Below are 60,948 nucleotides of genomic sequence, written 5' to 3'. Positions count from 1 at the left end.
CATCATTTTGGTAGCTTTGAGCAAGCCTTTGTGCTTTCCTGCTTTCCGCTTTAAATACGGGGAAGAGGATCAACTGGCCTCTCTTGCAGGGCTGTTGTAAAATTTCAGTTCATGTTAGACAATGAAACAAAACAGAGATCAGACTTTGCTAAGGAGTTTTCCAATTTTTATTGCCCTGAATCTTTGGATCCCACACATAGGATTAAGGGCATGAAATAAATACACGAGCACACACACAGTTCATATACATTTCTCGTACTAGTCAAATGGTTGGATGAAAAGAATATTACGCTCCAACAGCTGAAAGGGCCTAATAGTTACTATGCTCTTAGTAGATACGTTCCAACAGGTCCATAAATGTCATTCTTTTCTCTACTTTAGTTTTAGCACCTAAAGCTTTCGGTTTCTTTGTTCTTCAACGCTCAAGCTATTTTCATCTAGACCCAGTTTCCTGCAAGAAAGGAAAAACTTTAAAAACTTTCTTAGAATAGACTACTGCCTTGCCAAAAATGGAGTCACATTTACTGTTTATCTGTGGCAAAGTTTTTTTGCATTAGCTCCTACAGCTGCCTCTTTTATTCAAACCGGGCCTGCTGCATGAAACCACCTAATTTTATTGAACAATGCAAAAACACCCATTCTTCTTTTTGGCTTCTTAGGATATTCCCACAGCAGCTTTCTTTTACCTGGCCTTCTCCAGATGTTTTGCTGCTGTGAGACTACTAGGCCAAAGCTACCATATCTAAAGATAGGTAACTAAAGATGGTGGGGAATGGAAGGATTTATACTCCGTCCAGTCAGAGCTGAAGAAGCTTCTTGGATGAGAAGCAAAACTTCTTCAAAGAAAAACCAGAAATTCCAGTTGCCTCAGCGGAATAGAATCAAGATCATGTGAAGTGTTAATACCACTTTATAATGCCTTGGTAAGGCCACACTTAGAATATTGCATTCAGTTTTGGTCGCCACGATGTAAAAAAGATGTCGAGAGTCTAGAAAGAGTGCAGAGAAGAGCAACAAAGATGATTAGGGGATTGGAGGCTAAAACATATGAAGAACGGCTGCAGCAACTGGGTATGTCTAGTTTAACGAAAAGAAGGAAGAGGGGAGACATGATAGCAGTGTTCCAGTATCTCAGGGGCTGCCACAAAGAAGAGGGAGTCAAACTATTCTTCAAAGCACCTGACGGTAGAACAAGAAGCAATGGGTGGAAACTAATCAAGGAGAGAAGCAACTTAGAACTAAGGAGAAATTTCCTGACAGTGAGAACAATTAATCAGTGGAACAGCTTGTCTCCAGAAGTTGTGAATGCTCCAACCCTGGAAGTTTTTAAGAAGATGTTGGATAAGCATTTGTCTGAAGTGGTGTAGGGTTTCCTGACTGAGCAGGGGGTTGGACTAGAAGACCTCCAAGGTCCCTTCCAACTCTGTTATTCTATTCTATTCTCTTGAAAAAGCATCTTTGAGCTAACCATGACCTGGATGACTGAATATCTCCATAGACTTTCAGAGCCTGTTAACTTCTAACACTTCACTGTATTCTGAGACAGGACAATGAAAGGGCTTTCAATAGCATGATTGTACACATAGGAATGATTTGAGTTCCCATGACACGCTAAATTCGCTTAACTTGGGAACCCTCCTAGCATGATCTGGCTTCTGAAGCACTCATTCCAGTTGTAGGCAGTGTGAGAAGTCAAGAAAACTGATTTAACTGCATACAGTCATCTTAAATTCACATGGATAAAGTCCTTCACAAGAGGACTTGTGGGGAAACACACCTTTGTGTGATACTGCTGGAGGCGTGTAAGATGCCAGTGAAGAACACACTGAGGGCACAGTGGGAGGAGACCTTCTTGGCCAAAAGGAAGCTGGGTGGGGGAAGATTTTTTCTTCTTCTCCTTCTTTCCATGAGAGGAGCCATGGCTACTGCTGATGCTGCTGGAGCTGCTGCTAACTCAACTCTCTGTGAGGTCCACAACAAACCTCTGAAGTTCTTTTGCCAAAATGAGTTGGCTTTGATCTGCGCCCAGTGTGCCAAAAGCAAGAAGCATCACACTCACACTGTTCTCCCCATGGAAGAAGCAGCCCAAAAAAAGAAGGTGAGTCAGCGGTTGGCTTTCCTAGACAATTTTGGGATCTCCTTGGCATCTCATTCCAGGTACGTTCATAAAAGAGGTGAGATTCTTCAAGGATTGCAAGCTTGGAATTCTGGCTGGGAAGCTTGGAAGATGAAGCCACCAGTCCAGCAGGCAGCAAATTGAGAAAAATAACTCTTTGTAAAGCATCCTGAACAAACCTTTGAGTATCCTAACTTGACTGTAGATCGTAGCAATTACTCCGGTGTTTATTTAGAAAAATAGGCAGGAGGTGCAGGATATATGCAATATAAACCTTTGCATGTGCTTCTAAACTTTGGCAAAAGGACCAGGGAAACAGAACAAATGAAATATTTTGCTTTGAATCCCTTCATCCTACTAGGACTGGTAATAAGTGTAAGAGCTGGAAGAAAATATCTTCTTGGTATCTCCAAGTAAAGCTATAAATTACTCTTCCAGAGTTTCTTAACATGTTATCTATCTAGTTCCACTATGGATTATAAAAGTCAGATATTCTAACTACCATTAGGAAATCATCAGGAATCACCGAAGAGCATATTTCTCTCTCTCCGGGTGTGTATTTTTTAAAATAAAATTTTATACATAGATAATTAAAAATTAGTAGAAACTAATATAGAGAAAGAGAAAAAAGCTGGGAAGAAAGGAAGGGAGAGAGGAAGGAAAAGAGACAAAGAAAAAGAAAGAAAGAAAGAAAGAAAGAAAGAAAGAAAGAAAGAAAGAAAGAAAGAAAAATAAATCTAATCTTTATAGCATAAATAGCATCTATAGCATAACCTATGCTAACTATCAAAACTGTAAACTCTTAAGTTCATTTTTTTCTGTTTCATGCAAAACGTCTATGGGGTTTCCAGTCAGCACATCATTTTATCAATTTTCAAAGGGTATTAATAGGTATTAATTTTCCTATTAAGAAAAAAGAACTGCAACTGCTGTGGCATTATCCAGCACCCCCTTGAGGGCCCAGATTAGAGTTCGGCCACCACCACCTCCTCCTCTTCAGTTTTTCCCCCCATTCAGACGAGATTCTTGCAAGGAAGGTGGGGTTGAGTCTCAGCTTCCAGTAAATCTCCCTTCCTTCAACCTGAGCAAGAGGCACCCACCAGCACCAGAACAAAAGAAACTCTGAGATTTCCCTTTTCTTTGTTATTCCGTTGGGCTGCAGGGGTGGGAGAGAATTACAGGAGCAAAACATCCCACCTCCCCTTTCCGTAAGGTCCCACTGATACAAAAACAGCTGCTCTGCAGAGGACTGGAGCTGGGTCTCGGGAAAACCAGTTCTTAGATGAGTGGAATCGATTAAATCAAGTTGATATATAGAAATATAAAGCCAAAGTTCGTTATCTTTTTAGTACAATCCCATAGAGTTGCAATGAGGAATGTTTTTTTTCTTTTTCCCTGTCTGGCATTCCCAAACTGCGCCCCCCCTCCTCTTGATTTATGGTAGATGTTTTCCTCCCTGTTTTATTGTTTTATTTATTCTTTTAATGCTTTTATCCCTTCTTTTTGGTTTCTGAAAGAAAACAGCCACAGGAAATAACCTGAGCTCCCTTACCTATAGTAATTTGAAATCCTTTGCTTATGAACATTTAATTTGTTTATTTATTTGTTCGACTTGTATGCCGCCTTTCTCCGAAGACTCAAGGCGGCTTACAAACATGTATGTTTCCATCATCTGTTGTTTATGTGTTAGTCTCTCCCGCCTCTCTAAGATTTTTCTTTGTCTGTCTGTCTGTTTCCTGCCTTTATTATTTTTACAAATAACTCAAAGCTTACATATCCCACACACCTTCCTCTTCCTAACAACAACCCTGTGAGGTGGGTTGGATTGAGAGTGTGTGACTGGCCCAAAGTGTCAGCTGCCTCCTTACGTTTGTTTGGGCTTTGCTGCTAGATGGTGAAAGACTGCCATGAACTGTGGGGAGGGTGGAAGGCTTGGGGGAAAACGAAAATAAGGGCAGTATCTCCTCCAGATGCTGCCTCAAGGTCACCCAGCTGGAAAAAGGAGGGGGCCGCATACCAAACTATACTTGGACTGTCCGTTAGGAAAACATCTTGCCTGAACCAGATTGGTTACACTGAGGTGGGCAATGAGTGACAGTTAAGGGAGGGAAAAGTAGAATTTAGGGATTTTTGGAGTGTGATTTTCAGTTCTAGATTTAATACTGCAATGCACTTGACTTCTAATAAAACGATATCTTTCTCAACAAGAGAAAGAGCCTTGGTAGTACAGTGGTCTAAGGCACCCTGTTATTAAGCTGGTTATTAAGACCAGCTGCCTGCAATTACTGCAGGTTCAAATCTCGCCAAGGCTCAAGGTTGACTCAACCTTCCATCCTTTCTAAGGTAGCTAAATTGAGGACCCAGTTGTGGGGGCAATAAGCTGACTTTGTATAAATATACAAAAGGATGAAGGCTATTGCTGAGCACATTGTAAGCCGCCCTGAGTCTCCGGAGAAGGGCAGCATATAAATCAAATTAAAAAAACAAAACAAAACAAAACAAAACAAAAAACAAATGGAGCCAAGGATCGTTTCTATTTAGGGGTTTAAGTCATGGCAGGTCTGATATAAAATCACCCCACTGGCTTTCCTGGCTAAGATGGGACCTGAACTCATGGGCTCTAGCTTTCTTAGCATGGTGTCTTAACCACTAGACCAAACTGGCTCTTAATGTATCCCTTTGCTGTGCGAGGGGCCATCGCTCAATATTTTAAGGAGGGACTCCCACTAGTACATTGCAGCATCCCCATGGTGACATCATCAAAATTCAGCTACTTGGCGACTGGGTTCATATTTATGACGGTTGCAATGCCTTGGGGTCATTCTACAACCTCTTAAGGTTGTAGAAAAAATGCTTTTAAAAGTAAAAAAAAAAAAAAGTTGGCCACGCCCACCCAGTCACATTACCCCCCCCACCAAGCCACACCCACAGAACCGGTAGTAATAAATTTTAGATTTCACCCCTGGTGTAGTGTATTTTAATTCTGAGTGAGGATGAAAAAACTTCTAGTTCTGGAGTGAACTACACTACGGGTCCTCAGACTACGGCCCCTGGGTGGGATACATGCAATGAACGTTTGTGTTGCTGCAGAGAGTCTCCCCCTTCAGGGTCTTTTTGTGTGGTTGAAGGGGGGGGGGAGAAATTCTGACTTGAGGTCTGTTTCAGCCTCCTGGTGTGGGGCTTTGGGTGAAGGCTGAAGGGAAGTGCCACTGGTGGCGAAGAGCCGGAGGGTCTTGTTCCAGTGGGACTGCATCATGGCCTGGAACTGGCTGACCATCTCAGCCCACTGAGCTTTCCAGGTGCCTGTACCTGGCCTTGCACTCCCGCAGGTCTTCCCTCTGCTTGGAAAGCCTATGCTCCTAGTCCTCAGTGAGGTGCTTCTGCTGAGCCTCCTTCTCAGTAAGATCCAATTTGAATTGAACTATTTTGCCAACTCATTCTCGTGGTGGCTGTTTAGCTCCATCAACTGCTTCCTGTTGGGGCCCTAAGGAGCCCGGGCGGGGAGGCGAGGAGTGGCTGGGAGGAGAGAGGCGAGTAGAGGCTGGCGAGGCGCCCCTCGATGTGAGTGACATCGAGTTGGCCATTGAGTTGGCCACGCCCACCCAGCCGGTCATTAAGCAGATCATATTAGTGGTCGTTGGGTTTTAAAATTATGAATTAAGTGGTCCCTCAGGTCCAAAAGGTTGGCAACCCCTGTTCTAGACATTCAAATCTAATGTTCTTCTCCTCTTCCTCCCTGCAACATTTTAATAGGCTGAAATCCAGAATCATTTGAAAAAGGGAAGACACGTTGCTAGGATGTATGAGAACCATGTTAAAATGAGCACTCAGAATCTATGGGTAGGTATCTCTGGTTTTATTTGGTTGGTTATTTCTATGTTCCGCTTTGCTAGTGAAGAGACTTATAACAAAAAGCCCAGGGAAATGGCATGCCCCATTTCACTGGGTAAAGATAGTCCTTGACTTATGACCACGATTGAGTCCAAAATTTCCGTTGATTAGCAAGGCACTCGTTAAGTGAGTTGCATCCCATTTTATGACCTTTTTGCCATAGTTGTTTTGTATTTATTTATAAAATTTATAGGCCGCCCAATTTATCTCAAGGTGGTAAGTGTGAAAACCAATCATAAATCACTTTTTTCAGTGCCATTGTAACTTCGAATAACCATGAAATGACTGGTCATATGTCGTGGACTAGCTGTATATGAAGAAACTGTTGGAGAACTACCCTGTTTCCCCAAAAATAACACCCCAACTTATATTTTTTTGAACCCTGAAATAAGCGCTTGGCCCACCCCTCCCAGGTTCTTGTGAGAATTCAGAAGTGGAAGAAGACATGGAAGAGGGAGGAAGCTACTGTGGAGAGGGGGGTGATGTTGGGAAATTCCCAGCTAGGCTGGAAGGAGGGGTCAAGTCAGGACTTAGCTTAGAGTCCTTGCACAGCTGCGAGATGCATAAGCTTGATTTTCCCCAAGTTCCATGCTTGTTCCAGTGGTGAAATGTAAAATTCGTTACTACCGGTTCTGTGGGCATGGCTTCGTGGGGGGGGGGGGGGGGGAGGTAATGTGACTGGGTGGGCGTGGCCAACTTTTTTTTTTTTTTTAACTTTTAAAAGCATTTTTTCTACAACCTCTTCGGACGAAAACGCATTTGTTAAAAAATGCTTTTAAAAGCCTCTGACGATCAGGCAATTTAGCTGGGAGGCTTTTAAAAGCATTTTTTTCCTACAACCTCTTCAGCTGAAGAGGTTGTAGGCTTTTTTTTTTTTACTTTTAAAAGCATTTTTTCGGCCGAAGAGGTTGTAGAAAAAATGCTTTTAAAAGTAAAAAAAAAGCCTCTGATGATTGCGCAGCTCAGCTGGGCATGGGGGCGGCCGCAGGGATTTTTGCTACCGGTTCTCCAAACCACCCGCCACCATCGCTACCGGATTGGGTGATCCGATCCGACCCGGGAGCATTTCACCCCTGGCTTGTTCCCAGCAGAAGGCAAAAGGCCTGGGAAGATTCTTATAACTTGTAGAGAACAATAAAGTTGCTTAATGTCTATGGAGATTCTCAATCATCCAGGTCATGATTGTCCCAAAGATGCTTTTCCAAAAAGCAATTGCACTTTCTTGGGGTTTTTTTTTTCTTTGAAAACCTTTTACTTCTCATCCAAGAAGCTTCTTCAGGTCTGAAGAAGCTTCTTGGATGAGGCGTCCAGCCTACGAGCAAACTGGTAATGACGGGTTTTGAAACCTGCCCTTGGATCCATTGCAAGCAAAAACTCCGAGGCAGGTGGATTTTTTTTTTTTTAATTTGATTTATATGCCGCCCTTCTCCGGAGACTCAGGGCGGCTTACAATGCGTTAAGCAATAGCCTTCATCCTTTTGTATATTTATACAAAGTCAGCTTATTACCCCCACAAACTGGGTCCTCAATTTACCTACCTTAGAAAGGATGGAAGGCTGAGTCAACCTTGAGCCTGGTGAGATTTGAACTTGCTGTAATTGCAGGCAGCTGATGTTAATAACAGTGCTTTAGTCTGCTGTGCCACCAGGTCTCCTCAAAGAAAAGCTTTATTGGAAATATCATATTGGCACATATTTGGTGAAAACTGACTCTGAGGGTCCCTTGATTTTCCCCTAATTAAAAGTAAACTTTTTCCTCTCAACCCCAAACAATCAGTCACAAAGTCCAATCAAGATGCTTTCTGGTGGTCTGGTGACATCATTCCTCCTTCCTCCGGCCAGGTGTGAGAACGTCCTTGGTTCCCAAGAGAAAGCATTTTATTTTGACTACACAACCCCAGTTATCTATATCCTCACCCCCGATCCCTCAGCTCTAGTGTGGCAGCACCGAAGCTCCAAGATGGCTTCAACCAGAACAACTTCAGGGTTGACACACCGATTCTGTCCTTTCTTCATTCATCCGCACCACATCCTTCCTCCCCCACCCCCCATTCACTCACACACATCCACAGCATCTTCCTTCATTCCCTTTGGTCTCACGCATACATCCAGCAGCACCGTTCACCCTGCAGCCCTCCCAAGCTCCATTTTCTCTGGCAGAGGCACCACGGGCCAGTCCTTCGCTGTTTCCAGGGCGGCCCCACAGCCAAGATCTAAGTGCCCCGCAGGCTGGATCCGGCCCCCAGGCCTTGAGTTTGACACCCCTGTCCTAGACCTCTCCCAAGACCTCCCACACTTTCATATGGTACTTCCTTGGGACCCCTGCTTCCTGCTTAATGTCTGGTATGTACTTGGGGTTGGAATAACAACCGGGAACTGCCTGGATTGCCATCCTAAACAATGGGATTATGTGAAACTATGCTGTATGATCACATTGCTTAGCGACCACAATCCTGTTCCCAATCGCCATTGTAATTCGAGGACTATCTAAATTGTGCTATGGGTTATTTTTGCGGTGGTGGCTAATTGTGACATATTACTACGATTGGTATTTTTTGCTTATTTTGGACGTTTGCTGCATTTCATGTCGCCTTGAGTGGCTGTGAAATCAGACGATTCAGCCACGTGCAATTCCAATAATGATATATCTGCAGAAAAGGCCGGGAGAAGAACGTCGCAAGTTGGTGCATGAATTTGAAGAGTTCCACCAGGCTGCAAAGGATCAAATGCAGTTCCTACTTTCCCATCTGGAAGAACTGAAAATCAACATCTCAGACTACCAGAAAAAAAATTATGCCAGGCACACCACCAACACAATCCAACTGAACGCCCTGATTGGAGACCTAGAGAGGAAGTGTGATCAGCCAGAGGCTGAATTCTTGAAGCAAATGACTCAGATCAACCGTTTGGTCAGTGATTTAGAGAAGCTGCGCAAGGTCCTTCCTGAAGAATGCCTGAAGGTGAGAACTTTCATAGAAATGCTCTTGATTATTGGTTTTGTGTGTGCGCGGATGTGTCTGTGTGTATAATGTGTATAATAAGCATTGCAACATGTTTATTCCTCTATGGCAGGGGTCATAAACTGAGTGTCTAAGAGCCATTTGGACCCGGTTTCCACAGAAAAGAAAACACCGGGAGCCACAAAACTCTTCCCGTTCCTGACTATTTCCTGAGCGGCCACAAATATAGCATATATAGTAGAATTAAAGACTCTGTTTTCTTCTGAAACTTTTCTTTTCTTGGATTTATCCATGGTTGGCCTACTGGGGGTTGAAAAGCTTAATAAATTGCGTGTTGGTGGTGTCTCACATTGGCAGTTGTGATGCATATTTTGAGCGACAGGGAGCCGCAGCAGAGGGATGAAAGCAGGGGTGGGTTCTAAATTTTTTTACTACCGGTTCTGTGGGCGTGGCTTATTTTGTGGGTGTGGCTTGGAGGTCATGTGACTGGGTGGGCGTGGCTAGCTGGTCAGAGTCATTTCTGGAAGGTCCTCGCACTTACGACCCGACTCATTTGTTTGCTTTTAACACTGATCAGCTGTAGGACAGCCCTTTGAAGCCCCACGGCAAGAGTTTAAACAGTTTTTTTCCCTCTAGTCATCAGCTGGGATTCAGGAGGCAGCAATAGATTGGGGGTGGGACCAAATAAAAGGTAAGAATAACGTGGGGGTGGGGTGGGGGGGTGGGAGGGCTGGGGGGGGAGAACCGGTTCGGTGATGTCATATCGTCACCGCTACTGGCTCAGCCGAACCAGACCGAACCGGGAGGAACCCACCACAGGATGAAAGAGCCACATGCGGCTCCAGAGCCACCAGTTGCTGACCCCTGCTCTATGGCATGACTTGTTCAGACAGCGAGTTTAGTTGAAAGTTTGCTTAGAGGATTGAAACTGTTGTATATAAACAATGAAGTCGAAAGGGAATCTTAAAAGTGCTGAAAGTGAATTATAGCTAAGACTTTACTAAGTTCACAAATACTCTGTTTTAAGGAATAAGATAAACTTTTGCATTAATGCTGATAATTACACGAATGCTAATGCTAACCATAATCCTTACTAAAATGAGAATTTTCTCTGCTTCCTTCTAGGAATTTAAAATTATTTCAAACTGGTACGTGCCTCTTCCTTATGCATTTTCCTTCTGCCTGGTGATGAAGTTTGGGATACACTTTCCCGGAGAGGCCGCTGTACTTGAGCTTCTGAAAATGTTGCTGTGGTTCCCTAGGCTCCTCTTGGCTCCTCTGCAACAAGATTGCTAGAAATCTTTCTTTGAAAAAAAAATACAGATACATGGCTGTAGTAAATAATTGTAGCCAAAGCAATGCCTACCAACTGTTTCGGTCTTTGGAAATCTGACCCTGTATATCATCTTTATCATAACATCTTTAACCCATGCATTTCATTAGGTGCAGGGGTCTATCTGTCTATCATCTACCTATCGTCTGTCTGTCTGTCTGTCTGTCTGTCTGTATCTTTCTTTCTTTCTTTCTTTCTTTCTTTCTTTCTTTCTTTCTTTCTTTTGATCTATCTTCCTACCATCTATCAATTTATCTATCTATCTATCTATCTATCTATCTATCTATCTATCTATCTATCTATCTATCTATATTTATCTATCATCTATCTATCTTTCTTTCTATTTATCTATCTTCCTATCATCTATCTATCTATCTTACTATCTATCTATCATCTATCTCTATCTATCTATCTTTCTTTCTATCTATCTATCATCCATCTTACTGTCTATCTATATCTATCTTATTGTATAACTCTATCATCTGTATCTGTCTATATCTATCTATCTATCTATCTATCTATCTCTTTCTTTCTTTCTATTTATCTATCTATCTTCCTATCATCTATCTATCTTACTATCTATCTATCTATCATCTATCATCTACCTTACTGTCCATCTATATCTATCTTATTGTATAACTCTAACTATCTGTGTCTGTCTATATCTATCTATCTATCTTACTGTAAATCTATTTATATCTGTATATCTCTATCTCTCTATCATCTATCTATCTATCTATCTATCTATCTATCTATCTATCTATCTATCTATTATCTTTCTTTCTATTTATTTATTTATCTAGCTGTAAATTCATCCATCTATCCATCCACCTATCCATTCATCCATATCTCTCTATCTCCATCATCATCTAATTTAGGTACTACCATCTCACACTCACCCTACCCTCTTCTAACATGAATGTACATAAGACCGTGCTCGCATTATATCTTTGGCTACTTTGTGTAACACCCCAGTTTGTGTGTGTTTTCACAGATAACTATATATATTTGTTTTCAAGTGCCTGTATAGCCTAGTGCTGTTGTTTTTTCTTTTTTCCTTTAGCTTGGGTGAAGAAAAGTATGTGGAAAACAATCTTGGTGACCTGGAACAGAGATTGGAAAAAATCACTGAACAAAATAAAGTTCTGAAGGAGACACTGAAGGCATTGAAAGGTATCAGGATGAAAAGGAGGAAAATGAGAGGTGATAGAAACAGGCTTAGGGATTTCTTTCTGTGATGGTTCCATGTTTTGTCACTTGTTCTTGTGCCCATTATCCTCAATACCTTTCTCTTCCAGAAAATCTGTCTCTCCTTTACTTCTCTCACAATATTCTATGTACTTCCTCCCTCTTGTGAGTGATGGGAAATCATATGCATAGAAAAAACCTTATTCTTTCAAATATATGGTTTATATGGATTTATAAAAAGCAGTAAATACAAAAACACAATTCATTTCTTTGCTTATCACAAAATATTAATTTAGATCTACTGACTAGATCAAAAAGAGAGTTTCCAAATATGAGACCGTCCATTATATGAGAATGCCAAAAATGGTGCTTGAAAAAAATGGAAGAGTGAGAATAGACATAATTCCGGGTGAAAATCGAAGGCTAGAAGAAGGAAGTCAGAGATTTCTATGGGAATTTTAAGGAGCTACTTTGAAGAGTGGAATTGAAATGATACTGTAAAGTAGCAGCCAAGGAAAATGTTGATGAAACGGATGCTATCAATGCTTCGAGAATGTTGACAAATGTTAAAGGCATAGATTATTAGGAAACATCCAGTCAGTCAGAGAGGAGGGGTCAAGCGGGGAACTAACCTTGAATCTTTGCACAGCTGCAAGAGATCCAGAACTGACTCCCTCCATGAAACTTTATCTATCTGTTCCCAAAAGAAAGAAAGCAGTCTCTAGGGAGATTTCTGTGTTATAGACAGAATAACATAAAAATTAGCGTGAATTCTATACTTGGGGATTTAGTTGCTTGCAATGACATAGATCAGTGATGGCTAATCTTTTTGCCATCCCATGCCAAAATCGGGGGAGTGCGGGGGGGGCCACACACGTGTGCCCACACCCATAATTCTATGTGCTCCATCACCTGCGCATGCGCACGTGACCAGGGATGGGTTCTACTTACCTTTACTACCGGTTCGCAACGGGACATGCGCAGCAGCATTCTGATGACGTCGGGGTTGGTGGGCGGAGCCTCCCGCCAGTTTTACTACTGGTTCTATAGAACCGGTGTGAACCAGGGGCAACCCACCACTACATGTGACCCCTTGCGCTCTCCCCGCTTTTGGCATGTGATGGCACAATGGACCCGGTAGGCCCGTTTTTTGCTCCTAGAGGGGCTCTGGAGCCTGGGGAGGGTGAAAACGGCCTTCCCCACCTCCCCAGAGGCCTTCGGAGGCCAGAAACGGCCCATTTGCCAACTTCTGGTCCCACCGGAAGTTGGCAAACCCCTGCTAAAGATAAGGGTTCTTATACTATTCCAGATAAATGGGTGTCCAATCTTTTTTTGAAAAGCAGCAACAACTCCAGGAGTTCCATTGAGTAATCATTCTCACTGTCAGGAAATTCCTCCTTGATTCGTCTGTGCAGACCATATTTTTATTTATTTATTTGTTTATTTTTTGAGAAATGTATTAGAAAAAAAAGCTTAGGGTATATTAGAGGCAGGGTACAATAATGTAAATAGACTTGAATCGTGGCATCTTTGCATGACTATGGTTAGTTGCTGAATGAAGTACTTAAACAACGCCAACTGTTATTTATTTTCCTTTATTCTGCCTTTACCTTTTAGTTAAGATGCAAACCGAATTAATGAAAATCATGGACAACTGCCTGAAATCTTATGAGAAAGGTAAATTTACCAAGCCAAACTGGGCAATCATGGAAGTCCAGAAGAATGTATTGCTTTACGGTTTCCTTTCCCGTGTGAAGTTAGCCACTGAGATTTATGAACAATCCTTTTGGCTTAGTGTGCCATACAAAGCCAGCCAGTGGTGTATATGTTTTATAAATTGTGATTAAGCCATCTATTTTTCAGTGTTTATTTTTTGATATGTTATTTAATAGAGGTGCGTTGTAAAAAGATTTTCATTTCACCGATTCATTGCTAAACTGTTTAAACTCGATTTAGTGGAAAGACAACACAAAAATGGAATAGTCTGCGGTTGTTTTCATTTTGTCAGCAATTTGTTTTGTTTTTGTTTTTTAAAAATTTGGGATACTTTTGTGTGCTTCATCTTAAATGATTCCCATAAATCAGTGCTTCCCAATTTTTTCCTTCAACCGCCTCTCTAGCCCAGGGATCTCCAATGTTGGCAACTTTAAGACTTGTGGACTACAGCTCCCTATGTCGATTGGGGAATTCTGGGAGTTGAAGTCCACAAGTCTTAAAGTCACCAACATTGGAGATCCCTGCTGTAGCCATTACTACATTTGTATGCTGCAAAGGGATTGATGGGTAGGCAGAGGTTGTAGATGGCTGCAGATGACTCCCAATACATATACACACACACTTCCCAAATCCCAACTGTGCATTCTGTGGAGGTGCACATCTTGCATGCTAATTAGTCGATCCAACTTCCTGTTTTACGGAATTTCTCTCTAGCCAGAACATTTGCTGAGATATAAAAGGAACAGCTATGTGGTGCAGTGGCCTAGAGGGGGAGCTCTCGCCTCACAATCGGGAGGCTGTGAGTTCTATCCTAGTTGAGGCAGATATTTCTCTCTCTGGGCTCAATTATATATCTGCTGAATAAAACTCTGCATTGGCAACAGGAAGGGCATCTGGCCAGTAAACACTCGGCTCCATTCAGTTGCCCAGACTCCACCCCACAAGCGATTATGGGATCATTAAAAGAAGAAAAAAGGAACAGCTATGCAACTGTCTCTGAATAACAGGTGCATACGTTCCATACAGTGCAGAAATGTGCTCCAGCCTTTAGCCTGGTTTCTTGTCATCCAAAATTGCCAGCAACGATGCTGCCATAACCTATCTGGAGGATGGCATAGAATATGAAGGGAAAGTTACTTTGCAGCCTAACACGATCCTTTTCTCTTCCAGCAAATGTGTTATTTGACCGGGACACCCTGAATCACATGCTGGATCTTTCAGGTGACCAGATCACTGTCAAGTGGAATGCAGAACTGAAGGAAAAAATCCCTTACCACTGGATGAGGTTCGAAAAAGTTTCCTGCGTGCTCGGAAGCGAAGGGTTCACTGCAGGAAGAGTCTACTGGGAGATAAACGTGGAAGAAGGGAAGATCTGGGCTGTGGGGGTAGCCAAAGAATCGGTGGAAAGGAAGCACCTGGTACATTTTGCCCCCGAAAATGGCATTTGGGGGTTAGGTTTAGATGAGCAAAACAAATACGTGGTGTATACCAATTCTGGAGTTGTTCCTTTGGATCTGTCTGAGCCTCTCCAAAAGATCCGGGTAAATCTAGATTACACGGCAGGGCAGGTGTCATTTTTCAACGCTGAGACCAGCCGTTGGATCTTTACCTTCCCTCCCGCAAACTTTTCTGGAGAAAATATCTACCCTTGGTTCTGGATTAAGGGAGGGCTGCTCAAACTGCCAGCCATAGACCTTGAAGAGCTGGCTGCTGACCTGGTGTGGGGAAGATATAGCGAGGTGCCTCTTTACAGAGACCCCTGGGAATTTTTAAATGAACCTTGGTGAAGTCCTAAGCAGATTGGCCATCTCCTGCCATGCACTCTCCTTGGTTCCTCTTAATCAGATGTTTTATTCCCTTGTTAGAGGCATGGAGGCCCAGCTTCAGTGTAGAAGCTTTAGATTTGGATGGCCATGACTGATTTCTCAGAGAGCTGACTGAACAACCAAAATGTGAGAATCCTTGTCTACATTTTAGGTTACATAACACTAGAGATGATATATACTTCATTTTTTTAGACCAATGCACTGTAGTATTAATTTTCATGGGATGGTTCTTTCATATTTTCTTATGCCTTAGGGCTAATTTAACCATTTTTTAAAATGTAGAACTGCCTTGCTCATTACTTTTTTCAGCCCAGTGGGAAGACAAAATAGTTATTCAGTTCTCTTCTTCTACATTCAGTATGTATGACAGTGGTGAAATCCAAATTTTTTTACTACCGGTTCTGTGGGTATGGCTTGGTGGGTGTGGCTTGGTGGATGTGGCAGGGGAAGGATGCTGCAAAATCTCCATTCCTTCCCCACTCCAAGGGAAGGATATTTCAAAATCTCCATTCCCACCCCACTGTGGGGCCAGCCAGAGATGGTATTTGCTGGTTCTCCAAACTACTCAAAATTTCCTCTGCCGGTTCACCAGAACCTGTCAGAACCTGCTGGATTTCACCCCTCTATGTATGAGTATTTTAGATGTTAGCCCTTCCCAATTTCTCTCCAGCTGTAGAAATTATACTTGAAATGTGAGATTATAACTTGTTCAACCCATCACAAGGATGTCTGCAGGGAAGGAGGTTAAAAAATTAAAATGGTGGCCACAATCACCTGAGCTCCATCCCGTTTATGTGTTTTGCACACGTTAAAAGAGGACTTTGCTCACATTGTTTTTGTAGGTGATGCATATAAAAAACCTGACATCCTTGACAATTTTTAATTAAAATATTTCTTTGGACATCTAAGATAAGGTATCTCTCTAGGATTCTTCCTACTTACATACAGTTTATGAAAGTAATATTCTTAAGCTTGCTTACACCAGTTTGTTCCATGCTCATGATATTCTTTGTTCTTAAATCTGCATAATACTTTTTCATTTGTCTACTGTATTACTGCTTCATTGTTTGCAAATTCCTGTGTTCCTGTTCAAATATACTTCAATACTTTAAAGTTGGTTGTTATAATAATAAAAAAATTGAAACCTCATATTGCAAATCATATTTCCGAGGCCATACCTCTGCTACGGTGCACCTATATCTGTGTGTGCCTCCACACTCACAAGAAAAACCCAATATTCTGCATTAAGATAAATCAGAGCTAGATTAGCCTTAGCTAAATTTAAAATTCAACCAAAATTGACCCAGCCTGTTTTGACTCTCTATATAGACCCTCATAACTCTTCCTGGACACAGAATAGTCCTGGCAAAAACAGCAGGGATGAAATAGTTCAGATGTCTGCCTTTTCCCTCCTTCTCTTGGACGGGGATCAGCTGGCATCAAAACCACCGGTGGGATGTTTGGCTGGGAAGTTTGAGCCGTTAAAAATCTGGGCTGACGGAGAGAACAAAGTTTTGCTTGAGTTCCTAAACCAGGATGGAGGCAAGAATTCGTAATCTTGGAAAAGAAAGAACATACAAACCCAGGATTTCAAAGTGATGCAAAAGGAATTCCTAGCTTGGCTACAGTTTTAGAAATATCACAGCTGGGCCAGAAATGAACCGGGTCAGGGTAAGTGCTGCCAACTTGGGTAACCACAGAAGTCTGGAGCTGTTACACAATCCTCTCGTCTCTTTGATCAGTAAGCCTAGATATTATTTTGTGTAATGTTTTGTGGGAACAACCTTGGACTCAGGGAGAAGAGACACAACTCAGGGAAACATCAGATAAAAAGCAACTCAGCCTGCAACAGGGTGTGTGCAGGGAAAGCAGCTCCTAAGTTCTTGGGCTGTAAAGGAGACGGGTGCAAGGCGAGGAATGTACGTTGAGACTTGCAAGATTCTATTAAGAATAGATTGCATTCCATTCTGAATATACTTTCAGACTTGCAAGATTTATTAATGTAACCTTGCAATAAATAGAATTAGCTCATTGGCTGTGGGTTTTTTTTTTAATCTGGCTTCCTTGCAAAGCTAACATTCCGTGACTAGTTGTGCAATGGACTTCTTCTGGTTAATTTAGTGTGGAATCCCAAAGGTGCTTTTTCAGGAGGCGACTGGACTTCCTTGGTTTTTTTTCTTTTGAAGACGTCTCGATTCTCATCCAAGAAGCTTCTTCAACTCTTCAGAGCTGAAGAAGTTTCTTGGATGAGAATCAAAATGTCTTCAAAAGAAAAAAAACAAGGAAGTCCAGTTGCCTCCTGAAAAAGCACTTTTGGCAGGGGTGAAATGCTCCCGGTTCAGACCGGATCGGGCGATCCGGCAGCGATCATCGTGGTTGGTTCGGCGATCCGGTAGCGATGGTGGAGCAAAGCTCTGCCCACCCACCCCAGTGTTGTTACTTCCTAGTTTTAACCAGGAAGTAATGTGTTTTTTACCTTCTGCGCATGTGCAGAAGGTTTTGCGCATGCACAGGTGATGCACACATGTGAGCAAAGCGAGCGCGTGCGTGCAGCGCGTGCACTTCTGAACCAGTAAGGAAGGTAAGTAGATTTCACCCCTGACCTTTGGGACAACCATGACTTGGATGACTGAGAATCTCTACAGATGTTTAGTTTGGAATGTTTTGAAATACCCCAAAGAGCAGAAAAAATATATATAAATTGCCTCAAGTGTTGGATTTGATTTCTTTCTTTTTACAACAGTTTTTGAGTCTCTCCTTGCTTTTGATGCCTGGGATATTTGTAATCCTCGTCCCTCCCCTTCTGATCAGATGTCCTCAATTAACAGAACAACAAATTATATGTAGGGTGAAAGTGAATCTGAAAAGGACCCATTCTTTATCACAATCAGAGGGAAAGTTGGGTATAGCCATTAAAATGCATAAAAGATACATCAAGAAGCTAAACAATGTCAACTGGCGGCCCCCAGGGGGAGGGCCTTCTCTGTGGGGGCACCCACTATCTGGAACGAGCTCCCCCCAGAGATACGGAGGATCCCGGATCTGCGCACTTTCCGCCGTGCTCTTAAGACTCTTCTATTCCAGCAAGCCGGCCTGGCCTAATTTTCTCCCCTGTTTTAAAATTCTTTTAAATCGAAATTTTAATCTGTTTTAAATTATTGGGATTTTTAATTGTCTCGGGCTAAATTATTTAATCTGGTTTTAATTATGCCTTTTAACTTTTGTATCTATGTATTTTATTTTGTGCCTGTTCACCGCCCTGAGTTCTTCAGGAGTAGGGCGGTATATAAATCTAAGAAAGAAAGAAAGAAAGAAAGAAAGAAAGAAAGAAAGAAAGAAAGAAAGAAAGAAAGAAAGAAAGAAAGAAAGAAAGAAAGAAAGAAAGAAAGAAAGAAAGAAAATAAATCTAAAAAAATATGAATTAAAAACAAAAAGTATATATAAAAAGCAAGACTCGGAAAGAAGGGGTAAAAACATTAGATGGCTGTAGGAGAGCATAAAAATTTAGTATGTGAGAGACTATATAAAGTTACCAACCATGCTAATATGGTGAATTAAGTGCTCATTTCTTTTTCCTTCTGTCCAATCATACCTCAGAAGCTGCCTGGACAAATTCCTACAATTTTCTTGGCAAGGTTTTTCCTGAAGTGGTTTGTCATTGTCTCCTTCCAAAGGCTGAGAGAAAGTGACTGGCCCAAGCTCACCCAGCAGGACCAGAACACAAGTCTCCCAGTTTCTAGCCTGATATCTTAGCTGCTATACCAAACTGTGTCTCTAGAGGTTCACTAATTGTTAAATCAAATTAACCTTTGATAACCTTTATCAAATTTATGTAGCTGCCCATCACACCACTAGCAACTCGGGGGGGGGGGGGGTACAGCAGTGGGATAAAACAGCAATGTAAAAATAAATCTACAGATACAAAACAACTTGCCTCTAGAAGTTGTGAATGCTCCAACACTGGAAATTTTTAAGAAGATGTTGGGTAACCATTTGTCTGACGTGGTATAGGGTTTCCTGCCTAAGCAGGGGGTTGGACTAGAAGACCTCCAAGGTCCCTTCCAACTCTGTTATTCTGCATTCTGTAAAATGTGGACATCCATGTTAATAAATATCATAAAAGTATGATAGTCCCAATCCAGTCTGAACATCTGTCTGTGCAACGAAGCAAACATTAAAAATAGACAACCCACAATTTATACCATTCTCCAACAGAAAGTACCAAGAATACAAACTGGATTTCACTTTCCAATTTATGACCTTGGAGAATTCTGTATAAAGAAGGAATATCAGTAAACCTGAAGATTTCAGACTATTTCGATAAACCTTCACCTGCCAATTCTCTGTCAGGGTTTGGAGTCGTCTGTTGCCCAGAATGAAATTATAAAGACTAGACCCTAGTTTAATGTAAGCCTGAGGAACATAGTATTGATTATCAGAACCCTGTGATGTATCCCTATTTGGAGGGATGATTGAGTCTGTCATCTGCACCTCTATGGACCCTCTGCGCATACGCAAACCCTTCTGTGCACACGCAGAGGGTAAAAAACAGGTTACTTCCTGGTTAAAACCAGGAAATAATGACAACCGGGCAGGTGGGCGGAGCCACGTGCCGCCATCGCTACAAGTTTGATTGAACTGGTCCGAACCGGGAACATTTCACCCCTGTTACAGACCCCTCGCAATCTGGACATAAACTGTTTCAACTCCTACCCTCAAAACGACACTATAGAGCACTGCACACCAAGACAATTAGACACAAGAACAGTTTTTTCCCGAACGCCATCACTCTGCTAAACAAATAATTCCCTCAACACTGTCAAACTAGTTACTAAGTCTGCATTACTATTAATCTTCTCATCGTTCCTATCACCCATCTCCTTCCACTTATGACTCTATGACTGTAACCTTGTTGCTTGTATCCTTACGATTTATATTGACTGTTTCCTAATATGATTTGATTGCTTATTTGTTCCCTATGACTATCATTAAATGTTGTACCTTATGATTCTTGATGAACGTATCTTCCTTTATGTACACTGAGAGCGTATGCACCACGACAAATTCCTTGTGTGTCCTGTCACACTTGGCCAATAAAGAATTCTATTCTATTCTATTATTCTTAATCTGAGGAACTCCATGTTGCTTAACACTGATAACAGAGTTTATAATTTTAGAACCACAGAAGTTAATTTATGAGGCCTTCAAAACCTGGGACTTGAGCTTGTTCCCTGGGTGGTTTTGATGTCACTTGTTCCTGTCACTCCAAATAGCCCTTTGCCCTCTTCGTGTTGACATCTCTCCAGTTATTTAATGTCTTCCTATCTTGACCAAACGAAGCTGGACCCATTTAGATTTTATTAACTGTCATGAACCTTCTTGCTCTCGGCTCCCTCCCCAGAATAGTTGAACGGCTCCGATTTCATTTAGTCGCTTAATTTCTTTGGGAGCATCAGAACGGACTACACGGCCTCGGTTTGAAGAACAGGATGGCCTGAGGTGAGCAGAGCAAAAACAGGCAAATAGGAGATCTAAAGTGAGATTAAAGTCAGGAATGTCTTTGCTTTGGCTGGGAGGTTCTTGAGATATGACTTTTGATTTTTGTCAAAAATTTATAATTAGAGAGGGGTTTTAGGGGTGATGAGATGGTGTCAGGGCTAAGAGATAAAATAAAAAATCAGAAAGCCCTTAGTGCAAATACCTTCTCTGTCATGAGGGGTTTTAAGTAATCCAGCTCCTGTAGATACATCTTTTTTACAAAAAGGACACAATTCTGTTGTCTACCCAATTCTACGTTGGAGTGATGTTGCCACAATAACAGGTACTTTGAAATATTTGAAACATTTGAGTGGTCTGTATAAATTTGTTACATTGCAAAAAGGAATATTTTGGAATATTGCTCCAACAGAAGTGGGCAGAGCCAAGAAATGATTTTTTTTTTAAAATTGCATTTGAGTCATTTTGGGGGGGGGGTAGATCTATAAAATGTTTGTTCTATAAAACGAATCTAATATACATTAGATTCCAGTTAATGAACTGCAGAGCCCCAAAATCATGATCATAAATTCAGTTTTACAAACACCCCTTTATTACTTTATTATATAGATATGGGTTTTCTAATAGGCTATGTGCCTAAGCAAAATAATGATGTCATACTCAACATTTTTGCCTTCATGATATTATATAACTTTTCTATTTTAGTCTCTCTCTTTCCAATATAGAGTGAATTGCATCTGCTTGGTTGTTTTTCACTCTGGTATCTTAGTTGTAGGATTATTTAGGATCATTTAGGTCAGGGGTGGGTTTCACTTACCTTTGCTACCAGTTCGCTCGCTCGCACGCGTACACTCGCTTCGCTCACACGTGCACCACTTCTATGCATGCACAGATCATGTTTGATGACGTCCGGGCGGGTGGGCGGAGCCTTCCACCACCGCTGCTACCGGTTCACACGAACCAGTAGCAACCCACCACTGCTTTGAATCCAGCTAAATTCACAGCACTTGAGAGAAGCCAAGCACACCTACAGTTTAGCAGATGGGATTATAGAGAGTTTAAAATCAAATTTTGATTTGCTTCTTTATCATGTACGGTATGCTAGAAAAACAGAAATTGTGGTCTGTAAGCCATGGCTTCAATCAGTATGAATTTATGTTTAACAAATCATGATTAAACAAATCGTGCAATACAATACAGCTCTTGAAAGGAAACAAAAGACTGCCTCATCCTGTGGGTGACGCACATTTCCAGCGTTGTTATGACTGAACACAAGGCAACTCAAGCCGTAGCATGGAAATCAGAAGCTTGAGACAGGGAGAAAAGACCCAAAATAAACTGATAAAGGGGAGTCTTAGGGCAATTAGTCCTTGACTTACAACCACAATTAAGCCCAAAATTTCTGTTGTTAAGCAAGACATGATAGATAGATAGATAGATAGATAGATAGATAGATAGATAGATGATAGATAGATAGATAGAGATAGATGATAGATACATGATAGATAGATAGATAGATAGATAGATAGATGATAGATAGATGATAGATAGATAGATGATAGATAGATAGAGATAGATAGATGATAGATACATGATAGATAGATAGATAGATAGATAGATAGATAGATAGATAGATAGATAGATAGATGATAGATACATGATAGATAGATAGATAGATAGATAGATAGATAGATAGAGATAGATAGATAGATAGATAGATAGATAGATAGATAGATAGAGATAGATAGATAGATAGACAGACAGACAGACAGACAGATAGATAATGATAGATGAGGGAAGGAGATAGAAAGATAGATAATGATAGATGAGGGAAGGAGACAGAAAGATAGATAATAATAGATGAGGGAAGGAGACAGAGATAGGATGACAGAGATAAGATGAGAGATGGGAGAGAGAGACAGAGGTGATAAATAAAATAGAATAACAGAGTTGGAAGGGATCTTGGAGGTCTTTTAGTCCAACCCCCTACTTAGGCAGGAAACTCTATACCATTTCTAACAAATGGTTGTCCAATCTCTTCTTAAAAACTTCCAGTGTTGGAGCATTCACAACTTCTGGAGGCCAGTTGTTTGGTGCATTCAGTGCATTACAATTGTTCAGTGATATTTTCTCATATTTTACGACCTGGCTTGCCACAATTGATAAATGAATCACAGCAGTTGTTCCATTAATAACCCGGTTGTTAAGTGAATCTGGCTTCCCCATTGACTTTGCTTGTCAGAAGATCGCAAAAGGAGATCATATGACCCATGAGACACTGCAACCATCATACATACATGCTAGTTGCTAAGTGTCCAGATTTTGAGCATGTGACCATGGGGATGTTGCAACGGTCGTAAATGTGAAAAACGGTCGTAAATCACTTTTTTCAGTGCCATCGTAATTTGGAACTGTCACTAATTTGAATGGTTTGTAAGTTGAGATCTCCCAACCTTGGCAATGTCTAGGTGGGTTGAGTTCAACTCCCAGAATTCCATAGCTACGATGGCCATTGTGGAGAATTCTGGGAGTTGAAGTCCACCTATTTGGAAATTGCCAAGGTTGGCAAATGCCATCTCAGAGCATTGTTTGCAAAAAAAAAATAAAAAATCAAATCTGTGAACTTTGGTTAATAGAATAATAGAACTGATAATTATGAGGTTAGAGATGATCACAAGAATCAACTAGTCCAACTCTGCAATGGCCTTTCTCCTTCACTCAGGCATCACTGATGTCACAAATAAAGATTCCTTCAAGGAAACTCCTCCTTGAATCTCTTAGAGATGTGCGGGAGCTGAAAAGCTGGCTTGAGAAACACCAAATTTCTCTTTCTGAGAGGCATGAAAAGGGCTGGAAGAGCTCAAAGCAGGGGTGAAATCCAGCAGGTTCTGACAGGTTCTGGAGAACCGGTAGCGGAAATTTTGAGTGGTTCGGAGAACTGGCAAATACCACCTCTGGCTGGCCCCAGAGTGAGGTGGGAATGGAGATTTTGCAGTATCCTTCCCCTGGAGTGGGGTGGGAATGGAGATTTTGCAGTATCCTTCCCCTGCAACGCCCACCAAGCCACACCCACAGAACCGGTAGTAAAAAAAATTGGATTTCACCACTGGCTCAAAGGGATCTGATGCTGGTGCCATTTTTGTTTTCCTTTGTTAAAGGTAGTTTGGAAGGGGGAACATAAACTATCTTTATTTATTTATCCAGGAACAGCTGCTTTCTGAACTCTTGAGAAGCGAGGAGTTAAGTTGTTAGGATATTCTGGCAGAAGACAATTATATCGGCTAGTGTTAAATGCTAGCATTCTAGGTAAAACAGACTGCTAAGGCAATTAGATGAAACAAACACATATTTATATATTGCCAGCACCCCCTACAGATCTTGCCGATAACTAATAGCTAAGAGTATAAGTGTAATTTAGGCATATGGTTTTTGAAAGATAAGCAGGGAGTGATCCTTGTTAACAGTTGAGCCAGAAGCTCTGGTTTTGGGGCAGGCTCGTAGTTAAAACCCTTGTAGATTTTTCATGGTTTATCTTTCTCTGCAGACCTTGTTAGCATCTAGCAGAAAGCTACGTAACCACAAGTAAAGTAGAAAATACATACATATACACACATGCACAAGACTAGCACTGAAACTATAATGTTCATCTCAGATCGTTGACTATGCGGGTAAGTCGAGGTAGATTTTTGGTGTGGATTGTATTGTATTTTAAGGGTTAAGACTTACACATAGATGTAAGGAATGAAGGCGAATATACGTATCCCAGGATAATGTTGCAGGTTCCAATTTAGATCTGTCACTGGGACCGGAGGTTTTGTCTTCTGAGCTTTCGGACTCATGCTGGAGCCCATCCTCAGGGAACTTCTCTCTAGCAGAGTGTGTGATGTAAGACTTAGAATGTAGAAACTGGCATGTGGTATGCGAACTTGCTTATCACAATTTTAAATATTATCTCCCCGTTTTACTTTCATGGAGCGCTTGTGGTTCTTGTTGTCACGGCTTTAATAAAGAAGAATTACATATTCCTGTTGTCTTAGGATTTTTCCTAAATATACAGTAGGTGCTAACTTTTCCATATACATACTGAATAAGTAGGAAATAAGAACAACTTCTATTATGATAAAAGTTCTGAGCAGAAATGAGATAAGATGACCTTTATTGTCACTTTTTTCTGTGAACACTGACACACATTAAAAAATCCAATAGTGATGCTCCCTCTCAAAAGAATATATATATATAGATATATAGTTTTCTCAGGTTTTCGCGGGTGTTTGTATGTAGGTCTTTGGTTATTTGGGTCTTCTCCCACGTAAAATTGGAAGTGTCTTGGCGATGTTTCAACGAAGTCTCATTCGTCATCTTCAGGCTGGTGTTCTCGGCTTCGTGCTCCTGGAAGCACGAAGCCGAGAACACCAGCCTGAAGATGACGAATGAGACTTCGTCGAAACGTCGCCAAGACACTTCCAATTTTACGTGGGAGAAGACCCGAATAACCAAAGACCTACATAGATATATACACACGAGTTCCAGGTATATTAGTAAAGAAAGAAGCAGACATCCTGCGAGCTCCAGAACTTAAAATTTTTATATATATATATATATATATATATATATATATATATATATATATATATATATATATATGTGTGTGTGTGTGTGTGTGTGTGTGTGTGTGTGTGTGTGTGTGTGTGTGTGTGTGTGTGTATATATTCTCAAAAATATGTGTGGGTGTATGTATATGTATGTGTGTGTGTACGTATATATATATATACTGACAAACACACACACACACACACACACACACACACACACACATATATATATATATATATATATATATATACATACTCTGTGTGTGTGTGTGTTTGTGTGTGTGTGTATATAATACACACATACGCAGACACACACATGTATATAAATCACAGTCCATTTTGAATACATAGCTGAGAAAAGAGTCTTAACAAGGTTGATACCAGTGGTGGGCTGCCCCCAGTTCGCACCGGTTCTATAGAACCAGTAGTAAAACCGGCAGGAGGTTCCGTCCACCAACCCTGATGTCATCAAAATGCTTTTGCGCATGCGCGAACAAAGTGAGCACGTGCGGCCCTGTTGTGAACCGGTAGTAAAAGTAAGTAGAACTCACCCCTGGTTGATACTATATGGTATAAAGCTATTACAGAATCTAGTTGTTCTGCTTCGGATGCAGCGAAGCCTTCTCCCAAAAGGTAACAAAGAAATAATTGTTTAATGTGTGATTGTTACCAAGGGCGGGTTTCAAAACCCGTCACTACCGGTTTGCTCGTGTGTACACGTGATGCTTCTGCGCATGCACAGAAATGTCCAGGCGGGTGGGTGGAGCCTCCTGCCATCGCCGATACCGGTTCGCCCGATCCAGCGTGAACCAGTAGCAACCCACCACCTATTGTTACTCTAATCACTCCACATGGCTTCTGAGAAAAAAAATGATGTGTTGCTTAGATCTATAATCTGACATTAGAACAGGAATGAGCAACTATGGCAAACCTGTGTGGACTGCAACTCCCAGAATTCTTGAGCAACCATGCTGGCTCAGGAATTCTGGGAGTGGAAGTCCACAGGTCATAAAGTTGCCATAGTTACCCACACCACTTTAAAAAGAACACAAAAAGAGGCCTAAGAAACAAGCATTCCAATTTTACAAGATATGAATGCATTATAACTTCTCTTGGAGGAGTCCACATTTCTGATGTTTTCTTCCTTAGGGAACCAGGAAATAGGATCACCTCTTCAAGCTGTTCTACAGGGGAAACAGTTCGTTTTAATCGCTTTGACCGACTGTCAATATCCAACCACTCCATCTTCTCAAACATGCCCCAGTTAATCGTTGGTGGATGAAGTAAAAGATAAAGCGATTTTTTTTCAAGTTGTAAAAGAAGATTCATTGATAAACAAACGGGGGTCCACAGAACGTCTGGGGAAAATGAAAGAAGCCATCCGACCAGCAACTGTAGATGAAACAAATTGGTGTGCAACTCAAAATGTGTGCATGATACATAAAGAAGACTTAAGTCTTTTCTGTTTGGAGGATCAAATTCCCCTTTGTTCACTCTGCAGAAAATCCTGGGATCATGCAGGGCACACTGTCATTTCCAGGAATCAACCAGAAAATCAGGTAAACCAGCGTAATCCTCCAAAACAATGTATCTAAGACAATAGAGAGCCATTCCCCTAAATACCCCTGGGATAAAATCTTCCCTCTTGAAACCTTCTGCCGATTAATAGAAAACCGTCATCTGTACCAGCCTCCAAACAATCTCCAAGGGCAGCTCCCTTGGAGGCAGTGACATTCATTAGAGTAGTCTAGCCATGAGTCAGTTCACTTTCACTTGCTTTGTTTATTATTCGTCATAACAAACTGACTCTGATTAAAAACATTTGCTGCAGCAAAAGTACAATACACACCCATTGTGATAATTGTGATTTATTTTTCTCCCCCACTGTTATATATAACCCTCATCTGGGACTGAAAAATATGAAACATGGATATTAAATTGTCAAAAGATCAGATGAAGTATCTTCCAGAAATATTTGACTTAAAATTAGCATGGGGGATGAGGGAGCTTAAATTTTTTTGGTCTTTGCACCAAAGTTGTTCTCCCCCAAAAATATGGATGCAATGCAATGCATAAAATTAACTTAACATTGACATAATATATACCCTGTTTCCCCAAAAATAAGACATCCCCTGATAATAAGCCCAACTGGGCTTTTGAGCACATGCGCTAAGATAAGCCCCCCCCTGAAAATAAGCCCTCCCCAAAAATATTTAAACACATGTGCAGCCGGTCCCCGCCATTTCCTCTGGTTTCCTCCATGTGCCCCAAAATAATAAGACCTCCCCGAAAATAAGGCCAAGCACTTATTTCAGGGTTCAAAAAAATATAAGACAGGGTCTTATTTTCGGGAAAACACGGGTAATACGGTACAATATCATATCGTGCAGTATCCAAAGTCCAGGATTCAAAAACAGAGCTAAATTATATATATATATATATTTATTTATTTCTATCCCACTTTTATTAATTATATAAGTAACTCAAGGTGGGCGAACATACTTAACATTCCTTCTATTTTCCCCACAACAACACCTCTGTGAAGGGGGTTGGGCTGAGAGAGAGACTGAGTGGCCAAAAGTCACCCAGCTGGATTTTCATGTTTAAAGCAGGACTGGCCCTGATACCTTAGTGGCCACTAGACCAAACTGGCTGACATATCTATTAATATGGAGACAATTGTCTCCTATTGGACCTTTTGCAAAGGAAAAATTCAAGGCATCCTGTAATACTATGCCTCCTTCTTTTTTGTCTAGGCTACTGGAAATGTCTTAAATGGGTAAGTGTTTTCCTGCTGATGCGCCAATATGCTGGCTGGGATGTTAGTTTGTTTGTTTGACTTGTATGTCACCCATTTCGCAGTTTGTTCCACCCTTTGAGACTTTCAAATCTTGATCTGCAGCAAATGGATGTATCTCGTTGGTGCCATCCAATGGCAGCTCATAGAAGATCTTAGCTCACGCCAGGTCAGGGGTGAAATGTAAAATGTGTTACTACCGGTTCTGTGGGCGTGGCTTGGTGGGGAGGGGTAATGTGACTGGGTGGGCGTGGCCAACTTTTTTTTTTTTAACTTTTTAAAGAATTTTTTCTAATGCTTTGAAAAGCCTCTGGCGATCAGGCAACTCAGCTGGGATTGTCAGAGACTTTTCAAAGCATTTTTTTTACCACCTCTTCAGCCAAGAGGTTGCAGGAAAAAATGCTTTGAAAAGCCTCTGACGATCCCAGCTGAGCTGCGCGATCATCAGAGGCTTTTTTTTACTTTTAAAAGCATTTTTTCGTCGGAAGAGGTAGTAGAAAAAATGCTTTTAAAAGTAAAAAAAAAAGCCTCTGATGATCGTGCAACTCAGCTGAGCATGTGGGGGGGGAGGGATTTTTGCTACCGGTTCTCACCCATCGCTACCGGATTGGGTGATCTGGTCCAAACCGGGAGCATTTCACCCCTGTGCCAGGTCCAGCAAAACCAGCCTGCCTCTTTTATGGTGTCACTTTCCATCTGTAGAGCTAAGAGTTCCCAGCCTGTGACATTTCTTGGCCAACTGCTTCTGACCTGGGAAGCCAGATAGAGTCACACCTGCTTAGTACCGGATGAGAAATCTGAGTTAATTTAGGAAGTTGATGGGAAAAAAAACCTTCTTAGGATGAAGGGTGGTAACAAATCCAGTTCTGTGTTGTTACCAAGGAAACAGTATGAATCTGAAGTCTGAAAGTCTGTAGAGATTCTCAGTCATCCAGGTCATGGTTGTCCCAAAGGTGCTTTTTCAGGAGGCAATTGGACTTTCTTGTTTTTTTCCTTTTGAAGACATTTCACTTCTCATCCAAGAAGCTTCTTCAACTCTGAAAGGATAGTGGGGAATGGAAGAATTTATATACCTTACAGACAGCTGGAAATTTGCATCCTGGAACCAGGAGCACTATTCAGGTGACGCTGAGGACACAGATAAACCTCCAAGTGCTTCAAGACCCTCTAAAAGGATGCAAATATCCAGCTGTCTGCAAGGAATATAAATCCTTCCATTCTCCACTAGCCTGATCTGAAGAAGCTTCTTGGATGAGAAGCAAAACGACTTCAAAAGAAAAACAAGAAAGTCCAGTTGCCTTCTGAAAAATCACCTTTGGGACACTGAAGTCTGAAATAACTAGAACCTAAACTCAATCCCTAGCACTGCGTAATGGGGTGAGCTCCCGTTACTTGTCCCACCTTCTGCCAACCTAGCAGTTGGAAAGCACGTAAAGTAGAAAAATAGGGACCATCTTTGGTGGGAAGGTAACAGCGTTCCATGCGCCTTTGGCATTTAGTCATGCGGGCCACATGACCACGGAGACGTCTTCTTATAGCGCTGGCTCTTCGGCTTTGAAACGGAGATGAGCACCGCCCCCTAGAGTCAGGAACGACTAGCACATATGTGCGAGGGGAACCTTTCCCTTTACCTAAACTCAATCAAGAAAGCCATTTTGATACTTTTTAAAAATTTCTTGATGCTTCTGTATTAATATGGAGATTATTCACTTACAGTATAGTGCCTGATTGCCAGGTTACTGACAGGCTATTTTAGATAGTACAGGTAGTCCTCAACCTACGACCGCCATTCAGCCCAACATTTCTGTTGCTAAGTGAGGCGTTTGTTAAGTGAGTTTTGCCCCATTTTACAATCCTCGATTTAGGACCACAACTGAACCCCAACATTTCCATTGTTAAACTAGACAGTGGTTGGGTGAGTTTTACCCCATTTTATGACCTTTCTTGCCACAGTTGTTAAGTGAGTCGCTACAGTCGATAAGTTAGTAACACGGTTGTTAAGCGAATCTGGCTTCCCGTTTGATTTCTGCTTGTCGGAAGGTCGCAAAAGGGGGACCTTGGGGACACAGCAACGGTCATAAGTATGAACCAGTTTGCCAAGCATCCCAATTTGACACTTGGGGATGCTACAAAGATCGTAAGTGTGAAAAATGGCCGTAAGTCAAATTTTTCAGTACTGTCGCGAGTTTCAATGGTCACTAAGTGAACTGTTGTAAGTCAAGGATTACCTGTATTTCTACTGCTACCTGTTGTGAATACAGTTTAGTCAAAGAATTGCATTATATTCAGTGGTGGGATCCTACCGTTGAACCAAAAATCACCTTCCGCATTAATGTTAGGGAATTAAAACAGCTGAGGCATGGCAATCCGCTCTGCCACGCTAATCAGGTGCAAAGATATAGGTAAATAAAGCGCAGGGGTGGGGGGGGCGGGCCCAGCTGATTGTCGGAGTGAATCAGTTCTCTCCCAGCTGATTTTCGGAGCTACCAATTCACCCGAACCGGTCCGAACAGGTAGAATTCCACCCCTAATTATATTCTACTCTACAGTCTATCACGAGAAAAGGCAAATGTTTTGATCTTCTTCAATTGTATATCCTTTATATCATGCATTTCCTTTCTCCCTAGGGGGAAATCCCAGCCAACCGGGGCTTCCATTGTAGAATTTTCAAACATAAACACAGCAGACTTCATAGAAAAAGGTAAGGGTGAAAAATGTTTGTCAGTCACTCTTTCTGGTGCCATTGTAACTTTGAATGGTCACTAACCAAATAGTCATAAGTCGAGGACTACTTGCGTATGATGGCTGTTTGCTTGACTGGGCCACCAAAGAAATAGAAGGAAGCCCGGATCAAAACTTGTAATAAGACAGGAAGCTGGATGATTTCACTTTCAAAAAAAGATATTTATACACACAAGATTCTGATTCTCAGGGTTTCAAAGGGCCCTAGTTTTTTTTTTTTTTTAATGGGGCTAATAGCAATAGCAACTTGGACTTATATACCACTTCGCAGTGCTTTTACAGCCCTCTCTAAGCAGTTTACAGAGTCAGCCTACAGAGTCAACAATCTGGATCCACAAGAGAAATTTCCAAAGTCAGGTCCCTCTCATTGCAATGCAAATTCTGTCTAATGCTGGAACCGTATCTGCTGCCAATCAGCAAGAGGCTCTAGGAGTTTCTCCCCTTCCTCCACCAGATCCCATTAGCAATAGCCCTTAGACTTATATATAGCTTCACAGTGATTTTACAGCCCTCTCTAATCAGTTTACAGTCAGCATATTGCCCCCAACAATCTGGGTCCCCATTTTACCCACCTCGGAAGGATCAGCCTTGAGCCTGGTGAGATTCAAACTGCTAAATTGCAGGCAGCCGGCAGGCAGCAGAAGTAGCCTGCAGTACTGCACTCTAACCACTGCGCCAAAATTAGACCAAAAAATCTACTTTGGAGCCAGCAACAGCAAAATTAACCTCTATGTGTTACCATTGTGGCATAATAACCCACAACATCTAACAACTATATTGTACAAGAACTTCACACCGAAATAGTTATTGTACCCAGTGGGTCAGGAATCTCCGTGTTTGGAGCAGTGCTTCTCGAACTTGGCAACTTTAAGATGTGTGGACTTCAACTCCCAGGATTCTCCAGCCAGGAGACTTTTGGCTCTTCTCTGAACTTGGTTCAGGCAGGATTAGTTCAGGTGAAAATAGTTCAGAAGGTGTGGGGTGCAAGTTTCACACATCTGCAATTTTTGCCTGTTTTACTGGGATCGTATAGTAGGAAAAGACGGCATTCCATCGAAATAGTTATAGCTACAATTCCGTCTCTACTTCCTTTAAAAAAGTGGCTTTGCCAGGCTTGCTTTGTCCACTTACTCAACATTTAGGTTCAATTGGACTTAGTTCCGGATACTTAGTTCCAGATCCATATAGGCAGTCCTCGATTTATGACCACATGTAGGTAGTTCTCGATTTATGACCACAATTGAGCCCAACATTTCTATTGCTAAGTTGCTAAGTCAGTTTTGCCCCACTTTACAACCTTCCTTGCCACAGTTGTTAAGTGAATCATCGCAGTTGTTAAGTTAGTAACACGGTTGTTAAGCGAATCTGGCTTCCCCATTGACTTTGCTTGTCAGAAGGTTGCCAAAGGGCACCCCCCCAGGACACTGCAACCGTCATAAATATGAGTCAGTTGTCAAGCATCCGAATTTTGATCATGGGGATGCTGCAATGGTCATAAGTGCGAAAAACAGTCATAAGTCATTTTTTCAGTGCCATTGTAACTTCAAAGCGTCACTAAATGAACTGTTGTGAGTTGAGAACTGTCTGTAAGTAGGATTTCCCTACCTCCCAATTTATCTCTCCCTCCTTACCTATGTCGCTGTGATAGAATTTGAAAGAGTCAAGAGCAGGGGTGTCAAACACAAGGCCCGCAGGCCACTTCCGGCCCATGATTTGGTCGGATCCCACCCATGGGGGCATCCTGGAAAACGTAAGGGGCCGGCCTGTGTCACTTCGGCCCAGTCTACCCAATGCGAAGGGGAAGCACCGGGCCAGCATGGCTTCGGCCCGGTCTATCCAATGCGAAGACGAAACATGCCAGCAGTTTGGGGAGTGGCGTCAAGCTGGCCACACCCACTCAGTTGGTGACACCCACCAGTTGGCCACACCCAGCTGCCCCCCCCCCCCGAGGTCAACCACAGCCCTGATGCGTCCCTCAATGAAATTGAGTTTGACACCCTTGGTCAAAAGGAAAGAAGCATTCTGTTGCCTCAGGTAAAGTAACTATCTAATTGTGGTTTATTTTTCCAAGGACGAGCAACTGATGGGATTGAAGATGACAACAAAGATAATAAGGACGCAGCTCTTGAGCAGTGTGTGGACTTCATCTTGGAAGAAAAGAAGGAAGCAGGTAAAAGGCACTTGGCATTATGGGATATTCCTCTGAATTGCAGGGAGACAATTTCCCTGTTTGGATCCTGGGAGGTTCTAGGCTGCTCCGGGAGTCAGCCAAGAGGAAAGATGGTCCTGAACGAAGAGTTTTTCTTCTGAATGCATGTTTAGGCAATCTGTGCCCCCAGAACGATTGATTGCTGATGGAAGGTTGAATGACTCCATTGAGAGACAAATTCCATGGAACAAGCTTTCTGAGCTGGAGCTCTCCAAGGTGCTGGAGCTCTACCTCAGTAAGTTGGAGATGTGTGGACTTCAATACCCAGAATTCCCCAGCCAGCATAGCTGGGGAATTGAAGCCCACCTATCTTGAAGTTGAATTCTGGGAGTTGAAGTCCACCTATCTTGAAGTTGCTGAGATTGAGAAATAATGTTCTACTCTAGCAGCCCCCAAACCTTTGGGCACCAGGGACCGGTTCTGTGGACAGAGGGAGTGTGATTTCATGTGCTGCCTGCATCCCATGGATGAGGCTTCCTTTGTTTGTGTGGCCCCATTTATACACATTCTGATTCAGGTGACTTTGTGGATACAGATAAACCCCTAAGTGGCCTCAATGACTCTCAGAGAGCTAACAACCAGATGACTGCAAAGAATATAAATCTTTCCATTTCCCATTAGAACTGAAGAGGCTTCTTGGATGGGAAGTGAAATGTTTTCAAACCAAAAAAAAACAAGAAAGTCCACTTGCCTTTTAGCAAAATCACCTTTGGGGCAACCATGACTTGGATGGTTGAAAATCTCCATAGACACATAATATTTTATGAGCACAGGGTGTGTTACATCGAATGGTGCGGTGGCCTAGAGGTGGAGCTCTCGCCTCACAAACAGGAGGCTGTGGGTTCGATCCTAGGTAGAGGCAGATATTTCTCTTTCTCTGGGCACAGTGGGAATATATCTGCTGAACAAAGCTCCACATTGGTGACAGGAAGGGCATCTGGCCAGTAAACACTCAATTCCATTCAGTTGCCCAGACTCCAACCTTCAAGAGATTGTGTGGCTGTTAAAAGATGATGATGATGATGATGACGATGATGACAGGGCATGTCACATCACTGAGGTGCAGGGGTGATATGCTCCCAGTTCAGACCGGTTCGGGCGAACCTGTAGTAAAAGATGCTACCGGTTTGGGCAAACCGGTATTTCCGATGATCAGCTGGGTGACAATCAGTTGTGACGCGTGATTTATATTAGCTAGAATCATCGGATTTCCTGCTTTCTAGCTAATATAAATCATGTGGCACAGTGGATTTCCCCCCCCCTCGCTGTTCTACTTATCTTTGCAGACTCGGAAGGCTTCAAAATGTTCCTTTTTTAGCGCTGTGTGAGCCGAAGAACACACTCGGTAGCAGACTCACAGAACCGGTAGCAGACTTCAGAGGATTTCACCCCTGCTGAGGTGACTGGGGCACCTTTTACAGCAGGTTCCAGTTTGCCTTCCAGATGATGCTCACCATTATCTCTGGGCAGCCACAGATAGCCAGGCCATGATGAGACACGCTGAGAGACTTGCTTTAGCCACATCTGGAGCAGAGCAAGCTCCCCAGTGATTCAGAAGCTTCTGTTTACTTATCTGCCTCTTTGAAGTTATAGTTTGTGGTTTGGATCTCCAGGACAACCTACTGAAATAATTAGCAGAGATACAATTCCAAAGCTCATCTTGAAGAACGTATTGATTAAACCAACTCAGGTTGGATTAATCAAGCAGAACGCAAATGTCTGAGCTGCTAAGAACTGTTTATTCAACAGGATAGTTTTGAAAGTTTGAAAGTTTATTAAATTTCTATACCGCCTTTCTCCTGAAGGACTCAGGGCAGTGTACAGCCATATTAAAAACACATAGATTTATAAAATTTAAAACCAATTAAAATCAAATATATAAAATTGGCCCTCAGTTTAAAAAGACACATACACCCATTTAAAATTCATATTATAGGATGTTAAATACAGTGGAGAGAAAGGGAGGAAGAAAGGCAGCCTTTCTGATCACACTTATGTTTAATTGCAATAATGGGTGCTTTGAGGGGGTTATCGGGAAACCGGGTGTTATCAGTTGCCAAGATAGTCCAGGACAGTGGTGGGTTCCTCCCGGTTCCGCTCGGTTCCGCCGAGCCGGTAGCAGTGACAATATGACGTCACCGAACCGGTTCTGCCCCCCCGCCCCCCGCCCCCCTCTGCGTTATTCTTACTTTTTATTTGGCCCCACCCCTAATCTATTGCTGCCTCCTGAGTCCCAGCTGATCTGCTAGAAGGAAAAAAGCTGTTTAAACTCTTGCCATGGGGCTTCAAAGGGCTGCCCTACAGCTGATCAGTGTTAAAAGGCAGTGTGGTGGTAGACCAGTGCCTCCAAAAACAGATGAGTAGACCGGTGCCTGCAAAAATAAATAAGTAGACCAGTGCCTCCAAAAACAAATGAGTAGACCGGTACAGCTCTGCAAGCAGTTAAAAGCCTGGTAGACCAGTACCTCTGCTAAATCCTAAATAATTGTCACGTGACCTCCAAGCCACACCCACAAAATAAGCCATGCCCACAGAACCGGTAGTAAAAAAATTTAGAACCCACCCCTGGTCCAGGATCCACTAAACCATTTTTAACCTTTCTGGGAAGAAAGGTCTTTTAAAAAATGCAATAAAAATAAATTATAATGAATGATGATCTTATAATGAATGACACACGATCTTTTCCTTTGTAGGCAACCCGCCCAACGCCAGGGTCAAAAACTCAATTACCTGGATTATCCTCATACTATTCATCATTCAGATTGCGGGGTTGGTAACCACCATCTTCGTTTTTACAAGTGAGTGACACCCTCGTGTTCCATATCGATCTACCCAAGTTTCATCCTTTTTTAGAATAACTTAATACAGGTAGTCCTCAACTTACAACCATTTGTTTAGCAATCGTAAATCGAGGACCTTTGAAAGAAAATATCCCAGTCCTGAATCCTCCACCTTAACAAAAGGATCCAGGATCAGTGTGAGAAGAAGATCCAGTGTTCAAGGCAGCCATGTCTTCAGTTCAGACCCTATGGACTCTGGAAAGAGTGGCTTATGACCGTTTTTCACACTTATGACCATTGCAGGATCCCCCTGGTCATTTTGTGATCAAAATTCAAATACTTGGCAATTGACTCACATTTATGACGATTGCGGCATCTCGGGGTTATGCAATCCCCTTTCGCAACCTTCTGACAAGCAAAGTCAATGGGGAAGCCAGATTCACTTACCAAATATTATTACTAACTTAACAACTGCAGCGACTCACTTAACAACTGTGGCAAGAAAGATCATAAAATGGGGTAAAACTCACCCAACAACTGTCTAGTTTAACAATCGAAATGTTGGGGTTCAGTTGTGGTCCTAAATCGAGGATTAGCTGTAATATTGTATGCACCATCAATGTTACTACGGTAACGTCACAACTGCAGTGATTCACTTAAAAACTCTTGCAAGCAAGGTTGTAAAACAGGGCAAATCTTGTTTAACTGTCTCGTTTAGCAACAGAAATGTTTGTCTCTGTTACGTCGAGGGCTACCTGTATCTTATCCATGTATACATTGATTACAGTTTTGTTTCCCAAAATGTTTAGAATAACTTCCCACATAACAGGCATGGTGGTTTACTTTGCAGTGTACACATTGGAGAGGTTAATTTATGTTGTGTTGTGGCCCATCAGCCTGTGTAGCTAGTAGCTGATTCCGACAGCAAGGAGGCTGGTGTGGTGCTGCGTCAGCAGCCTGTGCAGCTGGCACTCGAGTCAGACAATGAGCAGGCTGGAGAAGATGTGGTGCCAGAGGCGGGGATTCAGCCAGGGCCTTCAGAACCTCCAGAAGCTCCTATAAGTGAAGAGGAAGAAGAGGAGGAGCCTCTTCTCAATGCACAGGCGCACAGAGCTGCCAAAAGGCAGGAGTGGCTCCTCAGGAGGAGGTCTCCTCGAGGGTAAGGCTTGGGGCTAATTGGCCACTCCCTTAGCTTATTTAAGGAAGGACGACGACTGAGGCAATTTGCAGGGAACAACTTTGTTCACTCTCCTTCACGTCTGGATCTTAGTTCTCTTATTAGCTTCCTGCAAATTGCTTCTGGGCTTTCTGCCAACCATAGTAAGATTACGATTATTTATTCTTTGGATTCTTGTAGGCTGTTAAGAAAGTTAATTAACAGCCTTTGTTTGAAAAAGACTGATTTAATTTAGTAAACTAAGATTTGTACAGACTTTGAGTGTGCTGCGTTCTTTGGGGTCCGTAGCTGGGGCAGAACATATTGATTCTTCCTTTGTTTCTCTTTCTTACGCTGGAGAACATCCCTCATAATGCAAGCAGGCAGTTGCTTAGAGCAGAGGAGTGTTCCTTGCTTTTCCTGCGTTGTCATTCGGTGGAAATATCACCCAGAAAGACCAAAAGACTATAGTTAGAATCCAAGCAATCTTTTTATTTTGGGAAATACTGTATATTGGAAGAAATGTCCATCTGAGTTCAGTTCCAAGCGGGGAAAAAGACACTGGAAACATGGAGGCTGATTGGAAAGAGGGTTTAATGGTGAAGCAGAACCATGTAGGTTTTAGGTCCTGGGCAACTGACCACATGGAATGGAGAGTGAGAGTTATTTATACCAGGGGTGAAATTCACTTACCTTCCCTACTGGTTTGCAAATGTGCGCACGTACGTCATTCACACATGTGCAAAGCCTTCTGTGCATGTGCAGAGGCTGAAAATCATTGCAAAACAGGGACGTCATGACGTCCGCGTGGGTGGGCGGGGCTTCGTGCAGTCAGCCCTACCATATCACACGATCTGATAGGAACCAGCTGAATTTCACCCCTGATTTACACCCTTTCTTGGGCCTTGCCCTTGAGCTTCCTGTTCCTGTGCAAGCTATTGGCTGCTGTAGGGGGTTATAGCTAACCTTGTAGGTTTTCTGAGTCAAGCTTGGTTGAAACTTGGGCTGATGCAATGAAGAGGCTTGTTGTACTTCTTGTTCGTATTGCAGCTGAATGGCTTTTCCCTGAAGGATAATCCCATCATCCTGGAGCTGAAAGTCTTTTGTTTTGTAGATAGGCTTGCCCAGTCTTTCTTAATGGGCACCAGGGGTGAAATGCTCCCGGTTCGGACCGGATCACCCGATCCGGTAGCGATGGAGGCAGGCGGTTCGGAGAACCGGTAGCAAAAATCCCTGCCCCCACCCCATGCCCAGCTGAGCCGTGCAATCATCAGAGGCTTTTTTTTTAATTTTTAAAAGCATTTTTTCTACAACCTCTTCAGAAAAAATGCTTTTAAAAGCCTCTGATGATCCTAGCTGAGTTGCCTGATCGGCAGAGGCTTTTAAAAGAAAAAAAGCCTCTGCTGATCAGGCAACTCAGCTGGGATCGTCAGAGCCTTTTGAAAGCCTTTTTTTTTACAACCTCTTCAGCAAAAAGGTTGTAGAAAAAATGGTTTTAAAAGTAAAAAAAAAAAAATTGGCCACACCCACCCAGTCACATTACCCCCACACCCACCAAGCCACGCCCACAGTAACAAATTTTAGATTTCACCACTGATGGGCACCAAATATCTGCTAGTGGGGCAGGGAGCTGAAGTTCTGAGTTTCTGTCTCCCTTAAGATTTCCATTTCTCTTTTAGGGGGAAATATAATAGTCTGCCTTTTTAAATATTTCTCAAAATATTTCGTTCTTCTAGGAGTAGGTGACTTCCCTTATGTAACAGTGAATCCCTGAACTCTGCACACAGTTTAGAGGATATCAGAGTTAAGGGTACAAGGCCTTCTTGTTTTTGCAGCAAATCCTTGTTGAAATAAATATTTTTGTAACTGGGAAGGAAAGAATGTGAGGCGACTTTAATGATTCCTGTCCAGGCAGATTGCTCAGCTCCAGCAGCCGTTTATCTGGCCTGCCTCCTTATCTGACATCTGTGTCAAACTAAGGTCATGAAAGGGAAGGCTAAGATGCTGTCTGTTCAAAATAAAACTGCCCAGAATTACACTTTTAAGGAGAAGGTTCTTAAAATCCACTTTATAATCACGCTACCGGTATGAAAATTCGCAGCAACTGATTTTATTTTTGCAAAATCAAGCCCCAAATACCTGTTTTTAATTATTATTCCTAGATTCCCAGGATCATAATTTGAGATAATAATTTATTTGGGGGTTGTTTTGCTAAAAGAAGTTATTTGTCTTTGGCTCATGACAGTGTTTACTGTTTTTCCTGTAAGGACATCATTTTTGCGGGAAGGATTTTGAGATGTTGGTGTTCAAATACAGGTAGTCCTCGACGTACAACAGTTCATTTAGTGACCAAAGCTGCAATGGCACTGAAAAAAGTGACTCACGACCGGTTTCCACAGTTACAATCTTTGCAACATCCCCATTTTGACCATGTAATCAAAATTCAGGCGCTTGGCAACTGGTTCATACTTATGAACAGTCTCAAGGTCATGCCCTTTTGGGACCTTCTGACAAGCAAAGTCAATGGGGAAGCCAGATTCACTTAACAACCGGGTTACTAACTTATCAACTGCAGTGATTCACTTAACAATGGTGACAAGAAACGTTGTAACATGGGGGGAAAATTCATTTGACAAATGTTTTACTTAACAACATAAATTTTGGGTTCAATTGTGGTCCTAAGTTGGGGACTACCTGTAAAAACTTTCCCCTAATTCTGTAATAATAACAATAATGTGGCAAAAGAAACTTTCCCCTAAATACAGTGCCAATATTGCAAGGAAACCGGGGTGAAATGCTCCCGATTTGGACTGGATGGCCCGATCCGGTAGCGAAGGAGGCGGGTGGTTCGGAGAACCGGTAGCAAAAATCCCTGGGGCCCCCCCATGCCCAGCTGAGCCGCGCGATCATCAGAGGCTTTTTTTTAATTTTTAAAAGCATTTTTTCTACAACCTCTTTGGCTGAAAAAATGCTTTTAAAAGTTAAAAAAAAAAGCCTCTGATGATCTCAGCTGAGTTGCCTGATCGGCAGAGGCTTTTAAAAGAAAAAGAGTCTCTGCCGATCAGGCAATTCAGCTGGGATCGTCAGAGCCTTTTGAAAGCATTTTTTTACAACCTCTTCGCCGAAGAGGTTGTAGAAAAAATGGTTTTAAAAGTTTTTTTTAAATGGCCATGCCCACATTACCCCCCCAAGCTACGCCCACAGAACCGGTAGTAACAAATTTTAGATTTCACCATTGGAGGAAGCCCAAAACAACTGGAGCACCACTTGAATATTATCATTATTGACAAAATCTCAATTGCAGACAGCTTTAATTGGAAATGGGATGCGGTGGCTCAGTGGCTAAGGTGCTGAGCTTGTCAATGGAAAGGTCGGCAGTTCAGTGGTTCGAATCCCTAGTGCTGTGTAACAGGGTGAGCTCCCGTTACTTGTCCCAGCTTCTGCCAACCTAGCAGTTGGAAAGCACGTAAAAAATGCAAGTAGAAAAATAGGGACCATCTTTGGTGGGAAGGTAACAGCGTTCTGTGCGCAGGGCCGGATTTTCCTATAGGCTAACTAGGCTTCAGCCTAGGGCCTCAAGATTAAGAGGGGCCTCAAGATCAAGAGGGGCCTACATTCAAATTATTAGCAAAATTAAAATTACACTTTCACTATAGGTGAAAGGGCCTCATAAGTGGAATAGCCTAGGGCCTCTTTCCATCTAAATCCGGCCCTGTCTGTGCGCCTTTGGTGTTTAGTCATACTGACCACATGACCACGGAGATGTCTTCGGACAGCGGTGGCTCTTCGGCTTTGAAACGGAGATGAGCACCGCCCCCTAGAGTCAAGAAAGACTAGCACATATGTGCGAGGGGAACCTTTACCTTTACCTTACTTGGAACAGTGAGAATATCTGTAATATCTTCAAATGCCTTCAAACCACAACTGCCTATCTCATGTCCTTGGGAAGGATTCAATAGGCACCGAATCCAGTCTAAACATTTGGCTGACTGTGCAATGAACTACGATAATAATCTGTTTATTTGTCCCTCTTCGTTCTTATTGCTCGGTGGTTGTCCTTGTTTACAGCCGAACGTAAATCAAACCCTATGTTAGGTCTGTTCAACCAACTGTAGTTTAAAAAAAAAAAACTTGGTTTAGTGTAATGGGAGGTCAGCCTGATGATGACCAATGGAACTATCACTATGCAGATAAGGCCAGGCAAGGAAACTTGTAGTCTCTCTGTTTGCAAACTATCAAAAATTTGTTTAAGGAAATAGTAAGTAAGGCAATAAAATGAAATGAAAATACCTACAGTCTTTGACGTACAACAGTTTGTTTAGTGACCATTCAAAGTCATAACAGCACTGGAAAAAGTGACTTATGATCATTTTTCACACTTATGACCGTTGCAGCATCCCCAATGGTCACATGACCAAAATTCAGATGCTTGGCAAGTGGCTCATATTTATGACAGTTGCAGTGTCCCAGGATCACATGATCCCCTTTTGCGACCACCTGACAAGCAAAGTGAATGGGGAAGCCAGATTCACTTAACAACCATGTGACTAACTTAACAACGGCAGTAATTCACTAAACAACTGTGGCAAGAAAGGTCGTAAAATGGAACAAAACTCAATTGTCTCTCTTAGCAACAGAAATTTGGGGCTCAATTGTGGTCGTGAGTTGAGGACTACATGAATGTGGCTCTTAAACTTCAGGGCTTTGAGAATTGCCCCTTTCTGACTATGTCTATAAGGATTGTCTTTATTTGTTTTAATTTAAAAAAAAAACTTTACAAGCCACCTAGAGTCATTCAAAAAGTCAGACAGCCTCAACATTTGATTAAATAAATACATATTCCAAATGTATTTTACTGTGTTTTAATTTTACTGTGTTTTAATGCACAGTTAAAGCATAAATTAATATGGAATACATTTAAATGTAATTACTAATTAAAGTATCAAACTCTTTCTAGTTGCTACAGGCTTGATATAATTACTAGATGGAATGCTCACTGGTGGAAACGGTCCGAAGTGGGTGGGGAAAGAAGCTAAATGACAGTCGAGACAGCAAATGGAGTGTATCTCTTCAACCAATCACAATGCATCCTATGATGTCATAGGATAGGACATCTTTCCATCCTGTTGCATATTAATAGTTATCAGGGCCACATCAAAATCCATTAACGCACACTTTTTTTCAATTGAATTATTTTTCTCCAGATATTTAGACTTTTTGTAATTCCCAGGAACAGCCTATGTAGCACCAATCATGATTTAGGAATTATGATCCAGCATATCTGGAGGATAACAAATCAGAAAAAAATTGAGCTCAACATCCTAGGGGGAAAGGTGAAGGAGAACATCAAAACAACATAAGCTTTTTCTACTGTCTCTTTTATATCCTGTGTTTCTAAAGCAATGTTTCCCAAATTTAGCAACTTTGCTAAAGACTTAGGAAACTGAGATGTGGACCAAACTCCCAGAATTCTCATCAGTGGCCATGTTGAATGTGGAATTCTGGGAGCTGAATTTCATACACCTAGAAATTCGTGAAATTGAGAAACATTCTTCTAAATCAGGGGTGGGGAACTATGGCCCTTTTATGTCTTGTGGGCTTCAATTCCCAGAATTCCTGAGCCAGCCATGCTGAGGAATTCTGGGAGTTGAGCTCCATGCTGGCTCAGGAATTCTGGGAGTTGAAGTCCACAAGTTATAAAGGGGCCGTAGTTCCCCATCTCTGTTCCTGAGGCAGTGGTGAAATCCAAACTTTTTTACTACCAGTTCTGTGGGTGTGGCTTGGTGGGCGTGGTGTGGCTTGGTGGGCATGGCAGGGGAAGGATACTGCAAAATCCCCATTCCCTCCCCACTCCTGGGGGAAGGATATTGCAAAATCCCCATTCCCACCCCACTCTAGGGCCAGCCAGAGGTGGTATTTGCCGGTTCTCCGAACTACTCAAAATTTCCACTACCGGTTCTTCAGAACCGGTCAGAACCTGCTGGATTTCACTCCTAAAATGAGGGTAATAATCTATTAAATCATGTGAATTTGTATTTACAGAAGCTAAACCTCAGTTGCCTTCTGCTGCTGCCACCACTTCCTGTTGCCCAACGGGCTGGCAGATGTCCCAAGGGAACTGCTACCATGTTTTGGAAACCCAACAGAGCTGGAATGCTAGTCAGAATCGTTGTCTCTCCCTTGGGGCCACCTTGGCTGTTTTTGGGGATCTAGAGAAACTGGTAAGAGAAGAATCTGTCAAAATTGTTATCTGCAGTTCTGCTCAAGCAGGCCTTGCCTAATGTCTACTCTTTCACTATTTTATGAAATAAGAACCTGCCATTATACCTCCAGGATGCGTGAGGGATTTAAATCTCTTTCCAGTGTTGAGATGTAGCTTTATTCTCTGTACCCCAGAAGCAGATTGTGTCATTCAAGCAAATCCAGATACTGGATTTTCTGCAGAGTGTGAACATGTGCTAAAACATGTTGGCAGGGATAGCCAACACCCTAGATCAGGGGTGTCAAACCCGCATTGTCACGGTGGTGTCATGTGATGTATTGGGACTTTTCCCCCCTTCGCTAAACCGGGCGTGGGCGTGGCCAGCGCAGGACATATCCTGCCCACGGACCGGGAATTTTACAACGCTGCCCTAGATGATAGGCTCAAGATCCAGATGTATCTTGACAGACTTGACCACTGGGCACTAACAAAATGAAATTCATGTAGAGAAAAGTAAAATCTTACACTTAGACAAGAAAAACCAAAAGTACACATATAGATTGGGAGAAACCAGGCTTAATAGCAGTAATTGGGAGAGGGATCTTGGAGTCTTAGTGGACAACCCGTTAAATATGACCCAACAGTTTGCAGCGGCAGCCAAAAAAGCTAATGCCATTCTAAATTCCATTAACAGAGGGATACAATCAAGATCAAGGGAGATACAAATACCACTCTTAGTAAGGCCACACCTAGAGTACTGCATCCAGTTTTGGTCACCACACTATAAAAAATATGTTGAGATTCTAGAAAAAGTGCAGAGAAGAACAACAAAGATGATTAGAGGACTGGAGGCTAAAACATACAATGAATGGTTGCAGGGACTAGTCTAGTGAAGAGAAGGACCAGGGGGGACATGATAGCCATGGAGAAGCAGTGGTTAGAGTGCAGTACTGCAGGCTACTTCTGTAGATCACCAGCTGCCAGTAGTTTGGCAGATGGAATCTTACCAGGCTCAAGGTTGACTCAGCCTTCCATCCTTCCGAGGTGGGTAAAATGAGCACCCAGATTGTTAGGGGGCAATATGCTGACTCTGTAAACTGCTTAGAGAGGGCTGTAAAAGCACTATGAAGTGGTATATCAGTCTAAGTGCTATTGCTATTGCTATAGCAGTGTTCCAATATTTGAGGGGCTGCCACAGAGAGGAGGGAGTCAACCTATTTTCCAAAGCACCTGAGGGCCAGACAAGGAACAATAGATGGAAACTGATCAAGGAGAGATTCAACCCAGAAATAAGGAGAAACTTTCTGATAGTGAGAACAATCAACCCATGGAACAGAAGCTGCCTTCAGAAGTTGCGGAGCTTCATCACTGGAATCTTTCAAGAAGAGACTGGACTGCCATTTGTCAGAAATGGTTTAGGGTCTCCTGCTTGGGTGGGGGGTTGGACTAGATGACCAATAAGGTCCCGTCCAACTTTATTCTGTTATGTGTATGCACACATACATGTATGAAGAGTGATGATGAAGAGGTACTTATGTCCTTCTGCAGAGTGCAGAACTCAATTTCCAAAATGTTCTGAAACCCATAGTTTTTTTTTTCCCTTTTCCTTTTTAACTTAAAAAACAAACAGATTAGTGATGTGACTGTCAGAGAGCCCTTTAACCACTGGATTGGCCTCCACCGAAGTTCTGAAGACAGATGGAAATGGCCAGATGGGACTCTATTCAAAAACCTGTAAGTTCTTCCTACCATCATTTGCGACATTCCCAACTGACTACCAACAAGGAAAATCAAGGGAGGGAGGTGGAGCATTGATTCGTTTAACAACCACAGCAAAAACAGGTCATAAAATTGGGTGCAATGATGTGATGACTCATTTAATCCCCGCATCGCTTGGGGACTGAAGTTCCACTCCAAGTGCGGTCATAAGTCAAGGACTACCTGTATTGTGCAAACAAATCCTGCGCTGCTTTAATTTTTTTTGAGATCACTTTATACAGGGGGTCCTCGATTTACATCGGTTCATTCAGTGACCATTCAAAGTTGCAACGGCACTGAAAAACAGTGACCTATCTTATAACTCAATAAAAAATATAAAAAAGTGACTTATGACCGCTTTTCACCATTACAACTATTGCAGCGTCTCCATGGTCACATGAGCAAAATTCAGATGCTTGGCAACTGACTCATATTTATGACGGTTGCAGTGTCCTGGGATCACACGATAAACTTTTTGTGACTTTCTGACAAGCAAAATCAATGGGGAAACCAGATTCGCTTAACAACGGTGGCAAGAAGGGTCCTAAAATGAGGCAAATTTACTTAACGAGTGTTTCGCTTAATAACAGGAATGTTGGGTTCAGTTACGGTCGTAAGTCGAGGGCTACCTGTACTCTGAGAATACCATCTCTTGTTAATGCATTCTCCTCCTGGTGTTTCTCGGGGCCTGTCTTAAGCACTTTGGATAAGAAATGCAACTTTACGGAAACCCTTTGCAGAAAATTACAAATGCCAGCAACTTTCTATTGCTTTGCAGCTTCGAAGTGGAAGGAGACGGACGCTGTGCTTATTTGAAGAACAGAGCGGCGAGCAGCGGCGATTGTGCCATCGGGAAGAAAGGACTGTGCAGCCTGAAAGGGTTAATGAAACACAAACTCTGCCCGGCGACATGACCTCTGAAGAATTCCTTCCGCACCAAAAAGGGAGCCGGAGCCCTTCACTGCCACTGTGTGTTGGGCGTGCATGCACCACAATAAATTTCTGTGGGTGGCCTTCCTTTTTCATCCATGCAGGAGATAAAACATTTTTACAGAGTATAACTAACAAAAACTGACTAGACTGAGGGGGGTGGGGGAAATGAAAGTGATGTAAGACAAGATCTTAACACATTTTAAGGTTGGGGGTTTCCCCCCCTGCCCCCCCAATACGGGTTGCAATCCTAAATAGGTTTTTCGGGGGAGACCACCCCTTGAATTTAGAGGGATTTTACTCCCAAGTAAATTAGAAGTCTATTTTAAGATTATATTCACGCTGTGTGTTTTGGTACATATGCGCTCTAGCTGGATTGAGAGTGCTCTGCTACCTCACTTTTTTTTTTCTCCTTTAGTTAAAAGCAATGCAAATTTGGAGAAGGAATACTTTAAAACACTAGTCAATTTTGAGTAATTGTGTGGCCAGACTAGGCTAAAATGGGTCAGGGGTAGATTGTAATTCAGTGTGTTGTAGGACACCCAGCTGTTAGCTTTTGCATGTGTTGTGAACTGGGCTACCAAGCCCTAGGACTGCATGTTTGTATGGAATTTAATACATTGGATGACCCCAACCAGAGGCTCAAAATCTTTAAATCGACCAAAGCAATCCCTTAATTGTAAAATCTCATGATCCTGATGTTTCAGACCCAACGTCAGAAGCAGAGGTGGGTTTCAGCAGGTTCTGACCAGTTCTGGAGAACCGGTAGCAGAAATTTCGAGTAGTTCGGAGAACCGGTAGTAAAAATTCTGACTGGCCCTGCCCCCATCTATTCTCTGCCTCCCGAGTCCCAGCTGATCGGGAGGAAATGGGGATTTTGCAGTAATCTTCCCCTGAAGTGGGGTGGGAGTGGAGATTTTACAGTATCCTTCCCCTGCCATGCCCACCAAGCCACGCCCACCAAGCCATGCCACACCTACCAAGCCACACCCACAGAATCGGTAGTAAAAAAATTTGAAACCCATCACTGGTCAGAAGTAACCTCATGTTTCAGCAACAGAGAATTGTAAATCATCATATAATCAAGTCAAGCTTGAAAGAGCCTTGGTAGTACAGGGGTTAAGGCACCCTGTTATTAAGCTTATTAAGACCAGCTGCCTGCAATTACTGCAGGGTTCGAATCTCGCCAAGGCTCAAGGTTGACTCAGCCTTCCATCCTTTCTAAGGTAGGTGAAATGAGGACCCAGTTTGTGGGGGCAATAAGCTGACTTTGTATAAATATACAAAAGGATGAAGGCTATTGCTTAACGCGTTGTAAGCCGCCCTGAGTCTCCGGAGAAGGGCGGCATATAAATCAAATTTAAAAAAAAAAAAAAAAAAAAGCTTCTCCATGGCTGGAGAATACATCTGCCCTTTTCCATAAAGGAGTATCAAACATAGAATAACAGAACTGGAAGGGACCTTGGAGGTCTTCTAGTCCAACCCCCTGTTCAGGCAGGAAACCCTACACCATTTCAGACAAATTGTCCAGTCTCTTTTAAAAACCTCCAGTGATGAAGCACCCACAACTTCTGGAGGTGAGTTGTTCCACTGATTAATTGTCTCTAGCTGCCAGGAAATTTCTCCTTAATTCCATGTTGTTTCTCTCCTTGATTAGTTTCCACCCATTGCTTCTTGTCCTACCCTCAGGTGCTTTGGAGAATAGCTTGACTCCCTCTTTTTTGTGGCAGCCCCTCAGATACTGGAACACTGCTATCATGTCTCCCCTAGTCCTTCTTTTCATCAAACTAGACATACTCAATTCCAGCAACCGTTCTTCATATGTTTTAGCCTCCAGTCCCCTAATCCTCTTTGTCACTCTTCTCTGTACTCTTTCTAGAGTCTCAACCTCTTTTTTTACATCAGGGTGACCAAAACTTTCCATCCATTGCTTCTTGTTCTGAACACAGAAGCTTGTTCTATGTTCAGAGCATAGAAACTGAAACTCTTTATCCTTTCCTGCCAACCCATTACTTAGACACTGATATCCCTTGCGCAGGAAAATCTATGTGATCTATGGCAAGAATGCAGCAGCCGAAGCAAACAACAGTTTCGCAATGTCGGACAAGTGGTAACGGAGCACCAGAAAGTGTTCTCACTCTGTAACCTTTGAGTCTAGCAGGGGGAACATTTCCTAGAAGCTTAAGGCAGTCTGGCAGGCGGTGTTCCTGTCTCATATTCGGACATTGAGCGCGTAGTTGTAATAGGGAGGGTATCAGTTACTCTGGCAAACACGGATACCCAATAAGATGGTTCAACATGCAAACGCTGCCAAGGAGAAGAGAGCTGATAACGGCATCCCTGCCAAGAGTCTGCCTCAGTCTTTCTTTCTCGCATCTGTGTCTGAATGGGTTGGTTGCCCATTAAGCAGAAAGAAGCAACTCCAGATTTAGGATGGCCTGTGGGCCTTATTGAATAGGAAAATATGTGGCACGGACAGAGTGTGGATGTCAGGTGAGTATGTGATTTGTGCAGCTCACAAATGAAAAAGAGATCAAACCAAGGCCGAAGGGAAGACGAATCCCCTTAAAATATGTTGGTTTAACCCAGTGTTCCTCAACCTTAGTGAGTTGAAGATGTGTGGACTTCAACTCCCAGAATTCCCCAGTGTATCCTACTTATGTTTGGCTCTGACTTTTTTCTCCCCTTTGCTTCAGGCTCACAGACCACGCACTGATGCATACACACACACACACATACACACACTCAAAGGTGCCTTTTTCAAGAGGCAACTGGTGGACATTCTGGTTTTTCTTTGAAGACGTTTCACTTCTCATCCAAGAAGCTTCTTCAGCTCTGGATGTTTCTCGGATTGCTTCTTGGATGAGAAGTGAAACATCTTCAAAGAAAAACCAGAAAGTCCATCCAGTTGCCTCTTGAAAAAAAGCACCTTTGGGACAACCATGACCTGGATGATTTGAGAATCTACACACACACACAAAAAAAAACACAAATACCAGATTGCCTCTGATGAAAAAAAACAATCCTTGGTAGAAAAAAACCATGATCCAACCTTATTACAAAGGATTTGGAAAGAAGCTAGCTAAATGCATAAAAGGGTTTTGGGGTTTTTTTAGGTTTTAAAAAGACATATTAGCAAATCTTTACAGACAGTCCTTGACTTACAACCATTCATTTAGGGATCATTCAAAGTTACAACAGCAGTGAAACAAGTGACTTATGACCAGTGGTGGGATTCAGCCAGTTCGCACCTATTTGGGAGAACCGGTCGTTAACTTTCTAAGCAGTTCGGAGAACCAGTTGTTGGAAGAAATCTCATTTTGGTTTTTTTCCACTTTACAGGGCTAATCCTGTAAGGAAGGCAGGACGGAAACATTCTGGTGTTATTTCTAGCCTAATCTTTATTGCCCTGTTTACAGAAACTGCCTCTCCGGTTAACCCTTATTACATTGTAACAGCTAAGGCGAAGCGCCCTTCGACATAAGTGACATTGAGTTGGCCACGCCCACTCAGTCACGTGACCACTGAGCCACGCCTACCCAGCTGGTCATTAGGGCAAAGATTAACCGGTTGTTAAATTATTTCAATCCCACCACTGCTTATGGCTGTTTTCCACATTTAATGGCCATTGCAGCATCCCCATGATTATATGGCCAAAATTTGGGTGTTTGGCAACTGGCATGTATTTATGACAGCTGCAGCATGATCATCTTTTGTGACCTGACAAGCGAAGTCAATGGGGAAGCCAGATTCACTTTGCAAATGTGTTACTAACTTAACAACTGCAGTGATTCACTTAACAAATGTGGCAAAAAAAGGTCATAAAATGGGGAAAAAATCCCTTAACAATTGTCTCATTTAGCAACAGAAATTTTGGGCTCAATTGTGGTCTTAATTTGAGATTACCTCTATTCAGGAAGAAATAAATGAATGTATGGGATTTTTAAAAAAACTGTTAAAGGTACGCCTTGTTTTGTTTCCTATTGTTCATGCTAGGGCTAATTTTTTGTAATGTAGGAGACAGGACACCCTTTGGTCACTGAAAAGAAATTCTTCCCTGGTTAAAAATATTATCACTTTTTAGAGGGGGTATCTTGAAATGGCTGTGATCCAAATATACAGAAGCTTTTAGAATATCTTTAGATGAATAGTTCAGCTCATGCCACAGGTATGAAAGCCTAGATGAATTGTTTGATGAATTATATTTGCACCTTTACGGCTGTCATATCTGGGCTGCAAAAACTCAGAAGACCACAGAACAGATTTTCCAGGCCGGATATGATTGCTTAACAGTTTGCTTGATTTTGACTTAGTAGGGTCTCTGAATCCAGGCATTTTGGTTTATAAACCATGATCCATGACTTATCCTGGAAAACCAACTAAGTGCGTTTTAATCAGTTTAGTAACATTCTGTTTAATAAGGCCACAAGTACCTGAGTTTACAAAATGTTAAACCGGGATTAATGTATGAACCGAGCCATTGACATGAGAGGGGTTTTTTTTTACACATGCTACGCTACAGATTGTGGAACTGTGACCTACTGAGGGCTTCACATATACTGACACAAAAACCATGGTTTATACTTTACAATGGCTAGATTTGTAAGGCCGGTTAAGCTACAGAACAAGCAAATGGAGATTTCAGAATAGAATAACAGAGTTGGAAGGGACCTTGGAGACTTTGTAGTCCAGCCCCCTGTTTAAGCAGGAGACTTTAAATCATTCCAGACAAGTGGCTGTCCAGTCTCTTCTTAAGAGCCTCTAGTGATGGAGCACCCAAAACTTCTGGAGGCAAGCTGTTCCACTGGTTAATTGTTCTCACTGTCAGGAAATTTCTCCTTAATTCCAGGTTGCTTCTCTCCTTGATTAGTTTCTATTCCTTGTTCCTTGTCTTGCCTTCTGATGCTTTGGAGAATAGCTTGACTCCCTCTTCTTTGTGGCAGCCCCAGAAATACTGGAAGACTGCTATCATGTCACCCCTGGTTCTTCTTTTCACTAGACTAGCCATACCCAATTCCTGCAACCGTTCTTCATATATTTTAGCCTCCAGCCCCCCTAATCGTGTTTTTGTTCTTCTCTGCACTCTTTCAAAGTTTGGAGGCAGTATTCCAGGTGTGGAATAATCCATGGTGGAATAATCAAGGCATGTTTTGGCTGAATGTGGTTCATTCTAAACTACAAATCGCCTGCATCTGGAGGCCGCCTCTAAACCAGTCATTGTAATGAAGATAGCATAGCCTTGAGACTTCTCTGTATCTGTTGTTGAGGCTTTCCAAATCACAGAAACTTGTTATGCCTCAACCAAGGTCATGAGAATGATTAGTACTTGCCATATTTGGGTGTCTCATGGACCTGTTTGTTCACCCTGTGCATAATCTGTATTGAAACAGACAAACCTGACATTTAGATGAGTGGCGACATTTTAGGTAGGAAGCAGATCCTAAAGTAAGTCCTCTTTCTACTTTGCCCAGACCAAAAATGGGTGGGTGGTATGAAGGTCTCCAAACTCATTTGAGGTCCAGGGAACTCAGCAAGGCAGCTACTGAGTTTGCAGGAGCCAAAATATCAAATCTGTCAAATTGAGAATTTATTGCAGTGCGAAAGAACTAAGTGGAGGGAGCGGTCATACCTACATTTGGCCACCAGGAGGCAGCATGTGATAATCTTGAGATATTCCTGGTTGTGAAAGGGCCAAAGAATTATATAATTCAGTATAATATAATATACTATAGACAATGTTTTTTCCATTCCTTTTAAAGAAAATCAGACAGAATCCTACATTAGAGAAACAAAATCTTAGCATACTGGAAAGTTAAAATGATAGCAGCTGGAATTCTTTTTTTTTTTTTAAACCTGAGGTAAATACCGGTTATCAAATCATATCAAATATAATATAATATAATGTTCCGATGATAAAGGTAGCCTTTCATCTCTTATCAAGCAACTCTGGATGGCTTTCAATATGATGAAAATGACAATGTAAGACTTTAAAACAATAATTATTAACATCCAAAGGGTTAGGACTCAGTTACAGAGACTAGCACTGATGAGGTAACTTTGTTTGGTAATGAAACGTCTGTAAGAAAACAACCAAATTCAAAGAGCACCAAGGACCCTTCAGAGACAATGAATGCAGCACTGGGAGACATGAAAGAAAATGGGAATGGAATGAGGTGAAATGATTTTAAAATCCCTTCTTTTTTCCTGTCCAAATAACCAGGCACGTGTTTTAAAAAGTGGAAATTTCTCTTAGTCATTCACAGGCCTTTGGTGTTTGCTTTCTGCCTTTCTGAGAACCTATTACACACAGTTCCACCCCCTCCCACCTCCAGATGTTGGTAAATAAGAGTCTTCTTCCTAGACAGGCATTATGGTGACAGAAGAATGTCCACCTCTGCCATATTGGTGGTAGTAACCCCCTAAAATTGATCTTCCTGTTGAATCTCTAAGAATAAGAAAATTCTCCTTTCAATCTTTCTTCCAGGCTTGCTTGGCACAGACATTAGCGAAAAGCTCAATTTCAAAATGAAATTGTTAAATTCTACCGAGGCAAGATATAGGTTCGTGATGGCGAACCTATGGCACGCATGCCAAAAGTGGCACGCAGAGCCCTCTCTGTGGGCATGTGCGCCGTCGCCAGCTGCTCTTCTGGTTTCCGGAGCACATGTTTTTTGGGCCGTTTTCAGGCTGTTTTTCGGACCATTTTCAGGCCGTTTTTCGGGCCATTTTCAGGCTGTTTTTCAGGCCATTTTCAGGCTGTTTTTCGGGGCCATTTTCAGGCTGTTTTTCAGGGCCATTTTCAGGCTGTTTTTCAGGCCATTTTCAGGCTGTTTTTCAGGGCTGTTTTCAGGGCCATTTTCAGGCTGTTTTTCAGGGCTGTTTTCAGGCTGTTTTTCAGGGCCATTTTCAGGCTGTTTTTCAGGGCCATTTTCAGGCTGTTTTTCAGGGCCATTTTTAGGCTGTTTTTCAGGCCATTTTCAGGCTGTTTTTCAGGCCGTTTTCAGGCTGTTTTTCAGGGCCATTTTCAGGCTGTTTTTCAGGGCCATTTTCAGGCTGTTTTTCAGGCCATTTTCAGGCTGTTTTTCAGGGCCGTTTTCAGGCTGTTTTTCAGGCCATTTTCAGGCTGTTTTTCAGGGCCGTTTTCAGGCTGTTTTTCAGGCCATTTTCAGGCTGTTTTTCAGGCCGTTTTCAGGCTGTTTTTCAGGGCCATTTTCAGGCTGTTTTTCAGGGCCATTTTCAGGCTGTTTTTCAGGCCATTTTCAGGCTGTTTTTCAGGGCCGTTTTCAGGCTGTTTTTCAGGCCATTTTCAGGCTGTTTTTCAGGGCCGTTTTCAGGCTGTTTTTCAGGCCATTTTCAGGCTGTTTTTCAGGGCCATTTTTAGGCTGTTTTTCAGGCCATTTTCAGGCTGTTTTTCAGGGCTGTTTTCAGGCTGTTTTTCAGGGCCATTTTCAGGCTGTTTTTCAGGCCATTTTCAGGCTGTTTTTCAGACCGTTTTCAGGCTGTTTTTCAGGGCCATTTTCAGGCTGTTTTTCAGGGCCATTTTTAGGCTGTTTTTCAGGGCCATTTTCAGGCTGTTTTTCAGGCCATTTTCAGGCTGTTTTTCAGGGCTGTTTTCAGGGCCATTTTCAGGCTGTTTTTCAGGGCTGTTTTCAGGCTGTTTTTCAGGGCCATTTTCAGGCTGTTTTTCAGGGCCATTTTTAGGCTGTTTTTCAGGCCATTTTCAGGCTGTTTTTCAGGGCTGTTTTCAGGCTGTTTTTCAGGGCCATTTTCAGGCTGTTTTTCAGGGCCATTTTTAGGCTGTTTTTCAGGCCATTTTCAGGCTGTTTTTCAGGCCGTTTTCAGGCTGTTTTTCAGGGCCATTTTCAGGCTGTTTTTCAGGGCCGTTTTCAGGCTGTTTTTCAGGCCATTTTCAGGCTGTTTTTCAGGCCATTTTCAGGCTGTTTTTCAGGGCCGTTTTCAGGCTGTTTTTCAGGGCCATTTTTAGGCTGTTTTTCAGGCCATTTTCAGGCTGTTTTTCAGGCCGTTTTCAGGCTGTTTTTCAGGGCTGTTTTCAGGGCCATTTTCAGGCTGTTTTTCAGGGCTGTTTTCAGGCTGTTTTTCAGGGCCATTTTCAGGCTGTTTTTCAGGCCATTTTCAGGCTGTTTTTCAGACCGTTTTCAGGCTGTTTTTCAGGGCCATTTTCAGGCTGTTTTTCAGGGCCATTTTTAGGCTGTTTTTCAGGCCATTTTCAGGCTGTTTTTCAGGCCGTTTTCAGGCTGTTTTTCAGGGCCATTTTCAGGCTGTTTTTCAGGGCCGTTTTCAGGCTGTTTTTCAGGCCATTTTCAGGCTGTTTTTCAGGCCATTTTCAGGCTGTTTTTCAGGGCTGTTTTCAGGGCCATTTTCAGGCTGTTTTTCAGGGCTGTTTTCAGGCTGTTTTTCAGGGCCATTTTCAGGCTGTTTTTCAGGCCATTTTCAGGCTGTTTTTCAGACCGTTTTCAGGCTGTTTTTCAGGGCCATTTTCAGGCTGTTTTTCAGTGCCATTTTTAGGCTGTTTTTCAGGCCATTTTCAGGCTGTTTTTCAGGCCGTTTTCAGGCTGTTTTTCAGGGCCGTTTTCAGGCTGTTTTTCAGGGCCGTTTTCAGGCTGTTTTTCAGGCCATTTTCAGGCTGTTTTTCAGGCCATTTTCAGGCTGTTTTTCAGGGCCGTTTTCAGGCTGTTTTTCAGGGCCATTTTTAGGCTGTTTTTCAGGCCATTTTCAGGCTGTTTTTCAGGCCGTTTTCAGGCTGTTTTTCAGGGCCATTTTTAGGCTGTTTTTCAGGCCATTTTCAGGCTGTTTTTCAGGCCATTTTCAGGCTGTTTTTCAGGGCCGTTTTCAGGCTGTTTTTCAGGCCGTTTTCAGGCTGTTTTTCAGGCCATTTTCAGGCTGTTTTTCAGGGCCGTTTTCAGGCTGTTTTTCAGGCCATTTTCAGGCTGTTTTTCAGGGCCGTTTTCAGGCTGTTTTTCAGGCCATTTTCAGGCTGTTTTTCAGGGCCATTTTTAGGCTGTTTTTCAGGCCATTTTCAGGCTGTTTTTCAGGGCTGTTTTCAGGCTGTTTTTCAGGGCCATTTTCAGGCTGTTTTTCAGGCCATTTTCAGGCTGTTTTTCAGACCGTTTTCAGGCTGTTTTTCAGGGCCATTTTCAGGCTGTTTTTCAGGGCCATTTTTAGGCTGTTTTTCAGGGCCATTTTCAGGCTGTTTTTCAGGGCTGTTTTCAGGCTGTTTTTCAGGGCTGTTTTCAGGCCAAAAATGACCCCAAAAATGCCCCAAAAGCGGCCAAAAAACAGGCATGCACATGCCAGCCAGCTAGCCTTCAGGTTTCTGGTGCTCTGGCATGCGTACATGCACACATGTTCCAGTTTGGGCACTCAGTGCCAAAAAAGTTTGCCATCACTGATACAGATAGTCCTTGACTTACAACCAGATCTAGTGACCTTCAAAGTTACAACTGACACTGAAAAGTGACTTACGACAGGTTACGACTGTTTTCCACACCCCCTTCCCATAGTCACATGATCAAAATAAATGTGGATACCTGGCAACTGGCTCGTATTTATGACGGTTGCAGTGTCCCCGGGGTCATGTGATCAGCTTTTGCAACCTTCTGACAAGCAAAGTCAATGGGGAAGCCAGATTCACTAAACAGCGTGTTACTAATTTAACAACTGCAGTGATTCACTTAATAACGGTGGCCAGGAAGATCGTAAAATGGGGCAAAACTCACCTGACAACTGTCTTGCTTAACAATGGAAAATTTGGGTTCAATTGTGATCCTAAATCAATGAGACACATTGCAGTTGTTCTCCACGAGGGGGCACTGATGTACAAATATGAAGTTAAATTGCTATTCATCTTTAGAAATGAATTACAAGACTACTAGGAAAAGCTGGGGATAATGGGCTTTGCAGCCCAATGGCTCTGGAGATACTAAATTAGAGAAGGCTGACCAAAGAAATCACATTTCTCTTTTACACCTGGTTAAAAGACAAAGAAGGGCCTTCGTTTTGGTTTCTCACACAATATAATCTATACATTACTATCCACGTAAACTTACGAAACTTCTAAACTATGACTTGTTTAGAAACCTGCTTGCCTGAAGAAGCAACAACTAGACGGCTTTGCACAATAGACTAAGCCACAAACCATAGTGAAGTGCAGTTCCACAGAATGTTCAGCCAAAAAAATGACCAACTGTGTTAAAGCAAAGGTGCTTTTTTCAAGAGGAAACTGGACTTTCTGGTTTTTCTTTGAAAACGTTTTGCTTCTCATTCAAGAAGCTTCTTCAGCTCTTAATTGGTTGGGGGGCTGGGGATGGAAGGATTTATACTTCTTGAAGACAGCTGGTCATTGGCATTCTTTTAGCCGGTTTGTTGTTAAGGCCACCTGGAGGTTTATTTGTGTCCTCAGGGTCACCTGAGTGGTGCAAATGGATGTGGAGCCTTCTTGGAACTGTTGAAAGGACTGTGTTGTAGATTGCAGATAGATGATGTTGTATCACTCCCTCTCTGTTGAGAGAGGGCTGTTCAATTTTGACATAGATGGCCTCTTTGACCCCTCTTTCAAACCACCGATCCTCTCTGTCCGAAATGTGAACTTTGCTGTCTTCCAAAGAGTGGCCTTTGTCTTTTAAATGCAGATGGACTGCTGAATCTAGTCCTGATGTATTTGTTCTCCTATGTTGTGCCATGCGTTTATGAAGTGGCTATTTTGTTTCCCCAATGTACAGATCTGCACATGGCTCACCACTCACTTTTGGGAATGCTGCAACAGTTGTAAGTGTTAAAAATGGTCATAAATCACTCTTTTTCAGTGCCGTTGAATGGTCACTAAACGAACGGTTGGACAACAAGGATTACCTGTACAAAGTTGGTTGGAGAAAGAAGTAGCTGGAAAATTATCCTTTGTATTTGATGTTTATGACTTGAGTTGCTCTTTCGGTGAAAAGCGAGGGAAATTAACAATAATAACTGTATTTGCCCCAGAGCCTCAGTCAAGAAAACAATGTGTTTCTAGTTATAATGGCAGAATGAAATGAACCCTAAGATATTCTAAGCTTTCTCTTGGATTTTGTTTCCAGCACTTATCTCACCCTCCGGTGGAAAAGGATATTGGAGCCCAGAAATAGTTAATAAATAACTTAGTTCAAAACTTTCCTTGAGGATTAATGAGGTGTGACCGACTCATAATGGGATATGACAGAGACAAATGGTTGAAAGGGAAGAATTGATGAATAATGGGGCAATTTCTTAAGTCCTCTTTTGTAGACCCTTAATATTGGGATTCATTTATATATTCCCAAAACTTTATGAAGACGGAGGGTTTAAGAACTGGCTGCAAGCTTTCTGTGAAACCTCCTCAGCCATTGGCTGGGCTGCTATGATGTCACAGAAGCGCCCACTGATCAGTGTTTCTCATTCCTTGGCACCTGGCTGAGGAATTCTGGGAGTTGAAGTCCACATATCTCAAAAGTGATAAGGTTGAGAAACAGAGCCACAGATTCCAACTGTTGGGAATTAAAGTCATAGAAGACGCAGTCATTGCAAAAAAGAAAAAAAAAGGAAAATTTACTTAATAAGGTACAGCGGCCAATTCTTTTATGTTCAATTAATCTTGCCAATGTATGGGCGGGTGGGAGGAGGGAAGGCTTTGATTTATAATCCAAAATATAATATGAAAAACAGATAAGCTGACCAAGCTTTTACACTTGTGGAAACTTTGTGGTTTTTAACAATCAAGATGCAAGAGCTGGACTTGTTCATGGTGACTGGCTTAAAACTCTAGAAATCCTAAATCCAGAGTTAATATCTATTTGCTTCCAAGCTGGTACTAACAGGAAAGATTTACATGCTGTGCTAGGAGTGAGGTTTCTTTTGCCCTGATTTGCTATGTAAACTCAAAGTGATATTCTTCCTACCGAAAATTGCCAGTCATTGTCTACAAATAGTAGCGCAGGGTTTATCCATTTGTTTATGATCTGCTTTTCTACTACAGAGCACTCAAAAAAAAATCAAAAATAAAATAGAAGCAATGAGAAGCAAAGGAAAACAACATACTAAGCCATCATGGCCTATTTAAAGGCATGAAATGTATCATAGCATACTGATTGATTGTCATTTACGTAAGAACTCAGAATGACCAAACATGAAATTTGGTAGAAAAAAGGGGGAGTGTAGAAACTGAAATGTTGACCTGAAGTATAGATTGAAATATGGAGAGGAGAGGGGAAGGGAGGGGAGGGGAGGAGAGGAGAGAAGACCAGAGGGGAGGGGAGGAGACTGGAGGGGAGAGGTGAGGAGGGGAGGGGAAGAGGGGAGACAGGAGGGGAGGGGAGGAGACCAGAGGGGAGAGGGGAGGAGGGGAGGGGAGAGGGGAGGAGGGGAGGGGAAGGGAGGGGGGAGGGGAGAAGAGAGGGGAGGGGAGGGGAGGGGAGGAGGAGAAGGGAGGGGAAAGGAGGGGAGGAGACCGAGGGAAGGGGGAGGGGGAGAGGAGAGGGGAGGAGGTGAGGAGACCAGAGGGGAGAGGGGAGGGGAGGGGAGGGGAGGAGAGGGGAGGGGAGGGGAGGAGAGGGGAGGAGAGCAAAGAGCAAAGGAGGGAAGCAAGAAGGGAGGAAAGGAAGAAGAAAGGAGAGAAAAAAGAAAATAGAAGGAAGTGACTTCAAAAAGGATGTTGGAGATAAGTAGGTTAATACTTCTGATGTTAAAAATAGCTTCTTATGCAACTTTGCATTTTTGCAAATGATTCATACCCACTAAACGATGTAGCCTGAATTTGGATCTGGTGACTGCACCAGAGATCATTACGGGCTATGAGGCAATTACAGGTTTTCCAATCATATTTCTGAAGCCCACCTACCCATCCTCTTCCTGCCAAGGGCCCTGTCTTGAGTAGGGGTGGGGGGTGGATGGGCTCATCCCAGCAGACTCTGGACGTCTGGAATTTGAAGTTGGTTTTATTTGAGCCCAGTTTGAAGATTAAAAGATCTGACGCATAATGAAAATAACTGAGGTTTTTACTGTAACAGCCCTTTTAAAAAATATAATTCTATTGTAAAAAAAAAAAATTAGAAAGAAAACAGAAGACTAATAGAAACGCATGTAAAGTTTTAAAAAAAAGAGGAAGATCAAAGAAAGAACAAAAGAAAGGGGGAAAAAATAGAAGGAAGTAAGTAACTTTCCAGTTTTCTTTATAGCAGTTTTAAGTACCATGATAACTTTATTTCTTGTTACAACATGTCTTCGCTTTTTTTTCTACCATTTATTCTTTCTAATTGTCAAAACCATAAATCACAAGTTCCTTTTTTTTCTGTTTCCCACAAAAAGTCTACAAGATTTCAGTCAGCAATAAACGTAGATGTTTTCTCAGATTAAGGATGTCAATTTGGCCATTTCAGCATCTTCTATTGGGGTCAATTTTTTTATTTTTATTCACTTATTTGTATCCCACGGTTATCATTTTACAAAAACTCAAGGAGGTAGATATATCCATTTCTCCAATTTTCTCCACAACAACAATCCTGGTCAATGCCGAGTGACTGGCTCAAAGTCATCCAGCTTGGCTTTCACACGTAAGGCAGGACTCATACTCACAATCTCCAGCTTTCTAGCCTGGTGTCTTAACCACTAGACCAGGGGTGAAATGCTACCGGTTCACACCGGTTTGGGCGAAACGGTAGTGATAAAAGCTACTGGTTCAGGCAAACCGGTAGCAAAAAAAAAAGCTATCGCTTTGTCCGAACAGGTATTTCCAACGATCAGCTGTGCCGCGTGATTTATATAAATCATACAGCACAGCTGTTCCCCCCCCCGCTGTGCTACTTACCTTGTCAGGCCTCCTTTTTCTGCACAAAGCACATGTTTGGTGCGCACTGCACAGGAACACACATAAAGCCTGCATTTGGAGTGCACTGCACATGCGCACATGCAGTGTGCAGTGCGCATTTGACACACAGTGCGCATTTGACACACAATGCACATTTGACACGCAGTGCATATGCGCAGGCAGCAAACCGGTGGCAATCTGCAGAGGATTTCATCACTGCAGTAGGCCAACCTGGCTCCTTAATATTGAGGCTTTCCATCTTTGCACAAATAATAATCTCACTGCAGTTATCAGTTTACAGGCGGCTGTTACGTATAAGCTGACAAAATCAGAAATGAGGAGGTGATAAGCCTCCTGGGAAAGCCAAGGGAAATCATCGAAACCATTAAAAAGCGGAAATTAGAATATTTTGGACAAGTGATGTGACACCCAGAAAAATATGGCATCCTTCACTCAATCCTCCAGGGAAAGATTGAAGGCAAACAAGGTCCAGGCAGAAGAAGAACATAATGGCTTCAAAATCTAAGGGACTGGTTTGGACAAAACTCAGCAGCACTTTTTCGTGGGGCTGTTGACCAAAATAGGATCGCCAACATCCGATGATGGATATGGCACAAGAAGAAGTTATCAGCTATAGAAGCAAAGCTCCGGGTTTTTTCTTCAAATCATTTATTAGTCCCCACAAAAAACCCTCAAATTTCAATTGTATGTTCACCCTAAAATCCTCTGCATTCTCATACGTATTTCAATCCAGAACTTTCTAACATTTTTACATATTCACCAAACACGATACAGTAAAACGGCCCTTCTAGTGGGTCACGTAGCTTTTATTACAGCATCATTTTTGAGATGGCACAAAACATTTCCTTCCCCCTGATTGGAAGATCTCTCCGTGTGTTCTCTTGAGTCACCTCCATGGACCTCTGTGGCTTCTCCTGAGTCATCACCATCTTAGGTGGTTAGTCTAGCAGTCAGAGAAAGATGAAAGGGAACTGGCTCTGTCAAAACATTTTTGCACTCCTGTGATATCCTCCCCATATGGCTACTTCTTCATCCTATGCACCATGATTCATCCTTCCATCATTGGATGACCATCCAGAAACCTTGAATCGAAAGCGCAGAATAAGAAAGAAAGACTATTTTTAGGCATATTCTTCCACAAGAAGAAGATAGAAATTCCATTCACGTATGCTTCAGAAGAATGAAGAGCTGGCTGGGTGGGGGATTCTGGGAGTTGAAGTCCACGCATCTTCAGGTTGCGAAGGTTAAGACCAGTGGTGAAATTCAAAATTTTTTACGTTCTGTGGACGTGGCTTGGTGGGCGTGGTGTGGCTTGGTGGGCGTGGCTTTGTGGGCAAGGCAGGGGAAGGATACTGCAAAATCCCCTCCCCACTCCTGGGGGAAGGATATTGCAAAAATCTCCATT

General features: G+C 42.4%; 2 protein-coding genes across 3 annotated transcripts; both read left to right on the top strand.

Moving 5' to 3' along the window:
* Positions 1 to 1,906: 1,906 nt before the first annotated feature.
* LOC117668058 (zinc finger protein RFP-like) lies at positions 1,907 to 16,178 on the top strand. Its single transcript, XM_060690676.2, has 7 exons — positions 1,907 to 2,098; positions 5,870 to 5,956; positions 8,661 to 8,966; positions 10,092 to 10,114; positions 11,363 to 11,472; positions 13,105 to 13,164; positions 14,374 to 16,178. Exons 1-7 carry the CDS (start codon positions 1,907 to 1,909, stop codon positions 14,988 to 14,990), a joined length of 1,395 nt encoding a protein of 464 aa, XP_060546659.2. The 3' UTR covers positions 14,991 to 16,178.
* A 350-nt stretch (positions 16,179 to 16,528) lies between these two features.
* Positions 16,529 to 46,325, top strand: LOC117668031 (C-type lectin domain family 2 member D-like). Of its 2 annotated transcripts, none has more exons than XM_087888112.1 (9): positions 16,529 to 16,700; positions 26,267 to 26,676; positions 27,874 to 27,896; positions 30,542 to 30,615; positions 32,728 to 32,826; positions 35,559 to 35,663; positions 42,844 to 43,022; positions 44,634 to 44,737; positions 45,540 to 46,325. In XM_087888112.1, the coding sequence occupies exons 2-9, from the start codon at positions 26,485 to 26,487 to the stop codon at positions 45,673 to 45,675; spliced, it is 912 nt and encodes a 303-aa protein (XP_087744238.1). In that variant the 5' UTR covers positions 16,529 to 16,700; positions 26,267 to 26,484; the 3' UTR covers positions 45,676 to 46,325. The 2 variants fall into 2 exon arrangements, with proteins under 2 accessions (XP_087744238.1, XP_060546912.2); XM_060690929.2 differs by lacking the exon at positions 16,529 to 16,700 and adding an exon at positions 24,122 to 24,193.
* The last annotated feature ends 14,623 nt before the right edge of the window (positions 46,326 to 60,948 follow it).

This window comes from Pantherophis guttatus, chromosome 2 (genome assembly GCF_059756535.1).
Source record: "Pantherophis guttatus breed Tessera chromosome 2, ASM5975653v1, whole genome shotgun sequence".
Lineage (NCBI taxonomy): Eukaryota > Metazoa > Chordata > Lepidosauria > Squamata > Colubridae > Pantherophis > Pantherophis guttatus.
This window is presented reverse-complemented; position numbering and strand designations above follow the sequence as displayed.

Excerpts from the sequence above, each read along its gene's own strand:
- LOC117668058 (XM_060690676.2), top strand. The coding sequence starts at position 1,907 with ATGAGAGGAGCCATGGCTACTGCTGATGCTGCTGGAGCTGCTGCTAAC. Across the intron at positions 10,115-11,362 it reads TTTAAAATTATTTCAAACTG|CTTGGGTGAAGAAAAGTATG; the intron begins GTACGTGCCTCT and ends TTTTTCCTTTAG. Across the intron at positions 13,165-14,373 it reads CCTGAAATCTTATGAGAAAG|CAAATGTGTTATTTGACCGG; the intron begins GTAAATTTACCA and ends TTTCTCTTCCAG.
- LOC117668031 (XM_087888112.1), top strand. The coding sequence starts at position 26,485 with ATGAAAGAAGCCATCCGACCAGCAACTGTAGATGAAACAAATTGGTGT. Across the intron at positions 35,664-42,843 it reads CACCATCTTCGTTTTTACAA|AAGCTAAACCTCAGTTGCCT; the intron begins GTGAGTGACACC and ends TTGTATTTACAG. Across the intron at positions 43,023-44,633 it reads TTGGGGATCTAGAGAAACTG|ATTAGTGATGTGACTGTCAG; the intron begins GTAAGAGAAGAA and ends AAAAACAAACAG.